Below are 72089 nucleotides of genomic sequence, written 5' to 3'. Positions count from 1 at the left end.
AGACACAGACTCTGAAAAGTCTATGTTGAAGGGTTTTAGTGCCAATTTGATTATAGCTAACAGATACTGCCTCAGGCAGAAGGCTTTTAAGTTTTTTTAAAAAAACTTGTACAATGAAAGGGGAGTGGCCAGTTCTCCCAGCTCGGCTTTACTCTGGTTTGGTTTGGCTTTTAGCAATAGTGTTGAAGAAGGCTTCTGGATCTAAAGAAGCAGGCCCATGGTGATTTCTCTCTGACATGTCTTCTCTCAGACCCTGTGTTTGATTTTAGCTTTTATACCAAGGGGTGTTTATGGGGACTGTTGCAAGTATTTGGAGCAACATCATTAAGTTGGGATAATATGTTGAGTTTTTGGATAGGTTAAGTTATTCTGTATTCTGTTCTCTTTTGTCTGGTTTCATTCGGTAATCTTGTAAATAAATTCTGTTTTGTTTAAAACTGAGTGGTTTGATTAGATTAGATTAGATTAGATTACTTACAGTGTGGAAACAGACCCTTCGGCCCAACAAGTCCACACCGACCCGCCGAAGCGACAACCCACCCATACCCCTACATATACCCCTTACCTAACACTACGGGCAATTTAGCATGGCCAATTCACCTGACCCGCACATCTTTGGACTGTGGGAGGAAACCGGAGCACCCGGAGGAAACCCACGCAGACACGGGGAGAACGTGCAAACTCCACACAGTCAGTCGCCTGAGGCGGGAATTGAACCCAGGTCCCTGGCGCTGTGAGGCAGCAGTGCTAACCACTGTGCCACCGTGCCGTTTGACAAGCTGTATCACTCCTAGAATATCCACGTTACACGTGCAAAGTTAGGGTCTGGGTTACCTTCTTGAAATGTCTTGAGGGGGTCTGGCGTAGTCTATAACAGATAGCATTTGACAAATAATTTGTGCAAATTGGCAAACTCAAGCATTATCAATGCTCAATTTTTTTTATTTGATTGTGAATGATAATACTATAGGTTTCGCTATAAAGTGGTCATTCCATTCTCGTGCAGCCCCATGTTATAAGAAAATCACGCAAGAACAGCATCATTTAAGCTAATGGAGCCTGAATTGTATTATAGCCAATACACATTGTAAAAGTTCGTGCCATAGTAACAATGTCCCCAACTTGTCAACCGTGTGATAGGAATTTTGCATTAAGGAAACGTGCATTATAGTAGAACCACCTGTATATCTTTAACTTGGAAACAAATGTGTTACATTTCTGTACCAATACATAGTATTTTAAAATTTGTTGAATTAATTTGGTATCTGGTCTTCAATGAACACTATAATATTGTTGCATAGATAAGCATGCTGCCTGGAGCTGTTTCTTTTTAAGTAACTTTAAAAATGCAGGAAGGAAAATGGTTACAATTTTCAAGTGATGACCTTCATGCGTTAATCAGGGCATACCACAGCCACATCACTCTTTCTTGCGTTCTAAAGGAGAGTCGTATCAGACTTGAAATGTTAATTCTGTTTCTATTTCTACAGATGCGGCCAGACCCCCAGAAATTTTCTGCTATTTTCTGTTTTTATTTCAGATTTCCAACACCACAGTATTTTGCTTTTATTTGATTATTCCTGTAAGATCCTGCTTAAACCCAACTTCTTTGATTAAATTCTTTGTTGCTCCTAATGTCTCTTTCTATGGCTCAGTAATTATCCTTCAGTTACAGAACTTAACAATGCTGAAGGTACAGTATAACTAATATTATTGCCACTTCAGTAACAGGTCCCAGCAAATGCAACTCATTCACTTTACCCAACTGTAGTTTCAATAGACAAATGTGTTTGTTACAGTCATTGATCTTTTATGTATCTGTATAAAGTCCATTGTCTGATCCACTGCTGCAAAAACATGCAACATTATTTCTGCTACAGTTCTAGGTCTCATAGGTACTTAAGCACTATTTCCCAGCAGATGTCATATGGTGACCGTTCTAATTGTGTATGCTTGTATCGGCTGGCAGACGTGTCAGCTAAGTGGAAGAAATCAGCAGAGACGTGTACCACATCATTTACATTCAGAACAAATTTATTTGCTGCTTTTTAATAATCAGTAAAAAAAAAATGCATTCCTTTTCAGGTTCTCATTTGGTTTTCTTGAATTTTATTTAAATTTGTGTTTAGATTTTCGCAAGTGATGGTCCCGAGAAACAGGTGCACAGAGTACGATTACCAGTGGCTGTTTAAAATTTCAAATGCTGAAAACAACTGAGGTAATTAACTGATTTTCCTTTATACTGTTAGTTTACTCATGGAGAGGACATATAAGATCTGTGCACACAATATTTGAATATTCTAATCAGTTTAAGACTGATGGTTTTTTTTTACAAAGTTTGATTATTTTACATCTTGTCGCACATTTTCCTTTTTATCAAGGGACCAAAAATTATTTTGAATTATCTCATCTTGTGGACTTCCATAACCTCTTGTTGGTTGTCTCAGGGAGTATGGTCTCTGGTGCATGTGTTCAAACCAAGGCTATCTGAAAAGCGATTACAGTCTTTAATCCTTCAATATAATTAAAGCATGACTAGAGAATTATCCAAAAACCACATCCTTTCATTTTAATATATTTTTTAGTGGTCTTGATGTTCTTCCTAATTCTTTTATTCAGCCAAATTGAGGTAGACATTGTGAGGCTCCTTTCCCAGTGACAGTGAATTTGGATGGATCCATATGGCTCTAAGTCACTGATAGAATGCCTATGTGTGTGTATGTGTGCCCGACACAATTTCTTTTCCGTTGTGTTCTTGAGAAAATACTTGGTCATGTTTTGTTCTTATGTATGAGGTTGGGAGCCATCCATCATTTTAGTTACAATGTGGATACTTGCAAGTAAAAAAATGGTGTTTTTCAACATAATTTGTCACATGTTTACTGTTTACAAATGAATGGAAGGCTCTTCCTTTGAAGATCTTGTCCTTTCAGTGAATTGTCATCAGGGAAATCACAATGAAGAATTACCAAGGTCAACACATAACTGAACTAACAGTTGTTGAGGTACAGTTATTAATCCAGCATGCATCATGAAACTTATTATTTTAATAGCAGTGATAACCATTTGCATTTATATAGAGTTCATCTCATTAAAAAAATCCCTAAGTGCTTTGTAAGCCAGTGAAGCGAGCAGTAAGTAGGAAGTAAAGTGGGGGAGGAATCTGAAAGATCAAGACAAACAGAACATTGTTTAGAAGGATTGAAGAAAGCAAGCAACAAGGTAGAAAAATCAAAACATTTTTCGGAGAGAATTTTGGACATAATTCATATTTGAAATTTACCCACTAGGTGGCATATTTTTGGATACTAACCAGTTCGAATGATCTGCCTCTAATCCTTCTTATTTTTATTAGTCTAAGTTACTGATAGTGTATGGGAAGAACGCCACCAGAAAGTGTTCAACAGAACATAGAAAATTACAGTGCAGTACAGGCCCTTCAGCCCTGGATGTTGCGCCTACCTGTGAAACCAATCTGAAGCCCATCCAACCCACACTATTCCATTCTTGTCCATATATGTATCCAATGACCATTTAAATGCCCTTCAAGTTGGTGAGTCTACTACAGTTGCAGGCAGTGCATTCCATGCCACTACCTACTCTGACATCTGTCCTACATCTATCACCCCTTAATTTAAAGCTATGTCCCCTCGTGTTAGTCATCACCATCCAAGGAAAAAAGGCTCTCACTGTTCACCCTATCTAACCCTCTGATTATTTTATATGTCTCTATTAAGTCACCTCCTTCCCTCCAATGAAAACAGCCTCAAGTCTCTCAGCCTTTCCTTGTAAGACCGTCCCTCCATACCAGGCAACATCGTAGTAAATGTCCTTGGAACTCTTTCCAAAGCTTCCACATCCTTCCTATTATGTGGTAACCAAAACTGTACACAATACTCCAAGTGTGGCCACACCGGAGTTTTGTACAGCTGCAACATGACCTCATCATTCCGAAACTCAATCCCTCAACTAATAAAAGTTAATACACCATATCTATTCTTAACAACCTTATCAACCTGGGTGGCAACTTTCAGGGATCTATGTATATGGACACCGAGGTGTCTCTGCTCATCTACACTACCAAAAATCTTACCATTAGCATAGTACTCTTTCTTCCTATTACTCCTTCCAAAGTGAATCACCTCACACTTATCCGCATTAAACTCCATTTGCCACCTCTCAGTCCAGCTCTTCAGCTTATCTATGTCCCTCCATAACCTGCAACATTCTTTGTCAGTATTCACAACTCTACTGAACTTAGTGGCATCCGTAAATTTACTAACCCTTCCTTCTTGGCCCTCATCCAGGTCATTTGTATAAGTGACAAATGGCAGTGGACCCAAAACAGTTCCTTGCTGTACACCACTAGTACCTGAAGTCCAGGATAAGCATTTCCCACCAACCATCACCGTCTTTCAGCTAGCCAATTTCTGATCCAAACCCTAAAACACCCTCAATCCCATGCCTCAGTATTTTGTGCAATAGTTTACTGTAGGGAACCTTATCAAATGCCTTACTGAAATCCATATATACCAGCTTTACCCTCATCCATCGATTTGGTCACCTTCTCAGAGAGCTCAATAAGGTTTGTGAGGCATAACCTACCCGTCACAAAACCATGTTGACTATCCATAATCAACTTATTCCTTTCTAGATGATTATAAATCCTATTTCTTATAATCCTTTCCAGTACTTTACCCACAACCGAAGTAAGGCTCACTGGTCTATAATTACCAGAGTTGTCTGTATTCCCCTTCTTGAACTATGAGACAACATTTGCTATCCTCCAGTCTTCTGGTACTATTTCTGTAGAAAATGACAACATAAAAATCAAAGCCAAAGGCCCGGCAATCTCCCCCCTGGCTTCCCAGAGAATTCTTGGATAAATCCCATTCAGCCCAGGGGACTTACCCATTTTTACACTTTCCAGAATTGCTAACACTTCTTCCTTGCGAACATCAATCCCATCTAGTCTAGTAGCCTGTTTCTCAGTATTCTGCTTGACAAAATTGTCTTTTTCAAGTGTGAATACTGATGAAAAATATTCATTTAGTGCTTCTCCTATCTCCTCTGACTCCATGCACAACTACCCACTACTCGCCTTGATTGGCCCTAATCTTACTCTAGTCATTCTTTTGTTCCTGATATAGCTATAAAAAATCTTGATCCTATCTGCCAACGACTTCTCATGTCCCCTCTTGGCTCTTCTTAACTCTCTCTTTCGGTCATTCCTGGCTAACTTGTAACTCAAACACCCTAACTGAACCATCACATCTCATCCAAACATAAGCCTTCTTCCTCCGTTTGACAAGAAAAGTTAGGCTTAATCCTGAAAAGCCGAATAGGTTTATTACATTGTGTTTAATAGCTAGTTACATTTCATTTGCATTATGTGATAAAATGTCGTGAGGCTGTCAAATTTGACATTATTGTAAATATGAATTACTATTAGCTACATGAACTTAGAATTTGCAATTAATGCAATTCAGCTCCTCACAAGAACAGTCCTTTATTTCCTGACACTATAATGTCAATTAACTCTTTCAGGTACTCTTTAGGTATCAATGTCAAGGGAGTTTAGAATAAGAATTGAAAAGGGGAGTGCTGGAATGTCACATTCATTATGAAGGGCTTATGCCCGAAGCATCAACTTTCCTGCTCCTTGGAAGCTGCCTAACCTGCTGCGTTTTTCCAGCACCACCCTTTTTGCCTCTGACTCTCCAGCATCTGCAGGCCTCATGTTCTCAGAGTTTCAAATAATCTGGAGTTAGATGCATTGCAGGGATGTGCAAAAGAAAACTGGTACTGGAAATTGCTTCTAAGATGATGACTGAGAATATTAATGATAATTTTGTTGGTTTGCAGGATGAGTGGCTTTGGTGTTAGCACTAAAAGCTTTTGGAATAGTGGAAATGAATGAAAGTTGAGGATTTTGAAGCTTACACTGTATTATTTGACTTCATATTGTTTGGTGCAATGGTTTCTGCAAGCTCGCTTGCTTGTCAATGCCATCAGCACTTGCAGTGGCACACACTGCAATTAATGGTATTAAATTAGCTTTAAGAATTTTATATTTATGGAATAATATGGAGAGGCTGTCTCATTAATGTTCTTGATTACTGTTTTAGTAAGATATAAACAATGGAAGAGACAAAAATAAATTGCTTCTAAATTTGGTTGAGGAGCTTTGTTGATGTTCTGGGAAATAGATGTTCCCTGAGCTTTACAATATTTAACATTTAAAACCAAGATTTTGCTCCAAATATGGAAGAACTCTGTCCTTGGACAACAGTCCTTGCTGATAAGATTTACTCTAATGCGAGACATGTGTTGGGTGCAACAGGGAAAATATCAGATGTGGACTCCTCAAACATAAATAACCTCTTGTGGTGAATCCTTGTTATCTATTGCCACTGGTTATTTTTGTTGACAAGATGTTGCCAGTTCCTCAGTCTTCTCTAATACATTAGCTGATGGTTGTAATGAGGTTTAAGAGGATACTGATAACCCACTAACCTAGTCATTGCCTTTCTGGGATTTACTATTATTTGCAGTGTACACTGGAGTATTATTTTGAAACATATAGATGTGATTCAGTTCAATTCAAGCTATTGACATGTGGTGTAGTGAATCTGTTAGAAAAATCTGAATCACTTAGTGATGATGAGGTGTGACCAAGCCAGTCAATGAAGGGAAAATTATTAGAATTCTAATCCCACTGTGGCAGCTGAGGAATTTAAATTTTGTCAGTTAAATACATCAACAATTAAAAATAAATGCTGGATCTCTGTACCTGAAGATACCCTTTGGATTATTGTGGAAAACACATCTAATTCATTCTGGTCCTTTAAGAAGGGAATCCGCCACCATTGACAGTCTGGCTATTATGCATTGAGGACATGCAGCAATGGGTTTGACTCTTAACTGCCCTCTGAAATGGGTTAGCAAGGCATTCAGCTGTATACATTTGCTACAGTAGAGTAGAATAAGAATAAAATGACTTAGAGAAGCTGACAATGGTGCCATGACCAACAAATACAAATCAAGCATTTCACCTGACGAAGGAGCAGTGCTCCGAAAGCTTGTGATTTCAAATAAACCTGTTGGACTATAACCTGGTGACGTGGGACTTGTGACCTAGCCCACCCAATCCAGTACCATCACATCCATACCATTCAACATGGACGGAGTGACCACAGAACTCCTCAACATTGACTTTGGACTCTATAAGATCTCATCACAGACAAGGAAGCCTACTACTGATCCCCAGCAGTTACCGCACCCTTCTCCACTCATGAGGAATCAGTACTCCTCAATGTTGAACATCATTTAGATGTATGGGAGTTAACAGAATCCATGACAGTATTGGGAGGAGTGACAAAATGAAAAAATAAATCCTTTTTTTTAAGAAAACTTCCTTAACGCTGAAAACCTGTGGGAATATGTTTCCACATTTAGAGACATCGAGTCATGCAGCACAGAAACAGACCCTTCAGTCCAACCCATCCATGCCGACAAATGTCCCAAACTGAATTGGACCCACTTGCTTATATTTGGCCCATATCCCTCAAAACCTTTGCTATTCATGTACCTATCCAAATGTCTTCTAAATGTTGTAACTGTACCTGCATCTACCACCTCTTCTGGCAATTCATTCCATATATGACCAACTCTCTGTGTGAAAATGTTGCCCTCAGGTCCCTTTTAAATCTTTTTCTCCTCATTTTAATACAACCCTGAGCTTTGAACTTCCCCACACTCTCTTACTTTTCAATGAAAAAAGTCCCAACTTATAACTTGAGCCCTCCAGTTCCAGCAACATTATGGTAAATCTTTTCTGAATCCTTTCCAATGTACTAATATCCTTCCTAAAGCAGGGCAACTAGAGCAGTACTCCTAAAGTGACCTCACCAACAACCTGTACAACCTCAACATGATGTCCCAATTCCTAAACTCAGTGGTCTGAGCAATGAAGGCAAGCAAGCTAAATGCCTTCTTAGAACAAAGAGCAAAGAACGTTACAGCACAGGAACAGGCCCTCAGGCCCTCCAAGCCTGTGCCGATCCAGATCCTCTTTCTAAACCTGCCACCTATTTTCGAAGGAGCTTTGCTCCCTGCCCATTCGTGTATATGTCGAAGTGTCATTTAAGATGTATCATCGTTCCGCTGGGGCATTATCAGATATCTTTGCAGTATCTTTGAAAACCATAAGACTATAAGACATGGGAGTGGAAGTAAGGCCATTCGGCCCATTGAGTCTGCTACGCCATTCAATCATGTCTGATGGGCATTGCAACACCACTTACCCGTACTCTTCCCCAAAGCCCTTCACTCTTTGCGAGATCAAGAATTTGTCAATGTCTAACGTCCTGGCCTCCACCGCACTCCATGGCAGTGAACTCCACAGGCCTACCACTCTACGGCTAAAGAAACGTCTCCTCATTTCCGTTCTAAACTGACCCCATCTAACTCTAAGGCTGTGTCCACGATCCTAATATCCTGCCTAACGGAAACAAATTCCCAGCATCCACCTTTTTTAAGCCATGCATTATCTTGTAAGTTTCTATTAGATTTCCCCTCAACCTTCTAAACTCTAATGAATACAATCCTCAGCCGTTCATTGTATGTTCGGCTGACCATTCCAGGGATCATCCGTGTGAATTTCCACTGGACACGCTCTTGAGGTGTGAGGTCCAAAATTGGATATGGTATTCTAAATGGGGTCTAACTAGAGTTTTATAAAGTCTTAGTAGCACGTTGCTGTTTTTACATTCCAACCCTCTTTCAATAAATGACAACATTACATTTGCTTCCTTAACCATGGAGCTGAAAATGTGTTGCTGGTTAGAGCACAGCAGGTCAGGCAGCATCCAAGGAACAGGAAATTCGACGTTTCGGGCCAGAGCCCTTCATCAGCCCTTCTTAACCATGGACTCAACCTGCAAGTCAACCTTTAGGGAATCCTGGACTAGTACTCCCAGATCCCTTTATACTTTGACTTTATAAATTTTCTCACTGTTTAGAAAATGGTCCATGTATGTATTCCTTTTTCCAAAGTGCAAGACCTTGCATTTGCTCACACTGAATTTCATCAGCCATTTCCTGGACCACTCTCCTAAACGAGGTAAATCAAACCAGCGGATAAAGGGGGTGCAGTGGTAGTTTAGCGCACTGACTGCTACGCCGCTGAAGCCATATGCCAACTCGAAGACACCTCCTCCTACCGCCCCCTCGACCATGACCCCAACCCCATCACCAAACTGTCATCTCCTAGACCATACAGAACCTCATCATGTCAGGAGATCTTCCACCCACAGTTTCCAACTTCATAGTCCGGGAACCCCTCACCGCCCGGTTCTACCTCCTTCCCAAGATCCACAAGCCTGACCACCCTGGCCAACCCATTGTCTCAGCCTGCTTCTGCCCCACCGAACTCATTTGCACCTACCTTGACACTGTCTTATCCCCCCTAGTCCAGGAACTCCCCACATACATTCGAGAACACCACCCATGCCCTCCACCTCTTCCTAGATTTCCATTTCTTGGCCCCTACTGCCTCATCTTCACCATGAATATCCAATCCCTCTACACCTCCATCCACCATGACCAGGGCCTGCCATCCGTCTGTTTCTTCCTCTCCCGACTTCCCCAACAGTACCCTTCACAGACACTCTCATTCGTTTGGCTGAACTGGTCCTCACCCTAAACAATCCCTACTTCGAATCCTGCCACTTCCTACAGACCAAAGGGGTAGCCATAGGCATCCATATGGGCCCCAGCTATGCCTGTCTCTTTGTTGGCTACACAGAATAGTCCATCTTCCGTAGTGCACCACTCCCACCGCTACATTGATGACTGCATCGGTGCCACCTCGTGCTCCCACGAGGAAGTTGCGCAAATTATCAACTTCACCAACACATTCCACCCCGACCTTAAATTTACCTGGACCATCTCTGACACCTCCCACCCCTTCCCAGACCTCTCCATCTCCATTAATGATGACCGACTTGACACTGATAATTTTTACAAACCACTGACTTCCACAGCTATCTGGATTACACCTCTTCCCACCCGACCTCCTCCAAAAATGCCATCCCGTATTCCCAATTCCTCCGCCTTCGCCAAATCTGCTCCCAGGAGAACCAGTTTCACCACAGAACACACCAGATAGCCTCCTTTTTTAGAGGCCACAATTTCCCTTTGCATGTGGTTAAAGATGCCGTCCAACTCATCTCGTCCACATCCCGCACCTCCGCCCTCAGACCCCACCCCTACAACCGTAACAAGGACAGTGCTCATCTTCCACCCTACCAGCCTTCGCATAAACCGCATCATCCGACGACATTTCCGCCACCTCCAAACGGACCCCACCACCAGGGATATATTTCCCTCCTCACCCCTTTTATTTTAAGATTACTTACAGTATGGAAGCAGGCCCTTCAGCCCAACAAGTCCACAACGACCCACCGAAGTGCAACCCACCCATACCCCTACATTTACCCCTTACCTAACACTACGGGCAATTTAGCATGGCCAATTCACCTGACCCGCACATCTTTGGACTGTGGGAGGAAACCGGAGCACCCGGAGGAAACCGATGCAGACACGGGGAGAACGTACAAACTCCACACAGTCAGTCGCCTGCGTCGGGAATTGAACCCGGGTCTCGGGCACTGTGAGGCAGCAGTGCTAACCACTGTGCCACCGTGCCACCCACCTTCTGCAAAGACCATTCCCTCCATGACTACCTGGTCAGGTCCACGCCCCCCAACAACCCACCCTCCCCCGCCACCACAGGAATAGCAAAACCTGCGCCCAATCCTCCTCCCTCACCTCCATCCATGGCCACAAAGAGCCTTCCACATCCATCAAAGTTTTACCTGCACATCTACCAATATCATTTATTGTATCCGTTGCTCCCGATGCGGTCTCCTCTACATTGGGGAGACTGGATGCCTCCTAGCAGAGTGCTTTAGGGAACATCTCCGGGACAGCCGCACCAATCAACCCCACCGCCCTGTGGCCCAACATTTCAACTCCCCCTCCCACTCTGCTGAGGATATGCAGGCTCTGGGCCACCTGCACCGCCGCTCCCTCACCACTCAACGTCTGGAAGAAGAATGCCTCATCTTCCGTCTAGGAACACTTCAACTCCATGGCATCAATGTGGATTTCCCCAGTTTCATCATTTCCCTTTCCCCCACCTCACCCCAGCTCCAACCTCCCAGCTCAGCACCGCCCTCATGACCTGTCCTACCTGCCTATCTTCCTTTCCACCTAACCACCCCACCCTCCTCTCTGACCAATCACCTTCATCTCCACCCCCATTCCCCTATTGTACTCTATGCTACTTTCTCCCCACTCCCACCCCCCTCTCATTTATCTCTCCACTCTGCAGGCACCCTGCCTCTATTCTGACGAAGGCCTTTTGCCCGAAATGTCAATTTTCCTGCTCAGATGCTGCCTGACCTGCTGTGCTTTTCCAGCACCACCCTAATCTACACTCTCCTGAACTGTCTTAATCTTTCTGCAGCCTTCCCACCTCCTCAGAACTGCCTGCCTGTCTGCCTAACTTTGTACCATCGGTGAACTTCACCAGAATACCCCCAGTCCCTTCGTTCAGGTCATTAATATATAAAGTGAACAGCTGCAGCCGCAACACTGAACCCTGCAGGGCACCACTTGTCACTAGCTGCCATTCCGGGAGAGGTCCCAGAGGACTGGAGAATGCTAATATTGTCTCCTTGTTTAAGAAGGGTAGCAAGGATAATCCAAGTAATTGCAGACCTGTGAGTCTGATGTCAGTGGTAGGGAAGCTACCGGAGAAGATATGAAGGGATAGGATATATACCCATTTGGAATGAAGTGGGCTTATCAGTGACAGACAGCATGGTTTTGTGCAGGCCATGTCTTACAAACCTAATAGAATTTTTTGAAGAGATGACAAAGTTGATTGAAGAGGTAAGAGATGTAGATGGTATACACATGGACTTTAGTAAGGTGTTTGATAAGGTTCCCCATGGTAGGCTGATGAAGGTCCAGGGTGTTCTAGTGAGATGGATAGAGGACTGGTTGGGTTAACCACCCTGTCTACCTGTGACACAAATTTCAAGAACTAATCACCTGAACTCATAGGTCTCTCTGTTCTATAACACTACCCAGGGCCTTACCATTATCTGTACAAGTCCTGCCTTTGTTTGTTTTACCAAAATGCAATACCTCTCATTTATTCAACTTGCATTCCATCTGCTACTCCTCAGTGCCTTGGCCCAAGTGATCATGATTCTTTTGCGATCTTAAATAAAATTCTTCACTGTTAACCATGACACCAATTTTGGTGTCATCTGCAAACTCACTAACCATTCCTCCTAAATTCTCATCCAAATTGTTTGTAAAAATGACAAACAATTGTTAACCCAGAACCGATTCCTGTGGAACACTACTGGTCACAGACCTCCAGTCCAAAAAACTACTCCCCATCACCACCCTCTATCTCCTGCTATCCAGCCAATATTGCATCCTCTTGACTAGCTCTCCCTGAATCCCATGTGATCTAATTTTACTAAACAGCCTCCCGTGCAGCAACTTGGCAAAGGCTTCACTAAGGTTTTTGTGGACAATGTCTACCACCTTGCCGTCATCAATCTTTTTGGTTAGTTCCTCAAAAGAAAATCAGGTTTCTGACACACTATTTCACACACACAAAAACCATGCTGACCATCCCTAATCAGGAGAAAGTGAGGCCTGCAGATGCTGGAGATCAGAGTCGAGAGTGTGGTGCTGGAAAAGCACAGCAAGTCAGGTAGCATCCAAGGAGCAGGAGAATCAACATTTCGGGCATAAGCCCTCCCTTTCTAAATACATATAAATCCCATGACCCAGCACTGATGTCAGACACATTAGTTACAGTTCCTTGGCTTCTCCTTGTAGCTTTTTAAAAATAAAGTCAAAACATTAACCACTGTGCAGTCCTCTGGCACCATGACTTGAGATGATACAAATATCTTTGCTAGTTGATCTCACATAGTATGTTTTTAAATACTGAGAAAGTCGACTGGCAGCAATTAACAGTTGCCAACTTGTTAAAATGCTATGTGGTCTTGAATTTGCTTGATTTCCTGAGAAAAGCTTATATTATGTTTGCAGTACAGGGCGAGGAATATCTCACTGTTTATTTGACTGAGCTGTGAGGTGCTATTTCCATGATGTTAATGATCAAACAGTGCAAGTCTGACAATTTCCATGTTGAATTACATATCTGCACCCACCTGAATTGCTGTGGTTTTCCTTTTGCTGTTCCTTGCATGTGCACTTAAATGACAGTGTATACTCAGACATTCACTGATATTTTATTCAGTATTTGAACCATTGTTTTAAATAGGTTTTGTCTTGCTTCTCGCTTTAGTAATCAAAGGTAGGATCACTTTAAATTTAAAGTGAATCTGAATGGCATTTTGAACATACCGCTGCATTCTTAATTATGAAAAGTCTCTAATATTTTTGACAGTTTGCTTTTTATTTTGTTTGAAGTGATGTTGAATCTAGTTTAAACACTTGCAGTTTCTTCACTGAAGAATATACCATGAAAACATATTGAAATTGAACATGGAATTTGAAGAAGTGTTCTCTTAATCAATGACACATTGTGCGTCAGTTGGGCAATGATTTGACATCGACAGCTTTAGATGGAGGACCAAGGTGTTTGTAACAGGCTGATGTGGTGTTCTATACAAGGTCCTATGTGACTTTCATCAAGTCATTTATTTTAGTGAATCTTGAATTGCGGATAGTATTAAACCAACTGCAATGGAAGAAGATTGTTGAGGTTGGAAGTTATGGAAAACCATGGCGGAAGATAGGTTGAATAGTCAAGGTCTTTTCCCCAGGGTAGGGAGTCCAATACTAGAGGGCATAAGTTTAAGGTGAAAGATTTAAAAGTGACCTCAGGGGCAACTTTTTCATGCAGAGGGTGGTGCATGTGTGCAACGAACTGTGAGAGGAGGTGGTGGAGGCTAGTAGATTAACAACATTTAAAAGGTATCTGGATGGGTACATGAACAGAAAGGGTTTAGACGGATGTGGGTTAACCTAGATCAATTTGGGATATCTGGTCAACATGGACGAGTTGGACTGAAGGGTTTGTTTTCATGCTGTACTCTATGACACCAATTTAATTCTCTCCCTCCCATCATTAACTACAGGAGAGGGCTGACAGGTACCTTGGGATATGTATTTGGCTAGGAAATTATCATTGCCTTGCTGGTTATCCCCCAAATAACCCATCTCCTCACCAATCTACAATGACTGCCCTCTCGCACACAGCTTGCCACCTCACCAGCAACTTGGCACGGGCCATCCTGAACACCTTTTGGCCTCCATCGTTGCTTGCCTGATCAGGCCCTCCTGCAGCTCCAAGAGCACTTCTGGGTCAGCAGTGCCAGGCAGCACAGTGGCTTAGGGATTAGCACTGCTGCATGTCAGCACCAGGGACCAGGGTTTGATTCCACCCACGGGCGACTGTCTGTGTGGAGTTTGCATATTGTCCCCGTGTCTGTGTGGATGTCCTCTGGGTGTTCCGGTTTTCTCCCACAGTCTAAAGGTGTGCAGGTTAGGTGAACTGGCCATGCTAAATTGTCCATAGTCTCCAGGGATGCGTAGGTTCGGTGAATCAGCCATGGGAAATGCAGTGTTACAGGGACAGGGTAGGGAGGTGGGTCTGGGTGTGATGCTCTTCAGTGGTGGGGTGGGGGTTGGCATAGACTCGATGGCCGAATGGCCTATTTGTACATTATGGGATTTCTATGATATTCCTACAAAGGTATGGGATGATAAAAACAGGCATTCATCTCCCCTCAGATATTTATTTTCATTCAGGTTATTGGAACTAGCCTTGACAATGTTGCCACTGTATTTTCTCTGTGGTTGATGTGTTAACAAAGCCCCTATTGAAATCAGCTGAAAAGATGATACAAGATAGTTTTCACATTTTAAGACATTTACTGAAACAGGCTATTCATTGAATGTAATTTTTGCAGATTACTAACACTTTAAGATAATTTGCTTTTCTCACAGCAAGAAAGTGCATTTCACAGACATACTCTGCTTGAAGTAGACGTTGCTTTAATTGGCCTTAATTCTCCCTGACCCAGTCTGAAGTGATTCCTAGCTCCTGAGGATTTTCTTCCAATCTTTTTCTTTCTCAACTTGGGAAGTTTTAATCTCACTACTGTTCATAAAAAGACCTGATATGCAACTGGACCCCTTTTGATTTAACATTTGTGCGTTCATAATGCATCACACTCTCAATCAAGGACATTGAAAGTGTAATATATTGAGAGAACTTATAGGGTGGATGATAAAACAATGTTTTCCCCATGGAAGGTATTGGAACCAGGGTCACATTAAAAATGATGTATTTTCAAGAAATGAGGTTTTATTTTTTCCTTCGAAGGTTGAGGGTCTCTCAAACTCTCTTCTCTGGATTGGAAGCACAGTCATTGAATATTTTTAGGGCAGAAGTAAATAAGTTATTGATTAATGAGGGAGTCAAAGGTTATTTTGGATACATTGGAATGTGGAGTTGCAGCTATCAGATCAGCTTTGATCTTACTGAATTGCATAGTTCTGTACCTCATTTGTATTTTTGTAACATTTAATTACTTGGGGATCTTATGAATAACTTTTTAAATTCTGTTGTTATGATAGGCAGAAATAACTATATGAAGAGATTATTGTGTAGGCCTAAATTTACCAGGTTAGATTTATTTTACGGGTTAATGGATGTAAATAAAACACTGTATAGAAGGAAACTTAGGAAATACTGATTAAAACCATGGATTTGGAATCCATCTACAAAAGATTTGAATGAATATTTTTCAAGTATTTTCCTTAGAGACTGCTAATTGATCAAACCTGGATCAAACAGTTAAACAACTTATAAATCATCCAGATAGATTGTTGTACGGAAATGATGTGAATCTTAATTATCCAGAGTTAACATCTACATGAATTTCAGTCTATGCAAGATTTCTTCAATACTTAACCAATCCAAATGTTTCAGAAGTTAAAATATTATTGATGCTCATTCATTGCTCAAGTTCCAAGCCTTAGCCATTACAATGAATTAATATCTATAACAATTCCTTCTATCTTAATTAACTCTCAAACCAATCCCATAGTTACTTCCTTGCACCACCTCACTCCATTTTTGAAATGTGTTGTGAAAATTTATTTCCATTTTATTATTTATCTAATCATTTTTCTAATTAATTTTCTATATGTATGTATATATGCTGCCCTCAGCCACATTATCTGGAAAAATGGAGTAAGTTTCCATTTGGATTGCAATTACACTCAGTTTCACCTCGCTAGCTTTTCATTCACCCTATGGCTTTTGCCGCTGCCAGGATTGCCTATCTACCGTTAATATTTGAATGAGCTGTAGAATCTTCCATCTGAATATCGCCACAACTAGAGACTCATCCTGCCTTCAAAAAACTCCTTCTCTCGTACATTGCATTCAACTCTACATGCTTTTAGCCTCTTGTTTTCACTTGTGTCTTCTTAACCCCATGATGTGAGCCACCAGGAGATATTTCCCTACATTTGAGGTGCACTGATGCAAACAAAATGTCATGATACTAGTTCAGTGAACTCCTAATAATTGAAAGTTGATTTTTATAATTTTAATTTTTGATTAATCAATAAGTGAAACAAAGTTATACATTAAAACATGATAATTTATTATTGGGTTTTGAGCTAAAAGATAACTTCAATTAACAATTTATTAATATTAAAATTAACAGCATGAAATAAAACATAGGAATCCCCCTGCTATTATGACACATTCTTTATTCAGAGTGAGTCTTTATGGCACCGTAATAATGGGGATAAAAATCTGAGACTGCATTATACGAATTGGCAATTAGTTTTGTTTTGCAGAAATTATTCTAATCCATTATTACAATGTTCCAAAAAGTTCAAAGGAAAAGGAATACATGAATAATTGTTTTGAAAGCAAAGGGTGGATTCCAGCATTTATTTCCCAATTCTGTTTCTTGGCCTTAGAGATTTAAATCAATGCGCTCACTAAAGAAAAATGCTACAATGTGTTTAGGAACTTCAATCGTTGCTTCATTCTGTGACCTATTTGTTGTATTTGTCAGAATTTAATTGCAGTCATGAATTTTTGTCAGCAATTCATTGCAACTTGCAGGCTTTGTTTTTAAGCACTCTCAGCTGCGCTATGTTGAATGGAAGTCTTGAATAAATCGAACGTCCCAGTGGCAAAACATTTTGATTCACAGTAATGATCTGTGTTATGGAGTAGGAAATCAAGAGTTCATTTGTGACAACCTCACGCAGTGGGACTGGGCTTGACCGGTGTCTAATGCTGACTGGAGGTTAGGTGTGTTCCTGCAAGTGAAAAGCTTGAAGGACAAGTCAACTTATGCTGGGCCTGTGCCAATCTCAACAGCTGCTGAAACAGCAGCATTGGCCTGAGGCCAGGTCACTTGCCCACCTTGCTGTTCAGAGAATGGTATATTGCATTGAAGCACTGAGGAAAGGTTACTTGGACAATTGAAATAATAGATTATTTCATAACAGAATTCTAACAGAATTAGCAACTCAAGACTTGCCTAAAATGTGTTAATATTATTATGTTGAGCTTCCTGAGAGAAGAATTAAACCCCTTTGTCATTCCACATTGTTTGCGTTGAGTCCACCATTTTTCATTTCTTTCTCTTTCTTTCTTTTAAACTCTGTCTCTTGTTTAAAACTGTTTTAATTAATTATGCTCTATGCTGTGTTCAGAACTATATTTCATCCTGGCTGAATGGACCTTAAAGAGCACGAGTATTTACTGACTGAAAAACCGAGAAATGTATTCATCTGCCATGGTTCGCTCCTGGAACTCTTGACATTTGAAGTTAACATGAGAGTTAATGCTTCAATTTCGAACATAAGAACATCTTTAAATGTATTTTGTTTCATCACATTCTCATGATATTCCAAGACACTTTTGAGGTGTATTCACTGTCATCAAAGGCATGAATCCAATTTCAGAGAAAAAGATCGTTCAAGCAAATATTGAAAATTCAGTAATGTCTATTGAAAGAGAAATCTTGCCAGGAATGTTATTCTTTCAATAGTACCGTGGAATCATTTTGCCTTCACAACAGGAAACGAGGACTCTGGTTTAACAGCTCATCCATCAGGCATCACCCTTCTCCTTGCAGCACTCTACAAGTTTTGAATGTTACAATTAATCTTCAACATGCATCCTGTCTAAACATATCAGGCTCAGCAGCCTCCTGTTTCTTCAGTACTGGTTCTCCAATTGGCTTTCAAACTTTGAGAGACCCACCAGGCTTTCTTAAGTGGATGATGAGGCTGCACCCTCACCACCACATGTTGAATTTGGGAATAATGCTACTGAACTGGAGAATGGCTCTGGAGCTGTGGGTGGACTCACTGTGGAGCATCCACGATGCCGAGGAGGTCATGGATAGCACATTTAGTGGATTGGTCACACCGCAGGTTAGAATTTCTGAGGGAGACAGTGAATGGGTGATCAAAAGGCAGAGAAAGAGTGGGAAGGTAGTACAAGTGTCCCCTGCAGTCATCTCCCTCCAAAACAGGTATACTGTTTTAGATCAACTAGGAGAAAGTGAGGACTGCAGATGCTAGAGACAAGAGTTGAAAAATGTGGTGCTGGAAAAACACAGCAGGCCAGGCAGCATCCGAGGAGCAGGAGAATTGACGATTCAGGCATAAACCTTTCCTGAAGATGGGCTTATGCGTGAAACATTGATTCCCCTGCTCCTCGGATGCTGCCTGGCCTGCTGTATTTTTCCAGCACCACATTTTTCAATACTGTTTTAGATACTGTTTGGGGAGATGGCTCACCAGGGCAGAACTGCAGTTGCCAGGATCATGGCACCGTGGCGGGCACTGCTGTTCAGAAGGGCAGGAAGAAGACTCGTAGGGCCATAGTCATAGGGGATTTTATTGTAAGGTGAGTAGATAGGCAGTTCTGTGGCCAAAAACAAGAGTCCTGGATGGTATGTTGCATCCCAGGTGCTCGGGTCAGGGATGTTATCGAAAGGCTGCAGAGCATTCTGAAAGGGGAGGGTGAACAGCCAGTCATTGTGGTGCATATAGGTACCAAAGATATAAGTAAAAAATGAAATAAGGTCCTGAAAGCAGAATTCAGGGAGCTAGGAGAGAAGTTAAAGAGGAGGATCTCAAAGGTTGTGATTTCCGGCTTGCTACCAGTGCCACATGCTAGCCAGGGTAGAAATGAAAGAATAAGCAGGATGAACACATGGTTTGAGGGATGGTGTAGGAGGGTGAAGTGCAGATTTGTGGGACATTGGGACTGGTTCTGGGGAAGTTGGGACTATTACAAATTGGATGGTCTCCCCTGAACCAGACTGGAACTAATGTCCTTGGGGGAGTTTTTGCTACTGCTGTTGGGGAGGGTTAAAACTATTGTGGCACGGGACTGGGAACTAGAAGAGAAGACTAGTAGACAGTGAGGTGGAAACTAGAGACTGCAAGAATCATGAAGCTAGCATTACCAAGGGGAAGAGTAGGCAGAGAGTAGATGAATGCAAGTGAACTGGTGGTCTGAAGAGTATATACTTTAATGCAAGGAGTATAGTGGGTAAGGCAGATGAAATTAGGGCTTGGATTAGTGTCTGGGAGTTATTGCGATCACAGAGACTTGGTTGAAGGAAGGGCATGTTTGGCAATTAAATGTTCCAGGATATAGATGTTTCAGACAGGGAGGGAAGTAAAAGGAGGGGAGGAGTTGCATTGCTGGTCAGGGATGATACCATGGCTGTGCTAAAGGAGGACACTATGGAGGGCTTGAGCAGTGAGACATTGTGCGTGGAGCTGACAAATAAGGGTACAGTTACATTGTTGGGGTTATACTATAGGCCTCTCAATAGTGAGCGTGAGCTGGAAGAACAAATAGGTAAACAGATTATGGAAAGATGGAGAGGCAACAGGGTGGTAGTGATGGGAGATTTTAATTTTCCCAACATTGACTTAGTGTCAGAGGTCTAGATGGGGTTGAATTTGTAAAGACCACCCATTAAAGTATTCCAAAGCAGTCTGTCAATAGTCCAACTTGGGAAGGGGGCTTATTGGACCTGTTGTTGGGTAATGAGCCAGACCAGGCCAGATGGTAGAAGTTGCAGTGGAAGATTTCTTTGGGAATAGTGACCACAATTCAGTAAGTTTTAGAATACTCGTAGACAAAGAAGAGAGTGGTCCTAAGGGAAAAATACTAAACTGGGCCAAGGCCAATTATATCAAAATATGGCAGGAGCTGGGAAATGTGAATGAGGGGGGGGTGGGCCGTTATTTGAAGGGAAGTCCACATTTGATATGTGGGAGGCTTTCAAATATAGGTTGAAGGTAGCACAGGATAGGCATGTCCCTTTGAAAATAAGGGATAGGAAATTCAAGATTCATGAACCATAGATGACAGGAGAAATCATGCAACTAGCCAAGAGGAAAAGGGAAGCATATATAACGTCTAGGCAGCTAAGAACAGAATGGGCTTTGGAGGAATATCGGCAGAGTAGGACCAATCTTAAACGAGGAATCAAGCGGGCTAAAAGTGGTCATGAAATAACTTTAGTGAGCAGAATTAAGGAGAATCCAAAGGCCTTTTATTCATATTTAAGAAGCAAGAGAGTAACTAGAGAACGGGTTGGTCCACTAAAGGATAAGGAAGGAACGCTGTGTGTCGAAGCTGAGAAAATGGATGAAATTCTCAATAATTACTTTTCATCAGTGTTCACTGAGGAGAGGGACATGATGAATGCTGAGATTAGAGATTAGAGTTTGTTCACTCTGGATCATATTGATATAAGGAGGGAGGATGTGTGTTGGGTAGGCTAAAGGATACTAAGGTGGACAAATCCCTAGGACTAAAAAGGATCATTCCAAGTTGCAGATGGAGGTGAGAGAGGAAATAGCTGGGGCCCTGACAGATATCTTTGTGGCATCCTTAAATACAGGTGAGGTGCTGGATGACTGGAGGGTTGCTCATGTTGTCCCCCTGTACAAGAAGGGTAGTAGGGATATTCTGGGTAACTACAGACCAGTGAGTCTCATGTCAGCGGTGGGAAAGTTGCTGGAGAAGGTACTGCGAGATAGAATCTATATATATTTGAAAGAGAATGGGCTTATTTGTGATAGGCAACATAGTTTTGTGTGGGGGAGATTGTGCCTTACCAACTTAATACAGTTCTTTGAGGACATGCCCAAGCTAATATATGAAGGAAGAGCTGTAGATGTCATATACATGGACTTTAGTAAGGCATTTGATAAGATTCTCCATGGTAAAATCATACAGAAAGTGAAGTCAAATGGTGTGCAGGGTGTTCTAACTAGAATCGCAGAGATATACAGAATGGAAACAGATCCTTCAGTCCAACCCGTCCATGCCGACCAGATATCCTGACCCAATCTAGTCCCACCTGCCAGCACCTGGCCCAAATCCCTCCAAACCCTTCCTATTCATATACCCATCCAAATGCCTCTTAAATGTTGCAATTGTACCAGCCTCAACCACATCCTGTGGCAGCTCATTCCATACATGTACCACCCTCTGCGTGAAAAGGTTGCCCCTTATGTCTCTTTTATATCTTTCCCTCTCACCCTAAACCTATGCCCTCTAGTTCTGGACTCCCCGATCCCAGGGAAAACACTTTGTCTATTTATCCTATCCATGCCCCTTATAATTTTGTAAACCTCTATAAGGTCACCCCTCAGCCTCCAATGCTCCAGGGAAAACAGCCCCAGCCTGTTCAGCCCCTCCCTTTAGCTCAAATCCTCCAACCCTGGCAACATCCTTGTCAATCTTTTCTGAACCCTTTCAAGTTTCACAACATCTTTCCGATAGGAAGAAGACCAGAAATGCACGCAATATTCCAACAGTGGCCTAACCAATGTCCTGTACAGCCACAACATGATCTCCCAGCTCCCGTACTCAATACTCTGACCAATAAAGGAAAGCATACCAAACGCCTTCTTCACTACCCTATCTACCTGCGATTCCACTTTCAAGGAGCTATGAACCTGCGCTCCAAGGTCTCTTTGTTCAGCAACACTCCCTAGGACCTTTATCATTAAGTGTATAAGTCCTGCTAAGATTTGCTTTCCCAAAATGCATCACCTTGCACTTATCTGAATTAAACTCCATCTGCCATTTCTCAGCCCATTGGCCCATCTGGTCAAGATCCTGTTGTAATCTGAGGTAACCCTCTTCGCTGTCCACTACACCTCCAAACTTTGCAGGTGCCATCTGCAAACTTACTAACTGTACCTCTTATGCTTGCATCCAAATTATGTAAATGACAAAAAGTAGAGGACCCAGCATCGATCTTTGTGGCACTCCACTGGTCACAGGCCTCCAGTCTGAAAAACAACTCTCCACCATCACCCTCTGTCTTTTACCTTTGAGCCAGTTCTGTATCCAAATGGCTAGTTCTCCCTGTATTCCATGAAATCTAACCTTACTAATCGGTCTCCCATGGGAAACCTTGTCGAACGCCTTACTGAAGTCCATATGGACCACATCTACTGCTCTGCCCTCATCAATCTTCTTTGTTACTTCTTCAAAAAATTCAATCAAGTTTGGTGGATAAAGAATTGGTTGATCAACACGAGACAGAGAGTAGTAATAGTTGAAGAGAGTTTCTCGAAATGGAGAAAGGTGACCAGTTGTGTTCCACAGGGATCAGTGCTGTGGCCACTGTTTGGGATATACTTAAATGATCTGAATGGTACTGTTGGTATGATCAGCAAGTTTGCAGATGACACAAAGATTGGTGGAGTAGCAGAAAGCATAGGGGACTGTCAAACAATACAGGAGAATATAGATAGACTGGAGAGTTGAGCGGAAAAGCGGCAGATAGAGTTCAATCCGAGCAAATCTGAGGTGATGCATTTTGGACAGTCTAATTCTAGAGTGAACTATACTCTAGAATATTGTATACGGAAGAGTCTTGGGAAACATTAATGAGCAGAGAGATCTGAGAGTTCAGGTCCATTGTACCCTGAAGGTGGCTGCACAGGTAGATAGAGTGGTGAAGAAGGTATATGATATGTTTGCCTTCATTGGATGGGATATTGAGTATAAGAGCTGGCAAGTCATGTTAAAATTGTACAAGACATTGGTTTGACCGCATTTAGAATACTGTGTGCAGTCCACATTACCAAAATGATGTGGACGCTTTGGAGAGGGTGCAGAGAAGGTTTACGAGGATGTTGCCTGATATGGAAGGTGCTAGCTATGAAGAGAGGTTGAGTAGGTTCAGATTGTTTTCATTAGACAAAAGGAGATTGAGGGGGGACCTGGTAGAGGTCTACAAAATCATGAAGGGTATAGACAGAGTGGATAGAGATAAGCTTTTTCCCAGGATGAGGGATTCAATAATGAGAGGTCACACGTTCAAGGTGAGAGGAGAAAATTTAAGGGGGATACATGCGAAAGGTACTTTACACAGAGGGTGGTAGGTGCCTGGAACGCGTTGCCAGCAGAGGTAGTAGAGGCAGGCACAGTAGCTTCATTTAAGATGCGTCTGGACAGACACACGAGTATGTGGGGAGCAGAGGGATACAGATGCTTAGGAATTGGGCGATAGGTTTAGAGAGTGGATTTGGATCGGCTCAGACTTGGAGGGCTGAAGGGCCTGTTCCTGGGCTGTAAATTTTCTTTGTTCTTTGTTGGACGACTGCTTCTCACATAAATTGCATGCCTTACCTATAAGACGTCGGTAGGATTCCAAATATTGCAGGACATAATTCCTCCTTGACTGCTTACAAGTCATTGTTAAATATATCCAAACCAGATGGTGAAGTACACAACAAGGCATGGATATTTTCTTTGAAAGTAGATTTCTTCACAGGGTGTAGCCTTATAGATCTCTGCCTCTTAACTACAACCCCATTGTCCTAACTGACTTTTTTTTTTAAACTTAACTTGTTTTCCTTATCAACCTGTTCAGAGATGTTATTACCTGGAGCAGGTGGGCCTTGAACCCAGGTCCCTCAGCCGGGACACTACCAAGAGGACCCCGACTCTCTCTAATATAACAAAATAAAATCAAACCAAAATAAACACAAAATAACCGTTAAGGAGGTGCCACAAATTAAATTAAAACAATAAAGCAAGATGAATATATTATACTGCAACAGTGTTCTCCATGGAAAGAAAGCACCAGTGGGCACCATGTGCTCCCTCTCCAGGGCCTCCTGGTGCAGATATAACCATGGAAGAGATTCTAATGTTCTCGTCCGTTGCTCTCGACTGTATGGGTTAAGAGCCACATGGGCTAAACCCAGGAGCAGAACCAGGAGGAAGTCTGTCTACTTGCCTGCATCCTCTGTACTGAGTGGTGAAAGATTAGGGAAATGGAGATGAAAGGTCATCATCAGTTTAGAAGCAGCCCTTCAAATAATGAAAAATGTACCCTAATCTGGCACCACCCATATACTCATGGAACACAAACTTCTCAGTCAATACAGATGGACTAGGATCTCATGAACCAACTGAACATGTTGCACAGAACTGCTGACTGCTCACTCTTTCAAGCACCAAATGAATTAAAACAATTAAATAAACTCAAAAAATATGACTTAGACGGGTACTGTAATGATCAGGAAAACTTTAAAGGAAGCTGAATGAAGTCAAACATTGTTTGTGGTCTGAATGTGCACTCTCTCTCCTGTGGTGCCCACTGTGCCTGCTACTCCCTCCCCATGGATACCTGGGCACAAACACAGCCAAAGCAGAATGCTCAATGATCAGGCTCACTAACTCTTTAAACTACCAACTGTTTGGACTTGTTTATAATCACCTTGGCTCGGCCCAGGAGTAGCATAAATGGAGGCCCTCCCATCTTCCTGCCATTCCCTTTTAGTACCAGGACGCCCAAGTGCAGGCAAGCATTGAGTAGCAACTGCTTATATTATGAAAGTGGGTCTGCAACCACATGGAACACAACTCCTCAAAGCTATGCAGAATGAAGACTGCAGGGGCGTACTTGAACCATATTGATCTTGCATTACACGTGACTGCTATACGTAACACCATCTCTTTGAAATCCATTATGGTAAAAGTTAGGACTCCTGTAATTACCATGGCCATCTTTGGAGAGTCTGTGCATGCTCAATGGGCCAAATGACCTCTTTCCGCACTGAAGGCATTTGCAACTTTTTAGTCTGCAGTTTGTGTAAGAGACCTCACAAACTTAAAAGTTGGAGACTAGGAGAAACTTTACCATTTATGTGTCCATCAGAACCTATGATTGTGTGTCAGCATGAACAAGATTTCTTGCTCTTGTCTCTATTTGATTCAGCTTTGAACTGCCTAATTTTATAAAATTCTGTACTTTACGTGATCTGCTTTTTTTTCTGTATAAATCAATGGGTGCCAACTGCACCACTGAACAGTCAGAATACATGGTCATTGTAGTAATGTTGTTTGAAAGCTGCTGTATTATGGTGTGCTTCCAAAATTAAATTCTGCATGAAGTCTACTTCAAGCAACACCATCATATTGATTGAATTCACACTTATCCTCTTGCCTTTACCTTAGGGGTCTAGATGAGAATGTACATGGCATGATTAGTAAGTTTTCAGATGATGCCAAAATAGGTGGTATTATGAACAGTTAGGAAGGTTATCAGAAATTGCAGCAAGATCTTGATCATTTGGGGAAGTGAGCCGAGAAATTGCAAATGGAGTTTAATTATACATAATTATGCATTTTGTAAAGTCCAATCAAGGCAGGAGTTTCATAGAAAATAGTAGGGCATTGAGAAGTGTAATGGAACAGACGGACCTTGGAGTTCAGGTGCATGGTTCTCTGAAAGTAGAATTGCAGGGGGACAGGGCAGTGAAGAAGGCTTTTGGCACACTGGCCTTCATCAATCAGGGGCATTGAGTATAGAAGTTGGGAAGCTATGCTGCAGTTGTTCAGGACATCAGTGAGGCAGCAGTTAGAGTATTGTGTTCAGTTTTGGTCACCTTGCTATAGGAAGGATGTTATTAAACTGGAAAGAGTGCAAAAGAAATTTACAAGAATGTTGCCTGGACTCAAGGGACTGAGTTATAGGGAGAGGCAGGACAAGCTTTTTCTTTAGAGCATAGGAGCCTGAAGGAGGATCTTACAGAAGTGTATAAGATCATGAGAGGCAAGGATAGGGTGAATGCACTCAGTATTTTACCCAGGGTTAGGGAACTAAGGACTAAAGAGCATCAATTTGAGGTTACAGGGGAAAGAAGAAAAAGGGAACCTGAGGGGAAATGCTTTTACACAGAGGGTGGTACTCACATGGAATGTCTGCCAGCAGAAGTGGTCGAGGTGGGTACATTAACAACATTTAAAAGGCATTTGGACAAATACATGGATAGGAAAGGTTGAGAAGGATATGGACCAAGTGCAGGGAAATGGGGTTAGCATGAGCCAAAGGACCTGTCTCTGTGCTGTAGGACTCTGTGTATGGCTCTATGACTTTACACAGTCTGAATTAACTTTTTCAGCTTTGGACATGAGATTTAACTTTGTTTTCGATCATGTTAATGTGTCACTGAGGATGAGCGAGACAAAGAGACTTAACTCAAATGGACTCTGCAGTTATTGACTTAATGTCCAATTATGGAATGCATTGCTTCTGCAAGTCAAGTAATGTTTGATTTGGTACCAGCATTTGCTTGTTACTACTGGAAGAAAAGTAATGTAAAGACCTCCAACATTTCAAAGAATGGAGTGGTGGAAATCTGAATATAACCTTACCAGTATTCAAGTTGAAAATTGCTTAGAATTGATTTCCTTATTGCAACAAAAAGTGGCTTTTGAATTTAATATGTTCAGCGAAACTATCTAGTATCACAGGATAATTGCAGTCAAGTTGATTTGTTCTCAAATGTATATTTTGCAGTAAGCCCATATGCTGCTCAAAAGTGCATTGAAAATTACATGATGTTAGATGTGCTGCAGTGCATAATCTAAGATGTGTCAGTAAAAGAAGCACTGCCAATTTCATTGCTGAAATTAACATTTGACAGGATATTGCATCTTAAAGATTTCAGACAGTCAAAGGAAGCAATCCAGTTGATGTATAAAGTAACTTTTCAGTGATAGCATTGTGCACTTGCAGAAATCTTAGCCTGCTTATTTTATATTTGCTGTCACTTCTTTTCTGCATGCTGATTTACTGTCATGTGTGCCATTACTGCAAATTGAGATAGTTCATATATTCCAAAATCTCTCACATTTTGGAAAGTGATTTCCATCGGATCCATAATTTCTGCAACTATCTCTTTTACAACCAGATGATCTAAGCCATAAGCTCCTGAGGATTTGTCAGATTTTAATTACTTTCGTTTCACCAGTACCTTTTTGCTGCTGATATTATCTTAATTTCCTCAATCCTTTTAGCCTCCTCGCTTATATTTTGTTTCTAGTATGTAATTTGCATCCTCTACTACGAAAATAGACACACAGGATTTGCTCAATGCTTGTGCCATTTCTTCATTGCTATAATAATGTCTTCTCATCTCTGCTTTTGAGGGACTAATGTTTACTTTAATTTCTGTCTTTTTTGTACTTACTCATAATTGCTATTACAATGTTTTTACTGACCTTTAATCTTTTTCTCTTTTTATCAACATTTTGGTGATCCTTTTCTTATTTTTAAAACATTGCCAAAGAGGATGGCCCAGTGGTTAGCACTGCTGTGTCACAGCGCCAGGGACCCAACTTCAGTTCCTGCCTCGGGCAACTGTCTGTGTAGAGTTTGCACATTCTCCCTGTGTCTGTGTGGGTTTCCTCCAGGTGCTCGGGTTTCCTCCTGCAAGCTGAAAATGTATTGGTTGTGCTAAATTGCCTCTAGGGTTAGATGTATTAGTCAGGGTTAAATATAGGTAGGGAAATTGGTCTGGGTGGGTTATTGTTTGGAGGGTCGGTGTGGACTTGTTGAGCTAAATGGCCTGTTTGCATACTGTAGGAAATCTAATCTAATAAATCTGGGATGTAGCATAAACTGTGATATCACCACCTATCCAACATAGCCAGAATACAGCATAGGTGATACAAGGAGGTTCTCAGCTGATTTCTTTCAATTTGTGATAAGATCCCCTTTCTTAAAAAAAAGTTCCACCTCTGAAAGTACATTCTACAAACAAATGTTATTTCATCAGCGTCCAAATGAACAGCAACAAAGTTCAGTTAGTTCTTTATGTCTGTAATGAGCAATAACTTGCATATGAATAATGGGAAAAAAACAAGCAGACATGAGTCAGTTTGCCTTTTGGCACAATGTAACAATTGGACCTGACCTTTATTTAACAAGGTGAAGAAAAGGTTTTGAGACAAAATGGGGCTCAGGTTGATGGAACAATTGACACCGAACACTCAGTTTCACACTCTATAACATTGCATCTGCTATCAACATGTTCTTTCAAGTTTAGGTATCTGGGGTAGCAGCACTGTACTGTCATAGTCACATACAGCCCTATCATTTATTATTAAAGAGAGTACAGTTTAACGAAGAAAGAATAAACTTGAATTTCTGACGTTTATTCCTATGCGTATGGTAGACAAATGAACAATATTTGCAGAATTTAATGGGGATGTGGGACTGATTATGTTTTAATTGTTCATACTAGAATATCTTTAGATTAGATTCCCTACAGTGTGGAAACAGGCCCTTTGGCCCAACAAGTACACACTGACCCTCCGAAGAGTAACCCAATCAGTCCCATTTCCCTTTCACTAATGCATCTAACACTATGGGCAATTTAGTATGGCCAATTCACCTGATCTGCATTTCTTTGGTCTTTGGGAGGAAACTGGAGCACCCGAGGGAAACCCACACAGACACTGGGAGAATGTGCAAACTCCACACAGACAGTCACCCGAGGCTAGAATTGAACCTGGGACCCTGGTGCTGTGAGGCAGCAGTGCTAATGACTGTGTTGACCATAACTGTTTTACTGTTCTAAAAGTCATATCTTGCAAACATGTTACATATTTTTAATATAATGACATTTATATTTTTAATCTTTTGGAAGCATGCACAAAGTAGCTGGACCTTTCTACTGAGTCCTCCAGATGATCACTTAATCTCTGCTCATCTTTGGAATTCAGGTTATGAAAGAAATGTGGCATCTAAGTACTTGTTCATTCACTTGGTTTTAAGTTTTGCATTTCTGTCCTTAACCTATTGCCTGAACATGAAGTATGAGGTGAAAAGACAAATTTTAACCATTATTTTGTGGGATACTGTGATATTAAAGATACTTTGAAACTACCTTTTATATTTATTCTCACATTGTTTAAAAATGACCAAACCAAGTACTTTTATCAGCTCGCGTTACATCTTTGCTGTTTTAAGTAGCTTTCTGTTTTCCAGCTTCGCAATTCCTCTTGTCACATTTGCAGTGATGGAGAAATCAAGCTGAAGAGTCAAGAGTATCATTTTTTTTGTACCAGTCATAATATTTTCATGTCATCAATTTGGGCTGACCCTCAATTTGAAGATGTTTACACAACCATGGGTCTTCATGTATGTTAGCCTAAGAGATATGAATTTGTATAAGCAGCATGATGCACTAGGGCACACTGAATAGATACAACTTACAAAATCTTTTTAAGGCCAAGAACTTTACACACTTTGAGTGGCAATGTGCTGATATACCAATCAATCCTATGCTTCGTGAAAACTTGTTACTTGAGATGTCTGATTAATTTTATTTGGGCGATATTTGGATGGTTTTCCTGTATGGAAGGAGAGTTAGACTGCTGAAGTCCCACCTTTTAGCTGAGATGTTATACTGACTAAATGAATCATCTATTTATTTGTTTACTACTTCTGGCCTTCATAACAAGAGGGATTGAGTATAGAAGCAAAGAGGTTCTTCTGCAGCTGTACAGGGCCCTGGTGAGACTGCACCTGGAGTATTGTGTGCAGTTTTGGTCTCCAAATTTGAGGAAAGACATTCTGGCTATTGAGTGAGTGCAGCGTAGGTTCACGAGGGCAATTCCCAGAATGGTGGGACTATCTTACGCTGAAAGATTGGAGTGACTGGGCTTGGATACCCTTGAGTTTAGAAGGTGGAGAGGGGATCTGATTGAGATGTATAAAATTATTAAAGGATTGGACACTCTGGAGGCAGGAAGCATGTTTCTGCTGATGGGCGAGTCCCAAACCAGAGGACACAGTTTAAAAATAAGGGGTAGGCCATTTAGAACAGAGTTGAGGAGAAACTACTTCACCCAGAGAGTGGTGGGTGTGTGGAATGTTCTGCCCGAGAAGTCTGTGGAGGCCAAGTCTTTGGATAATTTCAAGAAAGAATTGGATAGAGCTCTTAAGGATAGTGGAATCAAGGGTTATGGGGATAAGGTAAGAACAGGATACTGATTGAGGATGATTAGCCATGATCATAACGAATGGTGGTGCTGGCTCGAAGGGCAGAATGGCCTACTCCTGCACCTATTGTCTATTTCAATCTATCACACTATTTTGTGAAGAATAAGACATTTTTCATTGTTGTAGCATTTATCCTTCAATTAACATCGCTAAATTAGACCTTTCAGGACATTCATCTCCGATTCATCTCATTGAAGTTCAAAGCTATCTTTTCCTACTTAACCTGCTCAGGAATGCTATGATGGACTTCTGGAGCAGGTGGAGTTTGAAACCGGGCCTGCTGGTCCAGAGGCAGGGATACAACCACCGTGCCACAAATTCCTCTCGTCTCATTGCAGTTTATTTTGGGGTGAGACATGATTGCTTCTGATGCAAACGTCACTAGACTACTCTGTTCTATCTTACTTCATTGTTAGAGGAGATGTAGGCATTGCTGGCAAGATCAAAATTTTATCCCTAATTTTGCTTGAATTGAGTGGCTAACTAGGAGAAAGTGAGAACTGCGGATGCTGGAGATCAGAGTCAAGAACACAGTAGGTCAGGCAGCATCCGAGGAGCCGGAGAATCAATGTTTCGGGCATAAGCCCTTCATCAGAAATCAGCTGCTTCTAAGCTTGTAAGCTAACTAGCTTGCCCCACCAAACCAGAATTGCCCTGAGTTTTTCCCTGAGCTCTAGCCTTGACCATTTGTAACATTTTGTATCTGAGTCTGCAGCTTATTCACATTTTAGCATGTGGTTAAATAGACTAACCAGCATAATAGCTGTGTTCGAAAGAATTGTTAGCCCTTTGGGCTTGATATTCAAGACAACATGTAGTTCCAGATAATTATTCAATAAAGAATAATAAACGTCCACTTCTTTCAGTGGAGCATGGATAAACAATGTCCATTCTTAATATGATTGTCTTATTTTGAAAGAAATTTTATTAATGTAGAGCCAATGGGCCGAGGAGGGGCAGGCAGAGTTTAACTTAGATAAATGTGAGGTGCTACATTTTGGAAAGGCAAACCAGCGTAGGATTTATACACCTAATGGGATGTCAGTGTTTGTGTGTTACTATGTGGAAATGAATAATATGCACTTTGGCCTTTCATGTCAAACTCTGGATTGCTGAGCAGGATTCCTTTGATGAAGCTGTCAATGTCATCTGAATCCATCTCTACTATTTTTGAGCAACATTATTTCAGATTGGAATAGGCTTTAAATTTAATTTTCTGTTTAATGAATTCTGTCTTAGTTTATTTTAAGAGCAGTCCTTGCCTATCTTCTTGTGTGACCTGTTCAGTAATCTTGACTCAGACTGTCAATGTGTCCACCTTGCTGAATACTTGATTTCTGGAATGAACTTTCTAAATGAAATTGCCAAAGACCTCAAAACTATCTATGAAGTGTAATGACTGTGGTAATAATTTAGATGTCAGTGCCATGATACAACCAGTCAGAGTGAAACTTAAAGTCATTTCCAAAGGGAATTATTTTATATTAATCTCAGCATGTGAAATGTATATAAAATTTTAAAGAACAGCATTTTTTGCACTAACAATTTAAATCCATTAGGTACTGGATTGAGGCTGCAAATTCATTTCATTTTAGGATGAAATGGCAAATGGAAACTAGGCACTCCTTTCTATCATCACTAATCAAGTTAAATTTAGGTCTTTAGGTATATCTCATGTTCACACATCTCTAAATATAGTTCAGTCTAACTGCAATGCTGGACAAGTACATTACAGAATAAAAGCCCTTCTGTTGGCAAAAGTGAGGAAAACATGGCTATGTGATTGTATCATTTTAAATGTGCAATCTCAATTAAACATAAACAAACAGCAATATTTAATAGCGTACTATGAACCTAAGAGGCACTGCCAAGTCCACTATTACAGAGATTAGTCATATCTCACAAGGCACCTCCATAACTTGAGACAAATTCTCTGTTGGAAAACAAGTAACCATATGCCCTAATCTTTATCATCGACCTGTTGGAGACATACATTATGAAATTAAAGATCACAAACAGGACTGTTTGCAGCCCTGAAACCACAAAGAAGTGAATCATGTTTGCCAAAATTAATTTCTTCAGGGCACTGTGACCTTTGGCTTAACATTTACGAAAGAAAATAAGAATCTAGTCTTGAGTGATGATCATCAAATAAGTTAAACTATCCTTTGCATACTTTATGCTAATCTTAGGTTTTGAATTTTTTTTTATTTACGGGGTGTGAACATCATCCATTTTTGTCCATCCCTTGAGAAGGTGACAATGGGTCAAATTCTCGAATAGGTGCAGCCCATGTGGTGTTGCTACATCCAAAGTGCTTTTGGGAAAGGAATTTTGGGAATTTTGCTCAGAGACATTGAAAGGACAGAGATATATTTTCAAGTCAGAATGCTGTGTGACTTGGAGGAGTGCTTGTCAGTACTCGATTTCGATGTTGCAATTAGCTCTTGTCCTTCAAGGTGACAAAAGTCATGGATTTAGAAAATACTGTGACACAAGCCTGAAGGCGTGTTCCGGTGCATCTTGCAAACAGTATACACTGCTGGCACTGTGAGTTAGGCAGTGTGAGTGAACGCTTAAGGTAGTGGTTTGGGTCCAAATCAAATGGATTGCTTTGAAGTAGAAGGCACATTAGGTTAAGATGATTGGTCTCCAACAGTCACCTCCATGTTAGTTATAATGGAGAGTTTTCCCTCAATTCCCTTGATTGATACCAAATGCAGCCTTGATGCCACACTGAGTTACTCTCGGCTCACCATTGGTATTTGACTTCTCGACCCATATTAGGACCAAAGGTGTACTGGGATGAGGAGCTGAGTAACTCTGGTGAACAAGTTGATTTGCAGAGGTGTTTAGAGTTCATACAATTAATTAACTGTACATCTTTTTCTTTTTCTAGCTTTTTGTACTTTTACTACATAGTAATAACAAGGTTGGTGGAAGTCAGAAGATAAAATTAGAAAGGTGTTTTCATCTAAAAATATCTTTAGAATTTAAAATAAGCAACTTGGCATATTTTTAATATTTTGGGATGAATTTTACCAGTCTTCTGTAGATGGGGGATAATAGCTGGTGGGATGTGGTGGGGCAGGGTGGGTTTGGGAAGGTTGGGGGAAGAAGATAGCAGGAGCTGGGAAAAGGAAGGAGTAAAATAACAGCAAAAAAGGCATCTGGAGAAAAGCCTGATTTCCATAAGACCATAAGATATAGGAGCAGAAATTAGGCCATTCAGCTCTTCGAATCTGCTCTGCCATTCAATCATGGCTGATACATTTCTCAACCTCATTCTCCCAATAGCCCTTGATCCCCTTGATACTCAGGAACCTATCTGTCTCTATCTTAAATATACTCAATGACCTGGCCTCCACAGCCTTTTGTGGCAATGAATTCCACAGATTCACCACTCTTTGGCTGAAGAAGTTCCTCCTTATCTCCGTTCTGAAAGGTCTTCCCTTTACTCTAAGGCTATGTCCTCCGGTCCTCATCTCTCCTACCAATGGAAACATCTTCCCAACATCCACTCTGTCCAGGCCATTCATTATTCTGTAAGTTTCAATTAGATCGTCCCTCATCCTTCTAAACTCCATCGAGTGTTGACCCAGAGTCCTCAAACTTTCCTCATATGTTAAGCTTTTCATTCCTGGGACCATTATTATGAACCTTCTCTGAACATGCTCCAGGGCCACTATATCCTTCCTGAGATATGGGGCAGAAAACCCTGGACAATACTCCAAATATGGTCTGACCAGAACTGTGTGGAGCTCCAGAAGTACATCCCTGCTTTTATATTCAAGTCCTCTCAAAATAAATGACATCATTGCATTTGCCTTCCTGCCTACTTCCACTTGGCTGTTGTTGGTTGTCATGAAAAGCAGAACAATAACTGCTGAGCCTCCCACTTAGTAGAGTTAGCAGCCAATTGTTAAAAACTGAATTGGCATTTTATGGTCTCGCAGTGAACCTTCATGGTGATTAAGAAGGCAAATGTTATTTTACCCTTCATAATGACAAGATTCAACTACAGGAGCAGGGATGTCTTGCTGCAATTATACACTGCCTTGGTGAGACCACATCTGGACCATTGTGTGTAGTTTTGGTTTTCTTATATAGAAAAGATGTTCTGGTTAAGGAGGAGTTCAAGAAATGTTTACGAGGCTGATTCCTGAAGAGAGGCTGGATCAGTTGGGATTGTATTCAAAAGAGTTTCGAAGAATGAGGGAGGATCTCATAGAAAACTATAAAATTCTAACAGGACTAGATAGGGCAGATGTAGGAACAATGTTGCTGATAAAGAGTCCAGAACCAGGGGTCACAATCTAAAGATACAGTGTCGGCCATCTAGGACTGAGATGGAGAGAAATTTCTTCATTCAGAGAATGGTGAGACTGTGGAATTGTCCATGACAGAAGCCGATTGAGGTAAAACCATTGAATGGTTTCTGTAGTGATTGTATCATGGCCAGATAGCTAGAACTCAGAGAATACATGTTCCCTGATTGGAGCTGTTAATCTGCTCCAATCAGGGAGACCTGGCTGACATAGAAGGGTGAATATCAGGGATATTGGGGCTCTGTATGCATGACTCTCTGAGAGGCAATGCTATCATCAAGAGTGATTGGTGATGAGATTCCAGTCTCTAAAGAGTTATTTCAGTTTCAGGAATGAGTTAGATATAGTCATTAGAGCTAAAAGGATCAAAGGATATAGAGAGAAAATGGGAACAAGATGACGAGTTGCATGATCTGTGATGATCATATTGAATTATAGACCAGAGCTTAATTCTATTCAGATTGAATAAAGATTTCTTGACTGCTGCTCTAGTAATAAATCAGTAAATTTACCTCAGTAAAGTTTCTGAGACATACGAGTTAGGAAGTCCTTGCACAGATCTAGGTTAATAGTATCAGCTAATTAATGAGCATATTATAATTGACCTCCAAAGGCTTTTATTTTCAGAAAAGACCTCTGCTTCTGAGCAACATTAGCAGTAGCTAATGGAAAGTTATTTGTTCTTCATTAGATAAAGTTAAGAGTTGGGGCAGTGATGATGCCTGCTTACAATCAAAGACTATCCAACACTCATTGTCAAGGCAGACTTGGCCAAAACGATCACTTTTGTGTTGTAAACTGTCCTTTCACCTTTGTTAATGGATTTAAATTCAACACAAGCATGCTGTAAGGAATTTGTATTTCTCTCTTGGCTCTAATGGTCCTTGATGGGAAGTCCTAGCCAAGTGGATGTGAGCCTACAATGCAAAACTCATAATAATAACTTTGCCACATTTCCTCCGAATTGGTGGATCAAATAATTGCCCGTTTTCCCTCTATTTTAATGAATGACTATACATCATGAGCTGGATCGTATCTCTCTAATCTGATTTGGGTAGCTCTCGCCAAAACCTTATATGGCAACTTGCTCTGAAGTTCTCCTATGGATGTGTGCATGGCTTTGATATTTTGCCAGAAGGGACATTATAACGACATACTAAATATTTATATCAATGTGCAATAATTCTCTGCCATGATGCATCTGTTTTCTGTATCTTAGAATGAACACCCATTGTCAAAATCAGAAGTGTATGAGAATAAACACAAAATACTGCTGAAAATCTGAAACAAATACTTCTGGCGAGACGCAGTGAGTCTGGTAGCATTTGTTGAGGGAGGAAAAAAAAAACAAGTTAATGTTTTGAGTCATTTCTGGCTCAGGTCGGCTGCAGTGTTCCAGCAAAGCTCAACATAAGTTGGAGGAACAACACCTCATTTCCTACTGAGGTACCTGACAGCCATTGGGATTCAACACTGAGTTTACAATTTCAGAAAGTGATTACCGTCCTCAATGTTGGTTAGCCTCCCCACATACCCCGGGACCTGCATTGAGTAGATCGCTTCCTGCCCAGCCAATCCATTTTCTGCTATTCACACTTCTCATTAGCATTACACTTAGTACTTATCTCTCTTGTGGCTGATCATTAGCTACCTCTGAGTTTGCTTTTCTTTCTCTCTTTCTTTCTAGGCTCCATCTCCATATCTGCAAATGTGTTGCTGGTCAAAGCACAGCAGGCCAGGCAGCATCTCAGGAATAGAGAATTCGACGTTTCGAGCATAATATACACTACTCACTCCCCCCTCACACCCCATCATCAACATAAGTACCACTCTTTCCGAGCTATTTCCAGTTCCGACGAAGGGAAGGGCCATTGAACTCAAAACACTAAGTCTGTTTTTCTCTCCACAGATGCTGCCAGACCTGCTGTGTTTCTCCAGCATTGTCGGTTTTTGTTGCAAAATGGTATGAGTCGCACTCCATTGATGGTGAAATAACCGATAAACTCTGCAGAACTCCTCAATGTGCTTTATACTTCTTTTCTAATTTTTTTTTAAAATTTAAGCTGCCAGATTGAGGTTTGCCTTTGACAGTCTGTCTTGTAAATATTTGGACCCTTGCCCAGTAGGAATACCTTTCCAGCTGTTGAAGAGGAGCTGCAAAGGGATAAAATGGGATGCTCCGCAGTAGGAACTTGAGAAAACCTCCCCCCGACTGCCGCCCAGTGACCCTGTCACCAAGCAATACAGACCCAGATAATAAAATGCAGAAGCATTTTACACAAAACTCTGTTTGACAAAGACTCCGACAAAGACAAGGAATTTGTGCATATGTCGGAATGCTTTTCACTGTCTTCACCACTCTATTACACTGCCAGTTTTCAGCAAACAGTCCACTTATTTTCAGATTCTTTCAAGCTGCTGTAGTATAATCTGTACAATGTCTGACAGATGGTTGTGCACAGATGGATCAGGAAGATAGATAATTTTGTTGAAACAAGAAATAAAAAAAAATTCTTAACCATGTCGTTTTACTTTATCTTTGATCGTAGACTGAATTGGGAAAATACTCTTTTACAACAGGAGAAATGAGGAATTTGTGTAATTGTAAAGGTCTAGTTACTGAAATCAATTGTGGGTTGTGTTTACACTGTTGCTTTGTACGCTGTGGGAGAAGGTACGGGAGGAGATGATCGCTCCCTCCATTTCTCCTTTTCCTAGTAAACCATCAGAAGCAAAATGAATCCAATTGTTTTCTCCTGACACTTGTTGTGAGCTGTTGCTTTTTAGTAATAACTCAGAGACTTCATAGTTTATGAACCAGTTGTCCTGGGTCTCCTGTGAAGACTGAAAGAACCTGAAGGGAAAGATTAGAAATTGGAATGACTTAGGAAACATAAGGAACACCCCACTAAATCTTGAGGACAGGTGATATGGCATTGTTTTTTGAGTTTATTTTCTTTCCTTCCATCCATAACATCATTTTTTGTGTTTGTCAGTGTCTGTCTGTGTGATAATTACAGGCTTTCTTTATAAGAATGGAACTAGAATTTTAACATGTCACAGTTATTTACCTATGTTTAGAATCTAGAGTGTGGTGTTGGAAAAGCACAGCAGGTTGGTCAGCAGCCGAGGAGCAGGAGAATTGATGTTGTGGGCATAAGCCTGATTCCTGATGAAGGGCATGTGCCCAAAATGTCAACTCTCCTGCTCCTCGGATGCTACCTGACTTGCTGTGCTTTCCCAGCATCACATTCTCAACTCTGATCTCCAGCTTCTGCAGTCTTCACTTTCTCCTATGGTTAAATGTACCTGATTTTAATAAATAGGGTAAGTATGTTAAATATGGAAATCTGGTCCACGAGTCTATTAGTCAGACAAATTGAATTTTGTGTACGTTGATCGAAACTTCTTTAAAGTTGTGACGACTACAGGAATACTCTAGCTTGATTTCCAGTGCACTACCCAAGTGAGACGTGAAAAAGACTGTGAGCTTTGCCTAAGATTGTTTATTTTTTAAAATCAATGAGGGATTAGTTTCAGTATTAATAAATAAAAAGAGGAGAAAAACACTGGTTCTGTTTTGCAGGTTAGAAATGACACTGACAGTTGCACAAAAATTCCTGCAGGTGGCAAAATTGTCCCTGATACTCTCAAGTGAACTAACAGAAGCCAGTTGATTGAATTGGCAGGTATGCACGAGGTAGCATTGCCTATTAGAGCTAGAATTACAAAAATCATGGTGTTACTAGTAGTTGTGCGTTGGATGGATCAGTTTTTGTCCAATGTGTACAGGAGGGTTTCCTGACACAGTATGTTGAAGGGCCGACAAGAGGAGAGACCACATTGGATCTGGTGCTTGGTAATGAACCAAGCTTGATTTAGTGGCAGGTAAGCACTTTGTAGAAAGTGACCATAATTTAGTTACCTTTAGTTTAGCCATGGAAAGGGATAGGTACATGCCACAGGGCAAGACTTATCGATGGGGCAAGGGCAATTATAATCCAATTAAGCAAGACTTTGGATGCATAGAATAGGGTAGCAAAATGCAGGGGGTGGGGGCAATCAAAATGTGGAGCTGGTTTAAGGAACAGATATTGCATGTCCTTGATAGATATGTCCCCATCAGGCAGGGTGGAAGTGATAAGGTAATGGAACCATGGTTCACTCCAGAAATTACATCTCCTGTTAAGCGGACGAAGGAGGCTTATGTGACAGTGAGGAGAGATGGTTCAGATGAGGTGATGGAGAGTTACAGATCAGCTTGGAAGGATTTAATGAAAAAGTTAAGAAGAGTAAAGAGAGGACAATAGCAGTCTTTAGCAGGCAGAATAAAGGAGCACTCTAAAGCTTTCTATAGGTATGTGAGGAATAAAAGGATGACTAGGGTAGGAATAAGGCTAGTCAAAGACAGAAGTGGGAAGTTATGTGTGGACCCTGTGGAGATTGGAGAGATGTTAAATGAATATTTCTCATCAGTTTTCACTCAGGAAATGGAGAATATTTTAGAGGAGAAGGAGATGTGAGATATTAGACTAGAAAGGATCAAGGATAGTAAGGAAGAGGTGTTATCAATTCTAGAAGGAGTGAAAGTAGACAAGTCCCCTGGGCCAGATGGGATTTATCTGAGGATTCTCTGAGAAGCTAGGGAGGAGATGTTGGAGCCTTTGGCTTTGATCTTTGAGTTGTCGTTGTCTATAGATTTAGTACCAGCAGACTGGAGGATTACACATATTGTGCCCTTGTTCAAGAAGGGCAGTAGCGATGACCCAGGTAATTATGGACTAATGCGTCTTATGTCTGTTGTCAGAAAAGGTTTGGAAAGGATTATGAGATGTAGGATTTATAATCCTCTAGCAAGCAACAATTTGATTTCATATAGTCAACATGGTTTCATAAAGGTAGGTCATGTCTCACAAACTTCATTGAGTTTTTTGAGAAAGTGACCAAGTATGTAGATGAGGGTAAGGTAGTTGACGTGGTATACATGGATTTCAGTAAGGCCTTTGATAAGATTCCACATGGTAGGCTGTTGGAGAAAATGCAGAGACATGGGATTAAATATGATTTAGCGGTTTGGATTAGAAACTGGCTTTCTGTAAGAAGGCAGTGGGTGGTGGTTGATGGAAAATATTCAGCCTGGAGTCTGCTTACTAGTGGTGTGCCACAAACAGGGAACACTCCTGTTCGTCATTTTTATAAATGACTTAGACGCGGGTATAGGTGGATGGGTTAATAAGTTTGCAGATGACACTAAAGTCAGTGGACTGGTAGACAGTTTGGAAGAATGTTGCATGTTGCAGCAGGACTTGGATAAGCTGAAGAATTGGGCTGAGAGGTGGCAAATGGAGTTCAATGCAGATAAATGTGAGGTGATTCACTTTAGGAGGACTAACAGGAAGGCTGCATACTCAGTCAATGGAACAATTCTTGGTCCTGTGGATGTGCAGAGGGATCTTGGAGTACTTGTACATAGATCCCTGAAAGTTGCGACCCATGTTGACAGTGCTGTTAAGAAGGTATACAGTGTGTTAAGTTTTATTGGTAGAGGGAGTGAATTCTGGAGCCATAATATCATGCTGTAACTGTACAAAATGGTAGTGCAGCCGGACTTGGCATATTGTTTACAGTTTTGGTCGCCCATTGCAGGAATGATGTGGAAACTTTGGAAAAGGTACAGAGGAGATTTACCAGGATCTTGCCTGGTCTGGAGGGAAGGTCTTATGAGGAAAGGCTGAGAAACTTGGGTCTGTTCTCATTGGAAAGAAGAAGGCTAAGAGGGGATTTGATAAGACCATAAGGTATAGGAATGGAAGTAAGGCCATTTGGCCCATCGAGCCAACTCTGTCATTCAATTGTGGCTGATGAGCAGTTCAGCACTGCTTACCTACACTCTCCCCATATTCCTTAATCCCTTGCGAGATCAAGAATTTATCAATCTCTGCCTCCACTGTGCTCCATAGCACTGAATTCCACAAGCCCACCGCTCTCTGGCTGAAGAAATGTCTCCTCATTTCCATTCTAAATTGACTCCCTCTAGATACTAGTGCCCACAGATCCTAGAATCCCCACCTAAAGGAAACAAATTCCCAGCATCCATCCTTGCTAAGCCATGCGTTATCTTGTAAGTTTCTATTAGACCTCCCCTCAACCTTCTCAACTCTAATGAATACAATCCCAGGATTCTCAGATGTTCATCGTATGATAGAGACATACAAGATGATCGGAGGATTAGATAGGGTAGACAGTGAAAGTCTTTTTCCTAGGATGATGATGTCAGCTTGTACAAGGGGACATAGCTACAAATTGAGGGGTGATAGATTTAAGACAGATATCAGAGGCAGATTCTTTACTCAGAGAGTGGTAAGGGCATGGAATGCCCTGCCTGCCAATGTAGTTAACTAAGCCACATCAGTGAGATTTAAACAGTCCTTGGATAAGCACATGGATGTTGATGGAATAGTGTAGAGGGATAGACTTAGATTAGTTCACATGTCAGCACAACACGCGCTGTATTGTTCTATGTTCTATGTTCCAGTGGTGGGTCTAGTAGAAATACAGGAGAGACTATGTACTCCAAGTGGTGACATGTCAAGTAATATTATGTTAAGGTTAAAACCTTACTTAGACACGAAGAAAAGATGAAATATCTGAAGGTGAAATTCCAAAGAGCAAAATAAGACAATGGCATTGCAACAGCCACATTTAGAATGGAAAAATAAACTATTAAAACCAAAATATTGGTAAATGGGAGAGGCGGAGAATACATCCTGTTGCCATTGTATAAAGTCCAACTGGAGTGTGACTTAGAGTCACAGAGTCATAGAGATGTACAGTACAGAAACAGACACTTCGGTGCAACTCATCCATGCCAACCAGATATCCTAACCTAACTTAGTCCCATTTGCCAGCACTTGGCCCAAGTCCTTCCAAACCTTCCTGTTCATATATCCATCCAGATGCCTTTTAAATATTGTAATTTTACCAGCCTCCTCCACTTCCTCTGGCAGCTTATTCCATGAATGCACCACCCTCTGCATGAAATAGTTACTACTCAAGTCCCTTTTAAAATTTTCCCCTCTCACTCTAAACTTATGCCCTCTAGTTCTGGACTCCCTGACCCCAGGGTAAGACCTTGTCTATTTATCCTATCCATGCCCCTCAGAATTTTATAAACCTCCATATGGTCACACCTTAGCCTCCGACACTCCAGGGAAAATCGCCTCAGCCTCTTCAGCCTCTCCCTGTAGCCCAAATCCTCTAACACTGGCAACATCCTTGTAAATCTTTTCTGAACCCTTTCCAGTTTCGCATCATTCCAATAGGAAGGATATCAGAATTGCATGCAATATTCCAACAGTGGCCTAACCAATGTCCTGTACAGCTGCAACATGACCTCCCAACTGCTGTACTCAATATTCTGACCAATAAAGGAAAGCATACCAAATGCCACCTTCACTATCCTATCGATCTGCGCCTCTACTTTCAAGGAACTATGAACCTACACTCCAAGGTCTCTTTGTTCAGCAACATTCCCCTAGGATCTTACCATTAAGTGTATAATTCCTGCTCTGATTTGCTTTTCCAAAATGCAGCACCTCACATTTATCTAAATTAAACTTGCTATGTGAACTATTAGTAGTTAGGGTAGTTAGGAATAAAGGAAAAATATTTCAGATGCTGGAAATCTGAAATAAACACAGGGCATGCTGAAGCAACTCAGCAGGCCTGGACTGCATCTGTGGAGACAGAAAGGAGTTAACATCTTGAGTCTGCTATGACTTCTTCAGAACAAGAAGAGTCACACCGGATTCAAAACATTGACTGTTTTTCGCTCCACAAACGCTGCTGGGGCAGTGAAGAAATTACCTCTGGAAGAAAATTGACTTACTCCTGGGATTGATTTAGTATGAGTGAAAGTTACAGCTGCATCTATAATCACAGGGAGTTCTGTTAAGGCTTACGAGAAGCTAAAATTGCAAGTTCCACATGTTTTCCCATCATGTATAGTGATTAGGGCAATAGCTATACAAAGTCCATTCTCAGTGTTCAAAGTAATGACAAAAGCAGATGATAATATTGCTGAAACTCTATTCCAGAATGATGATAATTAAACAGAATTATTTGGCATGTCTTCCATCATTGAGGCTTAGAAAGCAAATAAAGAGATAAAAGAGCTAGCCAAGACAGCTCATAATAATACAGACACAAAGACAAAATACTGCAGATGCTGAAAATCAAAAACAAGCACAGAGGATGTTGGAAAAACACAGCAGGCCTGGCAGCAGCTGTGAAGAGAGAAAATGAGCCTCAAAGAGTCGGACCAAGCTCTAGACATTAAATCTGAGTTGCTTTCTCCAGACCTGTTGAGTTTCCACAGTATTCCCTGTGTTAAAGTATAAAATATGTTGTAAATGTCAGTAAAAGAACCTCATCATGGAATCAAACCAGTGTCCTTTGGTAGCCATATCAGTTTTGAAGAACCATTCAGTTAAGTGCAAGTAGATTGTAGAGGAACACCACCAAAGTGACAAGGACATCAGTGAATCCTTACAGTCATGGGTATGGCAACCTCATTTCTAAAGGCTGCTCTTTTAAGAAACACTGCGGTAGATTACCAATTGTAATACTTTGTGATCAGGGTTCTAAATTTATGGGTAATGTTTTCATAGAGCCATGAAGGTATTCAGCATGGAAACAGACCCTTCGGTTCAATTCATCCATGCCGACTAGATATCATAACCCATTTGCCAGCACTTGGCCCATATCCCTCTCAGCCCTTCTTTTTCATATACCCATGCAGATTCTTTTTAAATGTTCTGATTATACCAGCCTCCACCAAATTCTCTAGCAGCTCATTCCATACGTTCACCACCCTCCACGTGAAAAAGTTATTCCTTAGGTCCCTTTTAAATCTTTCCCCTCTCACATTCAAACATATGCCCTCTAGTTCTGGACTCTCCTACCCTGCGAAGAAGGCTAAGCTATTCACCCGATTAATGATCCTCATGATTTTATAAATCTCTGCAAGGTCAATCCTCAGCCTCTGATGCTCTAAGGAAAATAATCCCAGCCTATTCATCTTCTCCCTACAGCTTAAACCCTCCAATCCTGGCAACCTCCTTATAATTTATGTCTGAACCTTTTCTATTGCAGGGAGACCAGAATTGAAATCAGTATTCCAAAAATGGGCTAACAAATGTCCTGTACAGCCACAGCATGACCTCCCAACTGTATACTCAATGCACTGACCAGTAAAAGAAAGCATATCATATGCCACCTTCATGGTCCTGTCTACCTGCAATTCCATTTTCGAGGAGCTATGAACCTGCACTCCAATGTCTCCTTGTTCAACAACTCTCCCCAGGACCTTACCATTAACTGTATAAATTCTGCCCTTATTTGCCTTTCCAAAATGCAGCACCTCACCATTATCGAAATTAAACTCCATCTGCCACTCCTCAGCCCATCAGTCCATCTGATCAAGGTCCCATTGTAGTCTGAGGTAACCTTCTTGACTATCCACTATACCATAATTATAGTGTCAGATGCAAACTTATCAAACCACACCTGCTATGTTCACATCCAAATCATTTATGTACATCACAAAAAGTAGTGACACAAGCACAGATCCTTGTGATACACCATTGGTCACAGGGCTCCAGTCTGAAAAGCAACCCTCAAGCAGCACCCTCTGTCATCTGCCTTTGAGCCAGTGGGTGGCACGGTGATACAGTGCCAGAGACCCGGGTTCAATTCCCGCCTCAGGCGACTGACTGTGTGGAATTTGCACATTCTCTGGGTGCTCCGGTTTCCTCCTACAGTCCAAAAATGTTCAGGTTAGGTGAATTGGCCAGGCTAAATTGCCTGTAGTGTTAGGTGAAGGGGTAAATGTATGTAATGGGTTTGGGTGGGTTGCGCTTCTGCAGGTCAGTGTGGACTTGTTGGGCCAAAGGGCCTGTTTCCACACTGTAAGTAATCTAATCTAAAAAAAGTTCTGTATCAACCAGCTAATTCTCCCTGTATTCCATGTGATCTAACCTTGCGAACCTGTCCACCATGTGGAACCATGTTGAACACCTTATTGAAGTCACATCCACCGCACTGTCTTCATCAATCTTCTTTGTTATTTCTTCACAACACTCAATTAATTTAGTGAGACACAATTTCCCACACACAAAACATGTTGACTATCCTAATCAGTTATTCCCTTTCTGAATCCAAGTAATTCCTGTCCCTCAGGATCCCCACCAACAACTACTGATGTCAGGCTCACCAGTCTATGGTTCTTTGGCTTTTCCTTATCATTTTTCCAATACAGTGGCACCACGTTAGCCAACCTCCAGTCTTCCGCGACCTCACCTATGGTTATTGATGATACAGGTATTTCAGCAAAGGGCCCAGTAATCACTTTTCTGGGAGAACATATTCATATATGGCAGTTATAGAATCATAGAGATGTACAGCTGGAAACAGACCTTTCGGTCCAACCCATCCATGCTGACCAGATATCCCAACCCAATCTAGTCCCCCCTGCCAGCACCCGGCCCATATCCCTCCAAACCCTTCCTATTCATCTACCCATCCAAATGTCTCTTAAATGTTGCAGTTGTACTAGCCTCCACCACTTCCTCTGGCAGCTCATTCCATACATGTACCACCTTCTGCATGAAAAAGTTGCCCCTTAGGTCTCTTTTATATCTTTCTCTTCTCACCCTAAACCTATGCCTTCTAATTCTGGACTTCCCCCCACCCCAGGGAAAAGACTTTATCTATTTATCCTATTCATGCCCCTCATAATTTTGTAAACCTTTATAAGTCACCCCTCAGCCTCTGACGCTCCAGGGAAAACAGCCCTAGCCTGTTCAGCCTTTCCCTATAACTCAAATCCTCCAAACCTGGTGACATTCTTGTAAATCTTTTCTAAACTCTTTCAAGTTTCGCAACATCTTTCTGCAATATTACAACAGTGGCCTAACCAATGTCCTGCACAGCTGCAATATGACCTCCCAACTCCTGTAATCAATACTCTGACCATAAAGGAAAGCATACCAAACTCCTTCTTCACTATCCTATGTACCTGCGACTCCACTTTCAAGGAGCTATGAACCTCCACTCCAAGGTCTCTTTGTTCAGCAACACTCCCTAGAATCTTACCATTAAGTGTATAAGTCCTGCTAAGATTTGCTTTCCCAAAGTGCAGAATCTTGCATTTATCTGAATTAAGCTCCATCTACCACTTCTCAACTGATCAAGATCCTGTTGCAATTTGAGGTAACCTTCTTCGCTGTCCACTACACCTCCAATTTTGCTGTCATCTGCAAACTTACTAACTGTACCTCTTGTGCTGGTATCCAAATCATTTATGTAAATGACGAAACGTAGTGGACCCAGCACCGATTCTTGTGGCACTCCACTGGTCACAGGCCTCCAGTCTGAAAAACAACCCTCCACCACCACCACCCTCTGACTTCTACCTTTGAGCCAGTTCTGTATCCAAATGGCTAGTCCTCCCTGTATTCCATGAGATCTAACCTTGCTAATCAGTCTCCCATGGGGAACCTTGTCAAACGCCTTACTGAAGTCCATATGGATCACATCTACTGCACGCCTCATCAATCCTCTTTGTTATGTCTTCAAACAAACTCAATCAAGTTTGTGAGACATGATTTCCCATGCGCAAAGTCATGTTGACTATCCAGAATCAATCTTTGCCTTTCCAAATACATGTACAACCTATCCCTCAGGATTCCCTCCAAATACTTGCCCACCACTGAGGTCAGGCTCACTGGTCTATAGTTCCCTGGCTTGTCCTTGCCTCTCTTCTTAAACAATGGCACTATGTTTGCCAACCTCCAGTTTTCCGAGACCTCACCTGTCACTATCGATGATACAAATATCTCAGCAAGAGGCCCAGCAATCACTTCCCTAGCTTCCTAAAGAGTTCTAGGGTACACCTGGGGATTTATCCACCTTTATGTGTTTCAAGACATCCAGCACTTCCTCCTCTGTAATATGGACATTTTTCAAGATGCTACCATCTATTTCCCTACAGTCTATATCTTCCATATCCTTTTCCACAGTAAATACTGATGCGAAATACTCATTTAGTATCTCCCCCATTTTCTGCGGCTCCCCGTAAAGTCTGCCTTGCTATCTTTGTGGGGCCCTATTCTCTCCCTAGTTACACTTTTGTCCTTAATGTATTTGTTAAAACCCTTTGGATTCTCCTTAATTCTATTCGCCAAAGCTATCTCATTTTACCCTCCTGATTCTCCTTTTAAGTATACTCCTACTAACTTTATACTCTTCTAAGTATTCACTTGATCTATCTTGTCCATACCTATGCTTCCTTCTTTTTCTTAACCAAACCCTCAATTTCTTTAGTCATCCAGCATTCCCTATACCTACCAGCCTTTCCTTTCTTCCTGACAGGGATATACTTTCTCTGGATTCTCGTTAACTCATTTCTGTAGGCTTCCCATTTTCCAGCTGTCCCTTTACCTGTGAACATCTGCCTCCAATCAGCTTTTGAAATTTCTTGCCTAATACCATCAAAATTGGTCTTTCTCCAATTTAGAACTTCAACTTTTAGATCTGGTCTATCTTTTTCCACCACTATTTTAAATCTAATAGAATTATGGTTGCTGACTCCAAAGTGCTCCCCCACTGTCACCTCAGTCATCTGCCCTGCCTTATTTACCAAGAGTAGGTCAAGTGTTGCATCTTCTCCTAATAGGTGCATCCAAATATTGAATCAGAAAAATTTCCTGTACACACTTAACAAATTCCTCTCCAACTAAACCTTCAACACTATGGCAGTCCCAGTCTATGTTTAGACAGTTAAAATTCCCTACAATAACCACCCTATTATTCTTACAGATAACTGAGATCTCCTTACAAATTTGTTTCTCAATTTCCCTCTGACTATTAGGGGGTCTATAATACAATACCAATTAGGTGATCATCCTTTTCTTATTTCTCAGTTCCACCCAAATAACTTCCCTGGATGTATTTCTGGGAATATCCTCCCTCAGTACAGCTGTAGTGCTATTCCTTATCAAAAACGCCACACCGACTCCTTTCTTGCCCCCCTCTTTCTATCCTTCCTGTAGCATTTGTATCCTGGAACATTAAGCTGCCAGTCCTGCCCATCCCTGAGCAATGTTTCTGTAATTGCTATGGTATCCCATTTCCATGTTCCTAACCATGCCCTGAGTTCATCTGCCTTCCATGTTAGGCCCTTTGCATTGAAATAATTGCAGTTTAATTTATTAGTCCTACCTCGTCCCTACCTTCCCTGACTGTTGGACCCTCTTCTACTCTCAACTCCGATCGATCTCTTTCCTCACTAGCTCCATGGGTCCCAACTCCACCCCCACCACCACCACCCCCCCGCACCCATCCACCCCCACCTTCTAGTTTAAATCCTCCCGAGCAGCTATAGCAAATCTTACTGCCAGTATATTAGTCCCCTTCCAATTTAGGTGCAATCCGTCCTTCTTGTACAGGTCACTTCTACCCCAAAAGAGATTCCAATGATCCAAAAATGTGAATCTTTCTCTCATACACCAGCTCCTCAGCCATGCATTCATCTGCTCTATCCTTCTATTCCTGCCCTCACTAGCCCATAGCACCAGGAATAATCCAGATATTACTACTCTTGAGGATCTCCTTTTGAAATTCCTGCCTAACTCTCTGTAATCTTCCTTCAGAATCTCAACCTTTTCCTTTCCTATGTCATTGGTTCCAATGTGGACAATGTCCTCTTGCTGGCACCTCTCCCCCTTGACAACATTCCGCACCTTCTCTGAGACATCCTTGATCCTGGCACCAGGGAATCAACACGCCATTCTGATTTTTTTGCTGCTGGCCACATAAACGTCTGTCTGTACCTCGGACTAGAGAATCCCCTAATACAAGTATCTCTTGGAACCTGACATAACTCTCATTGCACTAGAGCCAGTCTCAATACCAGAAACTTAGCTGTTCGTGTTATGTTCCCCTGTGAATCGATCACTCCCTACATTTTCCAAAACAGCATACTTGTTTGAAATGGGTATAGCCACAGAGGACTCCTGCACTAGCTGCCTACCTCTCTTACCTTTCCTGGAATTAACCCATCTATGTGACTGTATCTGCAACTTTTCCCCCTTCCTATAACAGACATCCATCACATAGTGATGTATATTCCTCATTTCCTCTAACTTTCTCACCAACTGATCCATTCAATCTGATAGGATTTGCAACCAACAGCATTTATTGCAGATATAATCCACAGTAACCCGTAAACTCTCCTTAAACTCCACATCTGACAAGAAGCACACATCACTCTACTAAAGGTCAGTTTTTGCTACTTCACAATCTACAGACACAGAAAATCACACTGTCTTATTCTTCTACAAATCACTACTCCAGGTTAAATTAATACTTATGGCTTATGTTTTAAGTTTAATCAAGAGACATATCTCAATAAACATATAATCAAGAAAGAACCCACTCTACTCACTACTGCAGACTTTCTGTAGGCCACACTTGAAACTATTCATTTATCTGTTTCTCCAAAATCAGTTGTGAATTGCACTGTTTGTTCATTTTCTCAGACACTCTCCAATGTCCAGCGGTACATGATTCAAACAGCAAAGGCAGTAACTGTGCAGATTCACTGTACTGTCAGTTTCTTTCTTTCTCTCTCTCTCTCTTGCACTGACTTCCCCATGGTGCTTCCTTTGTCTGTACTCTCCCTTTTTAAAACTGCTGTTGTTTTGACTTTGTTTTGGAACTTTAGAGAAAAAAATGCAACAGCATATGAAACAGTAATTGCTGCTCCTGGAGTTTGAGGAAATCCCCTCCAACACCTCAAAAAATGAGCAGCTGTTACAGCGAGAAATTGTTCCTGTGTTCCATCTTGGATTATGCAGAATTCTACCTTGAAGTCAACTGCACTCTCAAAACCATGATTAGATTAGATTACTTAGTGTGGAAACAGGCCCTTTGGCCCAACAAGTCCACACTGACCCTCTGAAGAGCAACCCACCCAGACCCATTCCCCTTCATTTACCCCTTCACCTAACACTACTGGCAATTTAGCATGGCCAATTCACCTAACCTGCATATCTTTAGACTGTGGGAGGAAACCAGAGCATTCGAAGGAAACCCACACAGACAGTTGCTCGAGGTGGGAATTGAACCTGGGTCTCTGGCGTTGTGAGACAGCGATGCTAACCACTGTGCCACCATGCCACCCAAAGCATATTGTCATGAAAACTCACAGATTTGGGAACTAAGGTTAGATTTCTTACTGTTTGCTACCATCGATTCTCCAAATGGATCTCTTGGATTTAGTTCATTTGAATTGATTAATGATTATGACATTAGGTTCAGTTAAAATTAATAGAGGAGAATTCTTGAATTGAAATTAAATAATCTTATTATTGGACTATGTGTACATGTTTCTTGAAGGACTCACAAGAGCATATAGGATAGCACAGGAACATTAAACACTTTCACAGGTAAAAATGAAAGAATAGGCAGAGAAGTATTCTACAAGTAGAAAGTTTGAAGTGTGAGATGAAGTCCTGGATTTGTTGCCTTTAAAGAGTGAATCTTTGAAAGAAAAATTAACTAGTTCATACAGCGTCATTAGGAGGGTGATTTGTCTTAACCCTAACCCTAACCCTATCACAAATACACCTTATTGTTGGAAGAAGAATCAGTCATATCACATATACGTACTGAAAAGTATCATCGCAGTTAAGAGGATAAGGTGGAACAAGTGTGTTAGGTAGTCAAAGGTAACCGAAACAAAACTGAGATAGGTGAAGTAGAAAATTTTCAGAGTGAATCTCCTGAATTCCATTAGCCAACACAGAAATATCAGAAGGTTACACACTCATCTCATATTTATCAAAATTACAATGGAGACATTTGTAAGAATCTTTGGGGAGTATAACGTAATCAGTAGAGATATACTTGGATGTACTATGAAGTGTGTAGGAGTTAATACTGATAAAACAGTACCCTTATCAGTTGAGACCAGAAAAAAAAACAAGCTCAGATGGAAACAACACACACTGGAAAATCGCTTGATTGAACCTGAACAGTGCAGATGGAGTTCACAGGTAGAGTTAATTTCTAAACCAGATGGATCAACTAAATCCTGCACAGGTTATAGAAAGTTAAATGCTGTCCCTGAGGTAAATTCATACCTAATTCCACAGCTGCAAGACTGTATCAATAGGGTTTGCAATTCTTCATTCCATCAAAATTGATCTATTGAAGGGGTAATGGCAAGTGCCAATAACATCAAATGCAAAGGAAATATCCAATGTTGTCACATGCAGCTGGTATCAAGTGATACTATTTGGATTAAAGAATGTCCAGCAAAATTTCAGAGGTTTCTATATCAACTCATAGTAGAGATCTGTAACTGTGCAGTTAATGTGTATGATGTAATATCTAGTAACACATGGTAGTGCATATAAAACAATTGGAAGACCTGTTTAAGTAGTTGCACTTTTCTGGCTAGTAGTAATTTTAGCCAAAATGTATTTCTCAAAAGCAAGTATAACATACCTAGGACATACCATCGGACAAGGACAAGTATTGCCATGGTCACTAAAAGTGAAGACTTGTCTAGAATTAGACCAAGTCAGATGTCACACAACACCAGGTTATTGTCCAACTGGTTTGTTTGAAATCTCAAGCTGTCAGGGCACTACTCCTTCATCAGATGACTTCACCTGATGAAGGAGCAGCACACCGAAAGCTTGTGATTTCAAATAAACCTGTTGGACCATAATGAATTGCCGTGTGACCTCTGACTTTGTCCATCCCAGTCCAACACCAACACCTCAGCATCATAGAATTAGCCCATGAGACGTAGAAACACAAGTAAATCATTTAATACATCAAGTTTGCTTTGCATTTTTTGTACGAAAATCCAAGCAGGAAGTCATTGGCGAGATTATCCGAAGAGCAGCAATCTTACACCATTTGCCATTGTGGCCCTTTATTTTTATGAAAGGAGGGAGCTCAACATTTCTGAGAGTGCATTCTGATTAGCGCTCCTTCAAAAATATAGGCCACGACCTGATGGCTGCACTCTGACAGTCCATTCATCATGTGGTATTACTGGAGGAAGGCAAACCATGTCTCCTTTTCAAAGCAGTCAGCTGCCATATTCTGAAAGTTAAAGGTTCAGCCAGCCACATGGACATGCTGCCTGTTCAGCTAGCCATGCTGACAGCTGCTGCCAAACTAACTACATAAGGTAAGTGTGATGCCTGGGTGTTAGGACCTTAGGCTGCCTGATGGTCACGATTTAAAGTGCAAAACATGTGGGATACCAGCTGGGTATGGTGCCAGCTGTTTTGGGACCGGGTGCAAGTTAAGTATGGTGCCATCTGGGTAAGGATAAGGTTTCATTTAAGAAGGTGCCAGGTGGGTAGAGAGGCAGGTAAATAGGATACCAACTGGGTAGGGGGTATGGCGCAAGTGGTTAAGATGCCAAGTGATAGAATGCCAAGTAAAAAGTGGGCAGGATACCCTATTGGGTCAGATGACAGATGGCAAAGAGGACATGGAAAATGATGGACTATTTAGAATAGATCAAGTGATTCTTTCCAACTATCTGAATTCACCTTGGAGAAACACTAAGCAATTTGGTACAAAGATCACGATTACAGGGGAATGTTAATATTTTTCTGATTTTTGATCAAGTTGGAATTTTTTTTTAAAAACTAGTACAAACATTGACTACTGAGGAGTGGACTTAGGAGCTGTCGTTTTGGGGTTGATGTTTAAAGTGAGTATCCAAGCTACAGGTTACATTTTAGCACTCCAAGCATAGTGTTTCATGCAACACCGCACAGAATTAGAGTTTGATAGTAGAGGTCATGCAACACAGTACGGAAATAGAGTTTGGTTGTATTGGTCAAGAGGCCTGATTTGTGCATTTGGAAGATTTTCCAGTCTGTCAGGAGCACTAACTCGTGAAATTTGTCTCTTCGTTGTGTGAAGTGTTCCAATAAAATATGGATTGTAGGGAAATGTTCAATGGTTCACTCAGCATCTGTGGAGACAGAGTTAATCTTAAGATTATTACCTTCCAATTCCCAATCATTCCATGCATCACCCAAAATTAACATAATATTAAAGAATAATAAGTGGCAGAGGATGTTTTCTGATGTGAACAAACAAGCAGGTAGAGGATGAGGGTGAAGTAGAATTTCTTTGATCTGATTTTAGTCAAAATTTATGCCGTTTTCTACACAAATCCTGCCAATGGCAATTTACACAAAGAAATTCATGCAAATCTCATCAACATATGGCCTAACATTAAAAACTGGCAAGGAGCCAGCAGAATGCAGCATAAACAATCAGAGCCTGAGGAAAACATGGAACATCTGCCATTTATCTTTAAATCCCTGCTTGTTTTGTTCTGAAAATTAAAGTTTGAAACCATTGAACCAGAGTGTTCACAACTGTTTCTCACTGTGACCCCATTTTAATGCTGGAAGATTAATGACATCCCAAAGTAGGAATTTGGAAGTTGTGATGGAGGATTGATAACTCTGATGGGGTCTCTGACTTAGAAATCATCACTGACCCCAAAACTGTTCCTCGAGGGTTATTGCTTCACAATTGCTGTTGTTGCTTCCAAGTTCACAACTGCATATAATTGTCAGGCAATGAGACTCACGATCCATGGTTTGGAAACGCACACTGAGTCATTACATCAGTCTAATAATCACAGCATGCCATTGAAAGATATAGACTGTAGGGGCTGGACTTTCGGCACCAATTTGGAGCTATCAGAATTGGGAAGTAAAATGAAACGTCTCTCAATGGCAAAGACTGACAGTCCACCTCCATTTATGTCTATGGCTGTTGCTCGAAGTCAAGGAAAAGGGGTGGATTGGGAAAAGGACTCATTGCTGTTTCGAGATTAGATTCTCTACAGTGTGGAAACAGGCCCTTCAGCCCAACCAGTCCACACCGACTCTCTGAAGAGTAACCCACCCAGACCCATTTCCCTCTGACTCATGCACCTAACACTATGGGCAATTTAGCGTGGCCAATTCACCTGACGTGCACATCTTTGGACTGTGGGAGGAAACTGGAGCACCCGGAGGAAATCCACGCAGACATGGGGAGAATGTGCAAACTCCACACAGACAGTCTCCCGAGGCTGTAATCGAACCTGGGACTCAAGTGCTGTGAGGTAGCAGTGCTAAATACTGAGCCACCATGCCGCCCCAATAGGTAGCCGAACCCTCAACTCTATGGATGTTGCAAACCTAAACCCAGTGACTTCGACCGTTTGACCATAGCCCAGACGCTATGGCAGCATTCTCGAGGTAGGAAGTTCTGAACTTACGACCATGTTTTGAAATCCCTTTCCAATCACCTTTGTAGAATAAATACTTGAACAGAATTGAAGAGCAAAAGTTGAATAAAAACAATATTGGATATTTGAGATATCATTATGAAATGCTGTTGCCTGATTTTAGTTGAATTTAGCTATTAGCTGTGTTTACTCCAGTTTTATGGGAGTACTGTGAATATACATCCTTATTAAGTAATACTTTTATCAGGTTGTTATTTTTGACAACTGGCAAGCTTCCACCCAAAAGAGAAATATTTTACAAGTTGGGAAAATGGATTAGAATAGATTATTCAATGTATAAAGTGCTCTTCTACATTGTACAATATTAAAAAGGTGGACCAGTGTGAGATCCAATTTAAGTCAGAGATGGAGATATTTTTTATTTAACAACTCTGATTGTAGAAATGCACCCCTAGGATCCAAAAAAAACTCTTAGTAAATGTTTATCATGAGATGAAAACAGAACAGTACATATGGTACCAGTTTTCTCAATCTGGGTTACTGAAGACAGTAGGAAAAATAATCCATTCTTCAGACGTTTGTTCTCTTATTACTGCACATGCACTTTTCATGGTACTATTTTTTTCCTATTAGTGCATGCAGTGATAAGTCATCAAATCCTTTGATATATGTTTTGTCAGAGGACATAATGTTCCACTGCATACTCACCAAAGTCTGAATAACATTTGCAACACATTATGGCAAAACTGACAAATTAATTTAGTTGTCCTTGAAAATTTCAAAGGATTTTTCATGAGATAATACATATAAAGGTGCTCTGCTCATCAGGAAATACTGTTTTATTGTGTAACAGATGCCATTGAAACATTTAAGAACAAAGTGAAAAATGAAGAAGACTAGAGCTTTCAAAGATGAATTGCTCTCATCAGCCTCTCTGCTGAGTAAAATCAACCTGACAAAGTGCCTAAACTGAGAACCTCAGATCAGTTCCAATACCAGGGCAAGAAATCATTGTATATGAATCTTTCAATAAGTGAATGAAATGCCAATGCTTCCAGAGGTTTGGATGGACCAAAGATAGGATTTTTTTTTTGTGACCTGGTTGTCAGCAAGACTAGAATTATATTCCAATCAGGTGAACTGCTTGAAGTCTGGAATAGTTCATTTTAATTTACCACATGACAACTGAATCACTAAAAATCAATATTTTGAGTGCTGAAGCATATTGTTAAGTTCTCACCTCCCAATCCCTCTCCCCAAAAAACACCACAATGTTTCATGCTATATTTATGTTGGCAGTTTCTAACTAAATCACTTCTTCACCTTTAAAATCAAAATTGTTGTTTGCCCATTTGAAATCTATAAATAAGCACTGCATTCGTACTTAGGTTTATCATTATGTTCAGCAAATTAGTTCTAAAATTGAGTTTAATATCAAACTGTGACTGTTCAAGGTTTGTGCTGTTGTTGCAGTCAATGATGTTGATAAATTAAACTGCTTTTTTGTTTGTATGAAATAAGTAATAAATGTGACCTTCACTGCAATCAGACAACTTTTTCCTTTCCACATTGCCGTAGTGTTCATGACTTCTCAGAGGTCAGAATGATTAGTTTTGTGTTTAATAACGCTACAGTGCAATAGAAACGCCCTCGTGGTAATCAAAATTGACCATTCATTCAACCATTCCTAATCAACAGATGGCGATGAAGGACTGCATTGTCGGATTTTACTGTATGTTGTGATTCATAAACATCTCTCTAATTGGTTTGCTTTGCATAATAAGATGTAAAAATGTCATTAGCTCATTTAGACAGGTTCTGAATGCGCAAAACCTTGTCAACACAAGGACACATATTCTATAATAAACCAGCAACATAACTTTCACATCCACAACATACAGCATACATACTGCTAACTGTAGTCTGCTCCTTTACTGTACCAATCAAACTTGCTCCTTTTTCTCTCTCTATTTGCTAACACCCACTGAGACCAGTGAATGGACTTTTCCTTGTGTGGAACTCTCCGTGCTCCCCCTTACACTCACAGCAACATCTTCACCAACAATTTGGGCTCAAGAAAACATGAACCTGAACACATCTGTATTTTGCAAACTGCAGACCCCACATCTTCCCCCTGTGTGTGACTCCACATGCAATTTTTATTTTTTCAGTTGAGGTTAGGATCACAGTGCACTGTGTGAGGAGTGTACAGAGGCAGGAAGGCCTGTGTCAATGCTGCAACAAATATCAGAGCCCAAAGGCTCTTTAAACCTTTTCCTTCTCCTAAACCCTCTAAACAACTCCACTCAGACTGTGTACAAATCTCCGATTCCATTTATTACCAATAGGAAGTATTTTATACTCCTTAGAAAAATATACTTTTCAGGATTTTACTAAAAGCCTCCACATCTTTGATGTTGTTAAAAATGCATTCTACCTTTTAAAAACACCTTATTATAAATGTAATTTTACTAATTAGTTTTTAAAAAAGCTGTTAATGCAACTTGTTAATTTTTCAGTAATTTGCAGGTAAATGACAAATTCACATTAATGAAGAATATCTGCACCTGAAACTCAACCAAGCATTGATAATGACCACAGCTGTCTCAAGAATAGAACACTCTCAGGGAAAGGAAAGAACAGAAAGTGAACATGTCAGTTTCAAAGCAGAGTACCTGTCAAGCAATGTAAGGAAATATGTTCAATATCTTTTCAAGAGTTAAAACCAGTTTTTTTTTTAAAAAGGAGCTATTAATAATAACCAGAGTAGAGTATAGAAAAAAAGAGCTAAACTCCAGAAATGAGCTCTCAGTGATTGGTCTTCACATCAAGTTGGGGAGGGGAGGTGGTGGGATATTTTTGATGGTTGGAATCATACCTGGCACAAAACACTTGTCCCTGTTCAGCCTGGCTTCAGTCTTCCCCTCCATTTATATTCTTTATTTTCACCATGATTTATTAGTGCTATTGAAACACAAAGGAACATGTTTCCACTCTGGAGACATATGGCACCCTTGATGGTTAATGGTCCCTGTGAAGCACCCATTATCCCCGGCTTTAGCAGAGATACCAGTCGTCTCTTCTTTTGCCACAGAATTTCAATGAGGTATTGTTGACCTTCATTCCTTGCCTCATACCATGTTCTTGCTGGTGGCTAGCATCCAACTGCTGCTGAACTACTTACAGCTAGTGATTTTAATATCTCAATTCTGTTTATCTCCCAGTTTGCCTCTAGTGCTTACTGCAAGTCCTTTACAACAGGCAAAGGATTATTAAGTCAGATTGGTACAAGAAAAGTGTCCTTTACTGCATTCACACTGCGTATAACAAAGGACAATGCAATTTTACTATATGATATTTAAATTTTAAGATGCAATATGATTTTAATAGTTGTTACAATTAAACTCATCTGTTGACACTTGAGCAGATCACAAATGTAATTAATAGATTCATGTTTGATGTGAGTTCACATTGTTACCCAGATCCCTATTGAGTTTTTCTTATTGTTGGTCATTTACGGATCACTTGCAGGCAGGACTGCAAAGAAATTAACAGGTAAAAAAGGGTGATCTGCCATCAGTAATAGTGTCTCACCAGCCTATTCTCCAATTTCATGAGCAGTGGAGGAGGTTTAAGGTGGGCCAACTCCCTATTGCCTAATTGATGCCATTAAGTGAACAATTAATATCCATTTAAGGGCCTCAACTGAGATCTTTTGAAATGTTAGTGAGTTTTGGTTTTGGATAGTTTGTGTATGGAGGGTGAGGGAACTTCCAAAAGGCATTTGATCAAGTACAAAAATCAACGAGCATTTTAGTATAATGAAAACTCACGCGATTTAAGTGACAGTGACAGGAGAAATACAAAATTGGCTAAACCAACTTGTCCATGAGGATTGCATGTCAATAGATATCACCTGGTGGTACATATACATAAAATGGAGTTTTGTGGATTTTGGATTTTAGCTCAGTGAAGATGACTTTCTTTTTATAAGGTCAGAAACCTTTTTCTTTCACATTGGATAAAAGCATTTTCAAGAAATCATTTGACTTAATCTAAATGACTAGATAAGCTACCAAGTGAGATTACTTATACATTGAGTTTTATAACTCTGAGAAGGAGAAGACAGAGGCCTGAGCAGGCACATTTCAGAAGAAAAGATTCATACAGCAGGTCCATTGTTTAGTATTCTCAAAGTAAAGACAAAACTGGAAAAGAACCCTGTGTATTTTCCTCAGAGTACAATGGGAAAAATAAATGAGTTAGTCTGCCTTAGTTGGTCTCAGGGACCAATGGAGAGGATCACATTCACAGAAAATTATCAAAAGAAAACAAATGCACCTAGACACTTGACGAAGAAATTAAAGAAATGAGTTAGGAGTGATTTTCATTGGGCTTGACTATCTGCAAAGGCTATTGTTCAGAAAAGGGGGTGAATTTTCTTTTTGGCTGTTTATGATAATATATTTCTAAATCTTCATACATGTGTCTACTTATAGTTTTTAAAAAAAATTTGGTTCTGTAATATGTACTTTTGTAAAGATTATATTGACGGTCTCATGTAGATAGATTCAATGACTGAACACCACGTTAAACAAGTTGCAGAAATAAAACATATAATCTATTAGCCTGGTTTCATTCAAGATCTGATGAGTCCCGTATCAAATATGATGAAAACAGGATGAAAAGTTGTATCAAAGCCCTTCCTCCCTTTCCCAAAGCCTATAAGATGGCAGGACAAAGTGAGAAAGATGTCAAAAACTCTATAGAGGGGTGTAGGTTTGCTCGCTGAACTGTAGGTTTGATATCCAGACGTTTCATCACCTGGCAACCTCCAAGTGAAGCGAAGCTGTTGCCTCCTGTTTTCTATTTATATGTTTCTCCTGGATGGGGTCCTGGGGTATGTGGTGATATCATTTCCTGTTCATTTTCTGAGGGGTTGATAGATGGCATCTAGATCTATGTGTTCGTTTATGGCATTGTGGTTGGAGTGCCAGGCCTCTAGGAATTCTCTGGCACATCTTTGCTTAGCCTGTCCCAGGATAAATGTGTTGCCCCAGTTGAAATGGTGGTTTTTTTCATCCATGTATAGGGCTACGAGGGAGAGAGGGTCATGTCTTTTTGTGGCTAGCTGGTGTTCGTGTATCCTGGTGGCTAACTTTCTTCCTATTTGTCCTATGTAGTGTTTGTGGCAGTCCTTGCATGGAATTTTGTAGATGATGTTGGTTTTGTCCATGGGTTGTACTGGGTCTTTTACGTGTTAGTTTTTGTTTGAGAGGTCGCCACTGATGATGTTACCTAGCCAGGTAATGAAACATCTGGATATCAAACCTACAGCTCAGCGAGCAAACCTACACCCTAAACCTCAACCTGAGCTACAAACCTTGCAAGCTTTACCTTTAGAAAACGTAAGTATGACTGAGCCAGAGTGAGTGCAGAAGAGAATTCCTAGTCGTACCAAGAATGAGGCATGTCAGGACTGGAAAGCTGGGATCATTTTCCTTGGAGTAGAGAAGGTTAACAGGAGACTTCACCAGACTTTTAAAATTATGAATGATTTTGATTAAAGAAGCAGAAATTTATTCAAGGATGCAAGTCTTCTCGCTATCCAAGTACACCGATGGCTGATAAAAGCACCATTAAGAGGTTCTTTTTTTGAAATACCGTGTTGCAGTGGGTCTGGATTACACTGCCTGAAAGGATAATGGATGCAGATTCAATAGTAGCTTTCAAAAAAGAATTGTACCAGTAACTGTGGGGAAACAACTGTCAGGGTTAAGGGACAGAACAGATAGTGGGATTAATTAGATTACCACACCAAAACACTGGCATAGACCTAACAGTCCAAATGAATGTCTTCTGCAAGAAAAAGAAAAGTTGGAAATAATCAGCAGCAGTTGCAGCATTAGTAGAGAGAGAGACAGATAGAAATGTCATTCCCAAGTCCTGATCCTGCCATCTGAGAGATGAACCCATACATGCCAGGACTGATAACGCAGTAGGTGATTTTTCTTGGAGATTCTTATTTTTGCTGCCTTTGGTCCCCCGTCTGACTAGTAATAGTGAGCAGATTCCTTACACTGTAGGCCAATTGCAGGCAGTTAATCATTGAAATTTCAGCGGTTCTGCCATTAAAGCTGGGAGCTGCTGCTGTCGGAAGGGGAATGAGAAGGTTCCTCAAGATGATAGCTGTCACTGATGGACTTGTCAAAGGTAGTTTCTTATCTACCTGTTCAAGAATTTTTATGATGCATATCTGGAGTAGGTGGGACTTGAATCTGGGTCTCCTGCATCAGAGATAGGGACATTACCACTGCATCACAACAGCCCAAGGACTTGTCAAAAAGTAGCAATACAAAATGGCCACAGCTGCTAGACTGTCATGGTGGAAGGGAGATCCTTTTATGGAGCAGCCTGTTTCTGCAGCTGCAACTCTCTGGCAATCGCAATAATTGCCCTGATAACCTCACCTTGTTCCAGCCTCAAATACAAAGCTGCAGTGGGATGTGGGTGACTGTGACGCAACAGAACACTAGCACACTAACTGATAGCAGGAGATTAAAATCCTTTCTGCCTCTCACCTGCCTTCACAGCTAAATGAGAATTCAAGTCAATGTTTCAGCTTGGTGACTCTTTGTATAAAAAAAGGGACTGCTTAGTTTGATCTGGTTAAGATGTCTTCCGCTGTGGGAAGGTTGTTTCAAAAATGGATGGGAGTGCACATTCATACTGAGCCAATATCTATTTCTTCCAACTACTGATTATAGTACAGATTCTCCACTTGTAAAATTTCCTGGTAAGGAATCATTTAGGTATTCTTGTGAAATCTCCCTTCCTGTAGTGTGAATTGCAGTCAGATAACCCCCATGTGACACACACAGCCCAAATCACAGAGAGATACTCAAACCCTCCACTCATACAAATATTACACATTTAGACACATATGCCTTCCTGCTAATGCACACAGACTCACACACATGTACAAACACATGTACGCACACACACTCAGTCAGCTACACATGGCTGCGTACATACTCTTTCTCCTCATACACAGACCAACCCATATCAGTGGTTTTGCCTTCAATTGATTTAAATGTAAATGAAGATCACGTGCATAATCGGCTGCTATCTATTTTCTATCTGTACCTAAAAGTGAAGACACTAAAAGAAAATTACTCTCCATAATTCAAACCTGTTGCCAGTTAAAGATTGGTATAAGTATATGGGTTGAAGTAGAAATATTCTGACAATTTTTCAAAAGTCTTCAATTAATCTGAAGTAATCTATTAATTAAATATTTAACACCACTGTATATTTATCAGCTTTTTTTCTTCTGGGCTGGATTTGGTACTCATTAAGTTTAATTAATTAATCATATCACTATCATAAGCCTAGTCACAGCTTTGTTAACCAAAATGTGACCTTGATGTTATTTAATGTGCTGATTATTTATAGCATTTTTGCTTTAACTTCAAATTTCCAGCGTCCCCAGTAGTTAGCATTTGTAACTTTCTTGCTGGTTATCCAGCAATGAGATGGGATTGTGAAAAAATAATATTCTTTCTGATTTCCCATTCTGGGAAGACTCATGCTATAGATTGTATGTCAGAGTACTTGCTGACCGAAGGATTTCTGTATTCATGCCCGACATTCCGATTTTGCAACCTGTTTCAGAGGGGCAATGGTGTCAGTTTGCGGTCAATTTTGCCCTCATTCTTCTGCAAAACACTGTTCAGCTGGAAATTTTGGAAGTAGGAGATTGAAATGAAACTACAATGGGATTTATCTTTTCAACAGAATAGCACTTGAAGAATTTGAAAACTCAACCTGCCATCCCAATGTGAAAGTATCCGGTGACAGCAAATGATAGAAACACAGTTAGGTCAGGCAGAAACTGAAGGGACAGAAACACAAAGATTGTGGTACTGACATTTGTTGCTGCAATGCTTCCAAGATGCCTTCTGGCAAATTATTTCAATGGACAATTAATTGACCCATTTGACTAAACATTGCTGACAGATAAGACCACCCTCTTGAAGCCTCAATGTAAATTGTCCATGTGGGTGGGTTCATGTCTGCAGACTGGCCTATCAGTTGATCGGAGGAACTTGAAGATGTCCCAGCCTCCAGTCTACCTCCCCAAACTGGATGAGAAGGAGGGAATTTGGCTCCCCCTCTTTTTAAACCCTTAATCAATTGCGATTAAGATTCATTTAAGCATACGGTTATATCAAATAAAACATAGTTTTAGTCAAAATTAAGAAATCAATTACAAAGTTTTTTGAGTGAAAGAAAGAAGAATTTTACTACATACTAACCGAGAGAACAAGCAATTGATTGGAAAATCAAACACACAAACACAGATACAAAGTTAAATCAGGGAGAAAGTTCAGTAGAACAGGCAAATAAAGAATATGCAGTGTAAACAGTTTTAAGAGTCCTGGAATTGCTGATTGAATTGAGACCACAATTGTTTGATGCATATCTTTTTATGCTTAGTAGTTGCAAAATTTAGAAGTATCTTTTTGAGTGTATAGTGAATAGATATGCCTCTAACAGGTTTTATGCATTGGTTACTGTTTTCTAAGAAGCTCTGGGAAACTGGCAGGGAGAGAGAAAGTCCACAGGTTTTATATTAGAAATCCATTTTCCTTCTTTGCTCTGGGCAAAAGTTACTTTTCAGTAATATCATTCACATGTACATTCCCATGTCTGGCTTCATTTTTCCTTTTACAATCTCGCTAATTGTCAGGCAACTTTCATCTCTTTATGTGAAACTTCAGAATAGGCAAAAATAAAATAGGACTTAAGGGTTTTCTTTCATGCCTGACTGAGTAACGGTGCCTTTTGATTAAAAAAATGACAATTTCAGCTCCGTTTCATGAGCTTCCTCAAGCTGGCAAGTTGACCACTGCAACTCTCTTAAGTCAGTCTTGTTTCCATTTTTTAAAGGCCACTGCAGTCGCTGAAGCTCTCACATATGAAAATCAAATAATAAAAATTGATTGTCCTTATTTTACCACCACAATTTCACCAAATTTGACCCAAGACTTAGAGTTATAGAGATGTATAGCATGGAAACAGACCCTTCGGTCCAACCCGTCCATGCCGACCAGATATCCCAACCCAATCTAGTCTCATCTACCAGCACCCAGCACATTTCCCTCAAAACACTTCCTATTCATATACCCATCCAAATGCCTCTTAAATGTTGCAATTGTACTAGCTTCCAACACTTCCTCTGGCAACACATTCCATGCATGTACCACCCTCTGCGTGAAAAGGTTGCACCTTAGGTCTCTTTTATATCTTTCCCCTCTCTAAACCTATGCCCTATAGTTCTGGACTCCCCTACCCCAGGGAAAAGATTTTATCTATTTATCCTATCTATGCCCCTCATAATTTTGTAAACCTCTATAAGGTCACCCCTCAGCCTCCAACACTCCAGGGAAAACAGCCCCAGCCTGTTCAGCCTCTCCCTGTAGCTCAGATCCTCCAACCCTGGCAACATCCTTGTCAATCTTTTCTGAACCCTTTCAAGTTTCACAACATTTTTCCTATAGGAAGGAGACCAGAATTGCACACAATATTCGAACAGTGGCCTAACCAATGTCCTGTACAGCCGTAACATGACTTCCCAACTCCTGTACTGAATACTCTGACCAATAAAGGAAAGCATACCAAACGCTGCCTTCACTATCCTTTGACAACGCAACCTGGATATTGTCCAGATCGTGCTGCATTTTGACAACTTCAGTACCTAAAGAGTCTTAAATTAAGCTGAATATTGTACAACCATAAATAAGCATCCCACTTCTGAGGTTAGGTAGAGCAACGATCATTGATGAAGGAATTATACTTATTGTTGTCGTTTCTGGTGCCTTAGTGTATGTCAGGTGATCCATCCAGTTTCATTGCCTTTTTTGAGACTTTGCAGCAGTTGAATGCCTTACTTGACAATTTAGAATCAACCACATTGCCGTTGCTTAGGAGTCACGTGGGCAAAACCAGACAGTTTTCTACAAGAATGGGCATTAGTAAACCTGCTTTGTAGAATGCCTTAAAAAGATCATTGAAGTAGCTGTGCACTGAAAACAGACAGCATGTTTGGGAAGAATCAGCATGGTTTTCTGCCTTCATATTTAATCAATATAGAATCATAGTAATCCTATAGTGTGGAAACAGAACTTTCGGCCCAACAAGTCCACACCGACCCTCCGAAGAGTCACCCATCCTCTGAGTAATGCACCTAACCTACCTGTCCCTGAACACTATGTGCAATTTAGTATAGCCAATTCACCTAACCTGCACATCTTTGGACTGTGGGAGGAAACTGGAGCACCTGGAGGAAACCCATGCAGACATGGGGACAATGTGCAAACTCCACACAGACAGTTGTCTGAGGCTGGAACCGAACCTGGGTCCCTGGTGCTGTGAGACAGCAGTGCTAGCCACTGACCCACTGTGCCACTCTAATATATTGCAGTTGTTGGAAAGATTAATATGTGTTGTGGATAAGGAAGCCTGTAAATGTACAATATGCAGGTGTCCAGAAAGCTAAATCAAAAGTTATGCAGAAATAAAAGTTGATGGTGCAGAGGGTAACATATAAGTGCACATAGAAGATTTTATGTCCAAAATGTCGATTCTCCTGCTTCTCGGATGCTGCCTGACTGGCTGTACCTTTCCAACACCACACTTTCCAACTCTGGCTGGCCGAAAACAAAGGGTGTGAATAAATGTCTCTTTTACTGATGGAAGGAAGTGATGAGTGGAGTCCCACAGGCGTCAAAATTTTTCTGAATAATTTATATTAATGAGTCTGAAGAGAGGAACAAAGACATGGTGGCTAAGTTTGTGAGGAATTTACAAATGGATACAAATGGGTCGAATAGTGGACAATAATCTGTCAGATGGAACACAATGTAGTGGGGGGGTGGGGAATATGAAGTTGTTCCTTTTTGTAGGAGGAATAAACAAAAAGGAAAGTGTCACCCTAACAGAAAACAGCTGCAGAATTTCAAGGCACGGGGAATGGACAAGCTCGAGATCATGAGTAAGAAAATGTTTGATAGGCAGGTATAACACGTTATTAAGCAGGCTAACTGAATATTATTCTTTATTATGAGAGGAATTGAACATAAAAGAATACATAATATAGTTCAATTATATGAGGCAGTTTGTGAGATTACGTCTGAATACTATATGTAGTTTTGATGTCCCTATTTAAGGAAGGATGTAAATTATTGGAGACAGTTCAGAGAAGGTTGACTACGTTGATGCCTGGAATCAGTGGGCTGTTTTATGAGGATAGGTTGAACAGACTGGGATAGTTTCTCCTGGTGTTTAAAAGAGTGAAGGATGATTTGATTGAAATAGATAGGATCCTGAACGAACTTGATAAGATCAGAAATCACACGACACCAGGTTATAGTCCAATCGGGCCATTTCAAATCACAAGCTTTCCAGGTGCTTTTAAATAGACCTATTGGACTATAACCTAGTGTCATGTGACTTCTGATTTTGTCCACCCTAGTCCATCATTTTCAGAAAATGTGGAGAAGATTTTTTTTCTCCATCAGAGACTTGTGTAGCTGTGGAATTCCCCACCTCAGATGGTGGTGGAGGTGAAGTGACTGAATATTTTCAAGGCAAAATTTGAAAGATTCTTGTTAGGCAGAGGAATCCAAGGTCAATGGAAATGTGGAATTTGAAACACAAACAGATCAGTCACAATTGTATCGCATGCCAGAGCAGGCTTGAGGGGCCGAATGGTCTATTTCTGCTTTGGGCACAAAAAAGGGTGAAGTAGACTTAGTGGCATGGGGGTTTTTCAGGAAGAAATTTTCAATGCAGTAAATCGGAATGACTTGATGGAAATTCCAGCCCCTATGGGTGATAGAAGGGTCTATAAATAATTCTTAAAAAGAGATGGAAATGGCACTTGAAGTGCAACTAGACTAGGGCAGGACAATGGTACTGACTCATCAAAGATGCAATCAGCCAAATAGCAGCCTCCCATACTGTAAATGGCACTGTGACTCCTGAAACTCAAGCTGTGATGTAAATTGTTCAATCAACATCAGGTGTATACTTTGCAGCCTTTCCCTTGCAAGATTAGATTCATATGAAACAATCTTGTTCAAACCTTTCTGACTTCGGGTTTGTTGGGTTTGAACTATGCATTGTGCACAAAAGAAAGGCTATCGACTGCCAGTCCTGCTTTGAAAATATTTTAAACCCATGACCACTACTATCTAGAAGGTATTAGTACCTTTTCTAGGCCCAGAGGACTGCTCTCTCATGAGGTAAAGACAACTGGTGGTTCACTTAACCTGGGGATTAACACACCTCAGGCAAGGGATGAGGTCCTTTCAAAGTGAGCCAGTGTGGGAATTGAACCCTTGTTGTTGTTGACGTCACTCTGCATCACGAATCAGCCATTCAGATAACTGACCTTCAATTATCTAGAGAGGCAAGGACAGCAGATATATCAGAACACCACCATCTGCAAGTTTTCCTCCAAGTCACTCACCATCCTGACTTGAAAATGTATGACTGTCCCTTCAGTATTCTGGGTCAAAATCACCTACACCGAATGGACTGCAGTGGTTCAGGACGACAGCGTTACCTACATCTTCTCAAGGGCACTATAAATGGCCAATAGATGCTGGCACAGCCAGCAATGGAGCAATGCCCACATCCTGTGAGTAAGTAATGAAAAATGTAAGAACATGATGACATTCAATGGCCTGGAATATAATACAAGCTAAACCATGCGGAAGTACAACTGAACAGATGTATCTTTGTATTCGCACCTGAATTTCTGTGACATATTGACCTATAGCACCACAGACAAACACTCACACACGCACGTTATCCACGAGACTGTAGAAAGAGGGAAAATTATGGAAATTGAACATTATTACATGCCAGAGCTGTGCAGAAAGCATAATTGTTACTTGTTATGGAGAAGCATTCCATTGATGTCTGATATATTGCTTAATTTCTCAAAATAAATGAGTAGACTTTATGAATGGTCGTACTCTACAAATCACAATGAAAGCTAGAACTTATTGCTCATTCTTATGTTGTTCACAATAATTTTCCTACCAGTGTAACAGAAGTTTGATTCAAATATTCATGGATATCATAATTTCTTTTGTTTTTTTATGTATCTGAAATATATAAGAGCAACATGAAGATGACGTTAATTGCTAAGTGTGCAAAACTTTATTGTAAGTGTATTAAAACATCCATACATTCAAATATTAAAGCTATCAGCAAGATTATTAAGGGGCTTGACAGATTAAATGCTGAGAGAATGCTTCCCTCTTGGGAGAGTCTAGAACCAGAGCAGTCTCAGAATTAAGGGATGCCAATTTAAGACTGAGATGAGAAGGAATTTCTTCTCTCAGCGGATTGAGAACTTGGAACTTTTTGCAACAGAAAGCTGTGCGGCAGAATTCGTGTGTATGTTTAAGTCTACGATAGATAGATTCTTGATTAGTAAAGGAAACCTGGGTCACTGGGCAGGGGGAGGAAGGTGGATGTGAGGAGTGTCAAATCAGGCATGATCCTATTGAATGGCAGAGGAGATTCAAGGGGCTGAATGGCCTACTCCTGTTTCTATATCTTATGGTCTTGTCACAAAATGTCTGCACTCACACAGCTCAGTTTGTAGCAACTATGGCCCAGATTTTCCTTTGCCTGGAAAATCTTTTCTGAAGCATAGATGGGAGTTCATATGCAAACCCTGCAGAATTCCAGTGGGAACTAAATACAAACTCAAAGAAAATTTAGGCTATTAAACACAGAGGAGAAAGTGAGGACTGCAGATGCTGAGATCAGAGTCAAAGAGTGTGGTGCTGAAAAAGCACAGCAGGTCAGACAGCATCCGAGGAGCAGGAAAATTGATGTTTTGGGCATGAGCCCTTCATCTGGAATGAGGCCTGTGGGCCAAGAGGCTGAGAGATAAATGGGAAGGGGCGGTTGGGGCTGGGAGGAAGATAACTGGTAATGCGATAGGTAGATGAAGATGGTGGTGAAAGTAAAAGGTCGGAGAGAAGGGTGGAGCGGATAGGTGGCAGGGAGGATGGACAGGTAGGATGGACAGGTAGGACCGTTCAAAAGGATGGTGTCAAGTTGGAGGTTTGGGACTGAGTTTTGGTTGGGGGGAGGGGAAATTAGAGAACTGGTGAAATCCACGTTGATCCTGTGTCATTGGCGGGTACCAAGGCGAAAGATGAGGCATTCTTCCTCCAGGTGTCAGTTAGTTAGGTTTTGACGATGGAGGAGGCCTAGGACCTGCATGTTCCACACACATCATCTTCTGTATCCTTTGCACCTGATGTGGTCCCCTCTACATGGGGAAGACAGGGCGCCAACTTGCAGATCGTTTCAGAGAACATTTGTAGGCACCCGCATGAACCAACCCCACCACTTTAACTCCCCCTTCCACTCCACCAAAGACATGCATGTCCTGGGCCTACTCCACCGCCAAATCCTAGCCACCCGACACCTGGAGGAAGAACGCCTCATCGTCCACTACACGGCTCCTGCCCGAAACATCGATTCTCCTGCTCCTTGGATGCTGTCTGACCGACTGTGCTTTTCCAGCACCATACTCTTCAATTATTAAACACTGAGTCTAACTCCTGAGAAACTATTCAATTGATCCCTAAATTACCTCACATACCCCCAACTACTCCTCCTCCTGACCGAAAAACCACCCAAACCCGACACAGCGCCCTCTCTCGTCCCCAAGACCTGCCACTGAATCCAAAAGCTCTCATTCTGATACCATTCCCCTCTTTGCCTGGGACCTGACAGTACCTCGCACCCCAACCACTGGACCTGACTCCCTCCCACCATCCCCCCCTTCAGCTATCACCACACCCAACACCCTGGGGTTACATCCTTGCCCCACCTCTTACAGTCATACCTTTGTACAAAGCTCGATCTCAGTAAGGTTTGAAGACAGACCAGTTTGTACACAATTTGCCTTGAATCAGTGGCAATGCTCTTCTTGCACTAGTGTATTTAATGTGATGCAAGGACTGCTTCAACCAAGGAAGTGGAACCAGGATCAGGAAAACAATAATCGAATTGGTTTCCTCACGGTTCTTTTTACATTTCATCTTCATTATCCTCTGATTAGCAACCTACTGATTCATTTACTTATGAGATTGGCCTTAGAACTTATCTTTGTCCGGACTGATATTGTGGTCCTTTGTGGGACCTAGGATAGTTACATAGGAGCAGCATCCTTGTATTTTGTTTTCTGAGGGAATTCTGTGACTCTGTCCCCTATGGATAACAAGGATGAAGCAGACATTATTATAAAGCTAATAATCCATAATGTGCAGGTCTCGTCGATGGTGTTGAATTTAGTTTGTAAAGTAAAATAGTCAACTGTTTCTAGGAAACATGCCTTTGATACTTATTTTTCTAATAAGATCTAAAATTTACATTTTTACAATCTAATAGCTCTCCTGACCATAGAGATGTCACTGTCCCTGCGATGTGCTAAGGAATGATCAATATGCTTTGCTTGTTTCACTGTTGGTGAGCTGTGAATAATTAATTATTTCTTCCTTTGGAGCATAAATGCTTATTATTACTTCTGGTCGTTAATAATTGTTTTTGGAATGCAGGCTTCCACTGAGAATTAATGCTCACAGTCTTGCTAATTACATCATCCTGTTTGTCTGCTAATGCAGTTATAATGAATAAACCAGAGAATCTTGAGCTGCACTGAGGTATGGAGGTATAATCAAATGCTTTAATTGGTTGCTTAATCCCTGTAAAATATTCAGTGGAACCACAAGATGACTTACAGTTTTTTTTTGGGACTGTGATTTCGCATCACTTTGATTTTGATCTTCTGAACATCATTCAAACAATCTGTTTAACGTGTGCTAATATTTACTGGAGAAGTTGATATTTCTCTCTGTTTTCCACCGTCCTTTTTTTGTTTCGATTCATAACTTTGCTGTGTACGAACAACATTGGCACAGATTTTGAATTTGCCATTTGGGTCTCCAGCTGGTGTTGTACAATGACAATGAAATGTTCTGGTTGTTATTTTGGACAGCCTATCTGCAAAGCCAGTTTTATGCCTGAGTTATAATTCAGAAATTCACTTTTCAGAAGTCCATCCTTCTCAACTGCCACCGCAGGCTTCTGGCAGATTGGTCAACCTTTTGAAAAAAAAACTGTGGCATCAAGACAATGGACTGAGTTTTCTCTCTCTCCAGTTCAAGTGCTTTGTCAAGTGAGATTCATTGCACGCATTCTGCTATGGCTGGTAGTGATAGCGTCTAAAGCTTCCTTCAGCAGTTCACTTTATTAATTATTCAAGTGGGCATTTCGGCACCCTTTTTGAGGATTTGGGCAATGGAAGGACTCATTACAGCCAGTACTTGTAGCATTCACACCACTGGTAATATACTTAAATCTCAGCTTCACATGCTGCAGGCCAGGAACTGCTACTCATACTGTGCTGCTCCAGCTCTTCACCATCGACAGGGAATACAAGGCTCAGAAATCAGAGTTTGTTCTCTGCTCCACAGACATGGAGCTGAAGGCACTGATGGATGGAGAGAAGTACAGTTCTATTGCCTGCTGACCTCCAAAGGATGTTCCATGCCAAGCCAAGATCAGTCAGGACAATTATCTGCATACATTATGTCTGTTCAAAAACTCTCCCCATCTCATCCTCCCAAACTACTAACCCTTCCCAACTTCCAGGCTTTCCTCACACTCACTGAGGAGACCTCACAACCTCTCCTGCTCTTGTCTCACCACCAACTGCTCAATCCTTCCCTTTGTCTCACAGCAAAGCAACGTTGCTCAACCTCCAAAACTGATGCCTCAACAGTACCCACACAATTTCAACTCTCCTGCCACCCAATGGCATGGAAAAGGTGCCCAAGGGCCCAAATGCATCCGTAATAAGGCGAACAGAAAGACATTGTGTGAGAAAGGGTCAAGACGCACCAATAACCATGACTCTCACTTGTCAAAGCACTAACTGAAAATGGGATATTCAATCTGAATAAACTAATGCCAGAGTTGAAACAAACAAATAAATATTTTATTATCATGCCAATACTGTGCCTTTAAAAGAGATGTGTTCTGTTCTGTTTCTCTTGTAGAGTGGTATTGACGCAATGGGGATGAAATGTCTCATTCAGACACACCGTTGGTGAACACCTTTGAGTTCTCCCTGTTTTTTTATAGTAAGACCAAAGAATCATGAGTGGGCCAGGAACACAGACCCAAAAAGGATTTTGGTTTTGCTTTCAGTAGATGGTTTTGTTTCTGCTGGCTGGCGGCTGGAACTAACGGCTGGTGCTCTCTCTCTCTCTTTCTCTCACTCTCTGCAACTAGATTGAACACTTAAACGGAGGGTTATCTCTTACAAAGCAGAAGGGGCAAACAGTTTTTGGTGTTTGCGACTGGACAGGATAGAGACAGCACATCACAATAATAACTGTTTTGCTGAACTGCCAGTGCCAAAGTGCGTGCTTCAGGGGTGCTGCCTATATTAAAACAGTCGATGATTAGTGGTTAAATAATACAGTATCTTGTTCAGTATCTTGTTTTAACTGTGTTGTAAAATAAAGTGTATTTGGATTAAAGTTTAGTGACAGACCAATTGAACCAATCTCAAACACAGTGCATTACAGTTGCCTTTAAAAAACATAAAAGTTAGTGTACCTCAATATTGTACTTTTGGGGTGAGGTGACGGCGGGCGTGGGGGGGTGGGGGTGGTTGCAGGAGTGGTGGTGCCTGGTCTGGTCCATAACAAACTGGGAGCTTGCCTGGGATCAAAATCTTTAATTCCAGGTTGGGTTTAGAATTATTGCCCCCAGAGACAATGAATGGTGAGTGTTGGTGTACTCTCTTCAGATGTTGCATTCGGTGGGTTTATGCAGGATCAAGTT

The sequence above is a fragment of the Hemiscyllium ocellatum genome, chromosome 18 (assembly GCF_020745735.1).
Source record: "Hemiscyllium ocellatum isolate sHemOce1 chromosome 18, sHemOce1.pat.X.cur, whole genome shotgun sequence".
NCBI classification, from domain to species: domain Eukaryota; kingdom Metazoa; phylum Chordata; class Chondrichthyes; order Orectolobiformes; family Hemiscylliidae; genus Hemiscyllium; species Hemiscyllium ocellatum.
The sequence above is the reverse complement of the archived record's forward strand: the minus strand, read 5'-3'. Positions refer to the sequence as shown.